At 44.9% G+C, this 72,089-nt stretch overlaps 2 protein-coding genes and 1 long non-coding RNA gene across 5 annotated transcripts in view; 1 reads left to right on the forward strand and 2 right to left on the reverse strand.

Moving 5' to 3' along the window:
* Nucleotides 1-20: 20 nt before the first annotated feature.
* Nucleotides 21-10,992, forward strand: LOC135537529 (uncharacterized). The gene is made up of 3 exons (XR_010455244.1): nucleotides 21-111; nucleotides 7,160-7,201; nucleotides 9,037-10,992. It is a non-coding gene; the product is annotated as an uncharacterized LOC135537529 (long non-coding RNA).
* A 5,291-nt stretch (nucleotides 10,993-16,283) lies between these two features.
* Nucleotides 16,284-58,299, reverse strand: LOC135537530 (probable ATP-dependent RNA helicase DDX52). Its single transcript, XM_064963666.1, has 15 exons — nucleotides 58,181-58,299; nucleotides 57,591-57,792; nucleotides 56,163-56,290; nucleotides 55,902-56,087; nucleotides 48,895-49,038; nucleotides 44,018-44,129; nucleotides 43,681-43,747; nucleotides 40,706-40,909; nucleotides 38,914-39,004; nucleotides 27,741-27,863; nucleotides 25,817-25,967; nucleotides 22,665-22,740; nucleotides 21,880-21,951; nucleotides 20,521-20,736; nucleotides 16,284-16,431 (listed from the first exon to the last, which is right to left on the reverse strand). The coding sequence occupies exons 1-15, from the start codon at nucleotides 58,265-58,267 to the stop codon at nucleotides 16,404-16,406; spliced, it is 1,887 nt and encodes a 628-aa protein (XP_064819738.1). The 5' UTR covers nucleotides 58,268-58,299; the 3' UTR covers nucleotides 16,284-16,403.
* Nucleotides 58,300-66,947: 8,648 nt separating this feature from the next.
* LOC135537527 (serine/arginine-rich splicing factor 1B-like) overlaps nucleotides 66,948-72,089 on the reverse strand; it is a 7,692-nt gene continuing 2,550 nt past the window's right edge. The window contains exons 2-5 of one of the 3 annotated variants that reach the window (XR_010455240.1): nucleotides 70,720-70,922; nucleotides 70,244-70,416; nucleotides 69,420-70,121; nucleotides 66,948-67,496 (exon numbers count right to left, since the gene is read on the reverse strand). Coding sequence is in view for 1 of the 3 variants with exons in the window: in XM_064963664.1 (XP_064819736.1) it covers nucleotides 69,924-70,121; nucleotides 70,244-70,416; nucleotides 70,720-70,922 (574 nt within the window). In the remaining 2 variants the exon portion in view is untranslated. Of the gene's footprint in view, nucleotides 70,122-70,243; nucleotides 70,417-70,719; nucleotides 70,923-72,089 lie in introns of all 3 variants that reach the window. The other 2 variants (XR_010455239.1, XM_064963664.1) reach the window with 2 other exon arrangements.

Consider the following 72,089-nt stretch of genomic DNA (forward strand, 5'->3'; position numbering starts at 1 on the left):
GTGTATGATTGACAGGAAGTTTGGCCGGGACCTGGAGAGTGTGTCCAGCGGTCTCAGGAAGCTGAAACGTCTGTCCCACGCCTTTGATGATGTCATAGGGAGAGACGACCGGTGAGGAGACATTTATTCATACAGATACCGTCTGTTACAGTGTTTTACTCACTATATTTACACTAGTATTTATATAGGGCAATGAGAGGGGACTATGTAGTGAGAGGTTAGTTTTGTTAGGCTGGGGAGCAGGACAGAGGACTATGTAGTGAGAGGTTAGTTTTGTTAGGACGGGGAGCAGGACAGAGGACTATGTAGTGAGAGGTTAGTTTTGTTAGGACGGGGAGCAGGACAGAGGACTATGTAGTGAGAGGTTAGTTTTGTTAGGACGGGGAGCAGGACAGAGGACTATGTAGTGAGAGGTTAGTTTTGTTAGGACGGGGAGCAGGACAGAGGACTATGTAGTGAGAGGTTAGTTTTGTTAGGACGGGGAGCAGGACAGAGGACTATGTAGTGAGAGGTCAGTTTTGTTAGGACGGGGAGCAGGACAGAGGACTATGTAGTGAGAGGTTTGGCTGGGGAGCAGGACAGAGGACTATGTAGTGAGAGGTTAGTTTTGTTATGGGGAGCAGGACAGAGGACTATGTAGTGAGAGGTTAGTTTTGTTAGGACGGGGAGCAGGACAGAGGACTATGTAGTGAGAGGTTAGTTTTGTTAGGCTGGGGAGCAGGACAGAGGACTATGTAGTGAGAGGTTAGTTTTGTTAGGACGGGGAGCAGGACAGAGGACTATGTAGTGAGAGGTTTGGCTGGGGAGCAGGACAGAGGACTATGTAGTGAGAGGTTAGTTTTGTTAGGACGGGGAGCAGGACAGAGGACTATGTAGTGAGAGGTTAGTTTTGTTAGGACGGGGAGCAGGACAGAGGACTATGTAGTGAGAGGTTAGTTTTGTTAGGCTGGGGAGCAGGACAGAGGACTATGTAGTGAGAGGTTTGGCTGGGGAGCAGGACAGAGGACTATGTAGTGAGAGGTTTGGCTGGGGAGCAGGACAGAGGAGTATGTAGTGAGAGGTTAGTTTTGTTAGGACGGGGAGCAGGACAGAGGACTATGTAGTGAGATTAGGACGGGGAGATGGGAGCAAATCTGGCTCAGATATGCTTTTCCTGTTCTGGGGCCCTGAGGAGGGGCTCCTGTCTAACGGTCGCCTCCCCTAAAACCCTCCAGCTGCTCTTCCCGCCCGCTCAGATTCAAATTGGGCTTGTGATATGTGGATGAGGAGGGAGGACTGGAAGGGGGGTGATGTGGGGGCGGTTGGAGAGGACAGGGGGGAGTCAGAGCTCTATAGTTGGACTTGTTTTAGGGGAGGAGGGTGTGTGTGTGTGTGAGACTACGCAGGCCAGTCAAATTTCCGCCCTGCTAGAGCTGCCCCGGTCAACTGTAAGTGCTGTTATTGTGAAGTGGAAACGCCTAGGAGCTCACAGAATGCCAGAGCTGAAGAATTCGCTATGACAGCCAATTAATATCTAGTATAACTTTTGATTTCACCCCCATCTCAAAAAGATATTTTTTTTTTTACAGTTTCCAATGTTTCTTCTCTTTTTCGGCCATGAAGTGCGCACCGCAAAAGGGATTTCTGTCCTCGTTATGAAATGAACTTTACCCTCTATTTCTAAACAATAAACAACATAAAACGCTGATTGTTTAAAGCAAAACTACCAAAACTATTGCTGATGGTGAACCTGAACAATCCAAATAGAATCGGTTGTAGTTTTCAACAGGTATAGCCAGATGAATGGTCGACAGTAGCTGACTTTGACTCCAGTAAAACACCATTTTCAACATCTCCATAGGGAACAATAACATAACAAATCACATAGGTTGACACTCAACTAATTAAAGCTAATAATCACGGTCGACCATTTTATCATTTGAAGACCATCATTCCACTATTACTGCAGATACATGGTGGATATTTTCTGAAATTACAATGCAACATGCTACGTTGCTACATGCTACGCATAGCACCTATAATTTAGAATGAAAATTAATATGTTAGTGTATCGATTCGTTCTCCCACCAAACCGTTTCAAAATAAAACGTATCGTTCCTGTATCGAGAGCCAATGTATCTAATTGTCTAGAAAAGAGACATGTACATCCCTAATGAACACTGAAGTTGACAACATTTTTGTCATTTCAGTAGGATTTTTGTTATGAACTGGGATATTGGATTTATAAACATGAAGAACTTTATCGGTCATTTTTTTTGATGAATTGTATCAGATTTTAAGACTTGTTCAAACAATGAAATTAGGTCCAACAACTAAGTCAGACTTTATCAGTAAAAACCGAGGAGTCTCTGTCTGTCTGCTTCCAGGGCCCAGTTATCTATTTGATTCGCCTATCGGATAGGATTAAATGCATAGAAATAGAATGGACAGAACATGTATCATTGACTTGAATGGGGACTCCTGTTCTGCATGTTATATTTCTTTGTATTTTAATCCTATCCGATAGCTGAAGTCCAGATAACTGGACAGCTGGGACTGTAAATGTATAACAGCTGGGACTGTAAAGGTATAACAGCTGGGACTGTAAAGGTATATCAGCTGGGACTGTAAAGGTATATCAGCTGGGACTGTAAAGGTATATCAGCTGGGACTGTAAAGGTATAGCAGCTGGGACTGTAAATGTATATCAGCTGGGACTGTAAAGGTATAGCAGCTGGGACTGTAAAGGTATATCAGCTGGGACTGTAAAGGTATATCAGCTGGGACTGTAAAGGTATATCAGCTGGGACTGTAAAGGTATAGCAGCTGGGACTGTAAAGGTATATCAGCTGGGACTGTAAAGGTATATCAGCTGGGACTGTAAATGTATAACAGCTGGGACTGTAAAGGTATAACAGCTGGGACTGTAAAGGTATATCAGCTGGGACTGTAAGGTATATCAGCTGGGACTAAAGGTATATCAGCTGGGACTGTAAAGGTACATCAGCTGGGACTAAAGGTATATCAGCTGGGACTGTAAATGTATATCAGCTGGGACTGTAAATGTATATCAGCTGGGACTGTAAAGGTATATCAGCTGGGACTAAAGGTATATCAGCTGGGACTGTAAAGGTACATCAGCTGGGACTAAAGGTATATCAGCTGGGACTGTAAATGTATATCAGCTGGGACTGTAAATGTATATCAGCTGGGACTGTAAATGTATATCAGCTGGGACTAAAGGTATATCAGCTGGGACTGTAAAGGTATATCAGCTGGGACTGTAAAGGTATATCAGCTGGGACTGTAAAGGTACATCAGCTGGGACTAAAGGTATATCAGCTGGGACTGTAAATGTATATCAGCTGGGACTGTAAATGTATATCAGCTGGGACTGTAAAGGTATATCAGCTGGGACTGTAAATGTATATCAGCTGGGACTGTAAAGGTACATCAGCTGGGACTAAAGGTATATCAGCTGGGACTGTAAATGTATATCAGCTGGGACTGTAAATGTATATCAGCTGGGACTGTAAAGGTACATCAGCTGGGACTAAAGGTATATCAGCTGGGACTGTAAAGGTACATCAGCTGGGACTGTAAAGGTACATCAGCTGGGACTAAAGGTATATCAGCTGGGACTGTAAAGGTACATCAGCTGGGACTAAAGGTATATAAGCTGGGACTGTAAAGGTATATCAGCTGGGACTGTAAAGGTATATCAGCTGGGACTAAAGGTATATCAGCTGGGACTGTAAAGCTATATCAGCTGGGACTGTAAAGGTATATCAGCTGGGACTGTAAAGGTATATAAGCTGGGACTGTAAAGGTATATAAGCTGGGACTGTAAAGGTATAGCAGCTGGGACTGTAAAGGTATATCAGCTGGGACTGTAAAGGTACATCAGCTGGGACTAAAGGTATATAAGCTGGGACTGTAAAGGTATATAAGCTGGGACTGTAAAGGTATAGCAGCTGGGACTGTAAAGGTATATCAGCTAGGACTGTAAAGGTATATCAGCTGGGACTGTAAAGGTACATCAGCTGGGACTAAAGGTATATCAGCTGGGACTAAAGGTATATCAGCTGGGACTGTAAAGGTATATCAGCTGGGACTGTAAAGGTATATCAGCTGGGACTGTAAAGGTATATCAGCTGGGACTGTAAAGGTATATCAGCTGGGACTGTAAAGGTACATCAGCTGGGACTGTAAAGGTATATCAGCTGGGACTGTAAAGGTATATCAGCTGGGACTGTAAAGGTATATCAGCTGGGACTGTAAAGGTATATCAGCTGGGACTGTAAAGGTATATCAGCTGGGACTGTAAAGGTACATCAGCTGGGACTGTAAAGGTATATCAGCTGGGACTGTAAAGGTATAGCAGCTGGGACTGTAAAGGTATATCAGCTGGGACTGTAAAGGTATATCAGCTGGGACTGTAAAGGTATATCAGCTGGGACTGTAAAGGTACATCAGCTGGGACTGTAAAGGTATATCAGCTGGGACTGTAAAGGTATATCAGCTGGGACTAAAGGTATATCAGCTGGGACTGTAAAGGTACATCAGCTGGGACTAAAGGTATATCAGCTGGGACTGTAAATGTATATCAGCTGGGACTGTAAATGTATATCAGCTGGGACTGTAAATGTATATCAGCTGGGACTAAAGGTATATCAGCTGGGACTGTAAAGGTATATCAGCTGGGACTGTAAAGGTATATCAGCTGGGACTGTAAAGGTACATCAGCTGGGACTAAAGGTATATCAGCTGGGACTGTAAATGTATATCAGCTGGGACTGTAAATGTATATCAGCTGGGACTGTAAAGGTATATCAGCTGGGACTGTAAATGTATATCAGCTGGGACTGTAAAGGTACATCAGCTGGGACTAAAGGTATATCAGCTGGGACTGTAAATGTATATCAGCTGGGACTGTAAATGTATATCAGCTGGGACTGTAAAGGTACATCAGCTGGGACTAAAGGTATATCAGCTGGGACTGTAAAGGTACATCAGCTGGGACTGTAAAGGTACATCAGCTGGGACTAAAGGTATATCAGCTGGGACTGTAAAGGTACATCAGCTGGGACTAAAGGTATATAAGCTGGGACTGTAAAGGTATATCAGCTGGGACTGTAAAGGTATATCAGCTGGGACTAAAGGTATATCAGCTGGGACTGTAAAGCTATATCAGCTGGGACTGTAAAGGTATATCAGCTGGGACTGTAAAGGTATATAAGCTGGGACTGTAAAGGTATATAAGCTGGGACTGTAAAGGTATAGCAGCTGGGACTGTAAAGGTATATCAGCTGGGACTGTAAAGGTACATCAGCTGGGACTAAAGGTATATAAGCTGGGACTGTAAAGGTATATAAGCTGGGACTGTAAAGGTATAGCAGCTGGGACTGTAAAGGTATATCAGCTAGGACTGTAAAGGTATATCAGCTGGGACTGTAAAGGTACATCAGCTGGGACTAAAGGTATATCAGCTGGGACTAAAGGTATATCAGCTGGGACTGTAAAGGTATATCAGCTGGGACTGTAAAGGTATATCAGCTGGGACTGTAAAGGTATATCAGCTGGGACTGTAAAGGTATATCAGCTGGGACTGTAAAGGTACATCAGCTGGGACTGTAAAGGTATATCAGCTGGGACTGTAAAGGTATATCAGCTGGGACTGTAAAGGTATATCAGCTGGGACTGTAAAGGTATATCAGCTGGGACTGTAAAGGTATATCAGCTGGGACTGTAAAGGTACATCAGCTGGGACTGTAAAGGTATATCAGCTGGGACTGTAAAGGTATAGCAGCTGGGACTGTAAAGGTATATCAGCTGGGACTGTAAAGGTATATCAGCTGGGACTGTAAAGGTATATCAGCTGGGACTGTAAAGGTACATCAGCTGGGACTGTAAAGGTATATCAGCTGGGACTGTAAAGGTATATCAGCTGGGACTGTAAAGGTATATCAGCTGGGACTGTAAAGGTATATCAGCTGGGACTGTAAAGGTATATCAGCTGGGACTAAAGGTATATCAGCTGGGACTGTAAAGGTATATCAGCTGGGACTGTAAAGGTACATCAGCTGGGACTGTAAAGGTATAGCAGCTGGGACTGTAAAGGTATATCAGCTGGGACTGTAAAGGTATAGCAGCTGGGACTGTAAAGGTACATCAGCTGGGACTAAAGGTATATCAGCTGGGACTGTAAAGGTATATAAGCTGGGACTGTAAAGGTATATCAGCTGGGACTAACGGTATATCAGCTGGGACTGTAAAGGTATATCAGCTGGGACTGTAAAGGTATATAAGCTGGGACTGTAAAGGTATATCAGCTGGGACTGTAAAGGTATATGAGCTGGGACTGTAAAGGTACATCAGCTGGGACTGTAAAGGTATATAAGCTGGGACTGTAAAGGTACATCAGCTGGTACTGTAAAGGTATATAAGCTGGGACTGTAAAGGTATATCAGCTGGGACTGTAAAGGTATATAAGCTGGGACTAAAGGTACATCAGCTGGTACTGTAAAGGTATATAAGCTGGGACTGTAAAGGTATATAAGCTGGGACTGTAAAGGTACATCAGCTGGGACTGTAAAGGTATATCAGCTGGGACTGTAAAGGTATATCAGCTGGGACTGTAAAGGTATATCAGCTGGGACTGTAAAGGTATATCAGCTGGGACTGTAAAGGTATATAAGCTGGGACTAAAGGTATATCAGCTGGGACTGTAAAGGTACATCAGCTGGGACTAAAGGTATATAAGCTGGGACTGTAAAGGTATATCAGCTGGGACTAAAGGTATATCAGCTGGGACTGTAAAGGTACATCAGCTGGGACTAAAGGTATATCAGCTGGGACTGTAAAGGTACATCAGCTGGGACTAAAGGTATATCAGCTGGGACTGTAAAGGTACATCAGCTGGGACTAAAGGTATATCAGCTGGGACTGTAAAGGTATATAAGCTGGGACTGTAAAGGTATATCAGCTGGGACTGTAAAGGTATATCAGCTGGGACTGTAAAGGTATATCAGCTGGGACTGTAAAGGTATATCAGCTGGGACTAAAGGTATATCAGCTGGGACTGTAAAGGTACATCAGCTGGGACTGTAAAGGTATATCAGCTGGGACTGTAAAGGTATATCCCTATCTGTTGTTAACCCTGTTGTTTTTCATCCTGCAGAAGAACCTTCAACTACTCTCTAATTGCAGAGTGAATATGCAGGTAACCACGTTTACACTCGCTAACTGTCTCACCTAACACTCTATTACTGAACTTCTGCTGGTACTGGGCCATCTGCCCCTGACTGAATGGGAGAGTTGACCTCGTGGCTGATTGGTTGGCTGACTGACTGACTTGACTGCATGGGAGAGTTGACCTCGTGGCTGATTGGCTGACTGACTTGACTGCATGGGAGAGTTGACCTCGTGGCTGATTGGCTGACTGACTGACTGACTTGACTGCATGAGAGAGTTGACCTCGTGGCTGATTGGTTGGCTGACTGACTGACTTGACTGCATGGGAGAGTTGACCTCGTGGCTGATTGGTTGGCTGACTGACTGACTTGACTGCATGGGAGAGTTGACCTCGTGGCTGATTGGTTGGCTGACTGACTGACTTGACTGCATGGGAGAGTTGACCTCGTGGCTGATTGGTTGGCTGACTGACTTGACTGCATGAGAGAGTTGACCTCGTGGCTGATTGGTTGGCTGACTGACTGACTGACTGACTTGACTGCATGGGAGAGTTGACCTCGTGGCTGATTGGCTGACTGACTTGACTGCATGGGAGAGTTGACCTCGTGGCTGATTGGTTGGCTGACTGACTGACTGACTTGACTGCATGGGAGAGTTGACCTCGTGGCTGATTGGCTGACTGACTTGACTGCATGGGAGAGGTGAACCTGGTGGCTGCATGACATTGCATGGTGCTGTCCATCTAAAAGCCTAAAAGATACTCAGACCGGTGGGCTTCCATTCAGACACAACAACAACAGACTGATACTCAGACACACAATAGCTACCCAGATGGTCTTGACAAAGCTTGAGTTCTGATTCCCTCTCCTTCTCCAGAAGTGCATGATTGTTCACACCCACTCTAAAAGCATTGGATTGGTGCAAGAAGGAGGCGGGGTCCTATAAAATAGAACAAGGACAGAATCACGGAATCCAGACATTTAAAACGGAATTCAAAATAAATTAAATGAATAAGTTAATTATATTCCTGCAACTTCCTGAAGAGGCGCAGGAATGTCCACTTAGCTGTTAGCGATGATGATAAGTCTTCTGGTAGATGGAAAGCCTTTCCCCAAATAAAACTAAATGAAGTGTCAACTCCAAAGTAGCCTATGACTATCTGGCAGAATGCTGATAGAATTATTTTCATTCATCCAGTGGCCATTTTGTTTTGAAAACTGATGTGGGGAAAAATCCCTCACAAAACTCTGCAATCAGATGAGCACCACAGAAATATTGCTAACCAAACAATGTGCTGGTGCATGCACACTAACTACACCCACAAATACAGAGGTTTCCAAGACCTCACAGTGATCTCCTGATGTGGTTTAATCATTGTTGTGGACTTACAACATCCAGTTTTGTTGTTTTCCTATTTAAAAAAAAAAATAGTGTTTTTGAGAGTGAAAACCTGAAAAGAACTGTGGAAACCTGGAAAAACTAAATGTAGAAAATACTAAAACGGAATCAGGAAAAGATGTAAACGATTTTTAAGAAGGTCCTACTGGAGGGAGGTTCCTCCATATGCCTGAGGAAAGAACACGTATACAACTCTAGAAGGGAATTAGAACCTGTCCCTGGAGAAGTCAGGAGTCTGTCTGGAACGCAGCCACAAGAGGTCAGAGGTCAGAGGGCAGTGTCATGACGTCAGATAACTAAGAGCCTCTCATTGTGACCAGTGGACAGGCATGTGACGCTGATGTGAATTTACCCCCCCAAAAAAACACAGTGAATGAATGGATGGCTCACATTGTTTAACTGACACAAAGACTGCTGCTATCAACCAAACACTCCTCCTTGTCTTTTCCCTCTCACCCCCTCCAGGTCCTGTGCAGCAGAGCGTTATGGAGGGGTGAGGAGGTTGGACCCCAGCGGGAGGCTGGGCTGCTCCTCCTTCACAGAGCCAAACGCCTCCTACCAGCTCAGTCTCACGTCAGAGTTAGACGTTGATCCATGTTTCTCAAACGTCAAATTGCAAAGTTTTTAAAAATATTGAGTTTAGGCATTTAACTCAAATTTGTAAGATTTAGGGTTAAGTTCAGGCTGGTTTCCCCCCTCAGCTCCCAACGTCCTCAGACATAGATGGGTTAAGTTCAGGCTGGTTTCCACCCTCAGCTCCCGACGTCCTCAGACATAGATGGGTTAAGTTCAGGCTGGTTTCCCCCCTCAGCTCCCAACGTCCTCAGACATAGATGGGTTAAGTTCAGGCTGGTTTCCCCCCTCAGACATAGATGGGTTAAGTTCAGGCTGGTTTCCACCCTCAGCTCCCAACGTCCTCAGACATAGATGGGTTAAGTTCAGGCTGGTTTCCACCCTCAGCTCCCAACGTCCTCCGACATAGATGGGTTAAGTTCAGGCTGGTTTCCCCCCTCAGCTCCCAACGTCCTCAGACATAGATGGGTTAAGTTCAGACTGGTTTCCCCCCTCAGACATAGATGGGTTAAGTTCAGACTGGTTTCCCCCCTCAGACATAGATGGGTTAAGTTCAGGCTGGTTTCCACCCTCAGCTCCCGACGTCCTCAGACATAGATGGGTTAAGTTCAGGCTGGTTTCCCCCCTCAGCTCCCAACGTCCTCAGACATAGATGGGTTAAGTTCAGGCTGGTTTCCCCCCTCAGACATAGATGGGTTAAGTTCAGGCTGGTTTCCACCCTCAGCTCCCAACGTCCTCAGACATAGATGGGTTAAGTTCAGGCTGGTTTCCACCCTCAGCTCCCAACGTCCTCCGACATAGATGGGTTAAGTTCAGGCTGGTTTCCCCCCTCAGCTCCCAACGTCCTCAGACATAGATGGGTTAAGTTCAGACTGGTTTCCCCCCTCAGACATAGATGGGTTAAGTTCAGACTGGTTTCCCCCCTCAGACATAGATGGGTTAAGTTCAGGCTGGTTTCCACCCTCAGCTCCCAACGTCCTCAGACATAGATGGGTTAAGTTCAGGCTGGTTTCCACCCTCAGCTCCCGACGTCCTCAGACATAGATGGGTTAAGTTCAGGCTGGTTTCCCCCCTCAGACATAGATGGGTTAAGTTCAGGCTGGTTTCCACCCTCAGACATAGATGGGTTAAGTTCAGGCTGGTTTCCCCCCTCAGCTCCCAACGTCCTCAGACATAGATGGGTTAAGTTCAGGCTGGTTTCCCCCCTCAGACATAGATGGACGTTGGATACTGACTGGTATCACGGGGGGCCTGGTTCACCTTGCAGTCCTCAAGCCACACTGAACCCCACATACCTTCCTGTTACAGTGTGTTGGTGTGAGGAATATGTATCTTTCCATATTCTAGATGTACAGTTGCAGCCAAATAGATTGGCATCCTTGCAACTTCTCTTAAATAATTCCCTTCTTCTTCTCTTAAGTTAACGTTTGAAATTGGTCTCCACACCTTTTTGTTATTGGATTGTCAACATTGCAGAACATATGTTATTTTGTTGCTAGTACTTGTTTTTGCACAGCTTTTTGTTCCAGATAACTGCAGACAAATGTTTCTTCTTCCATCAATGAGCTTGCTGCACTATTCTACTGGCGATTTGACCTTCAGAAAATAACGGATCTAGTTATTCAATGCCCTCCACCAACTGCTGTTTGGATCTCTCCCCAGGGAAGTGGATGTGATTCTGGACTCTTCACTTCTCCAGAACAGTCCAGCGTTTTCTTCTTGAACCATTCCAGGGTGCTTCTGTGTGTTTTAGGGTTGTTGTCCTACTCGAAGACCCACAACCTTCAACAGAGAGACATTGCACTCCAAAATGCCCTGATAATCTGCTCATTGATTATTTTGTCTTGTTGGCGGGAGGGGGGGGGGGGGGGGTCCAAATCAGGCTTTCTGGTGTCTCCTTCAGCAGCGGGGTCTTCCTGGTGTTTACCAACAACCAAAACAAAACATTCAGATAAAATAACACCCTCCCTACAATCAAAGATGGTGGAGGTTTGATAATGCTGTTGGGTTGCTTTGCTGCTTCTGGTACTAGTGGTCTTGGAACACGTGCAAGACATGAAATCAGCAGATTCTGGGTTTCTGGAGTCCAATGTTCAACCCAGTATCCAAAAACTGGGTCTCCATTAAAGGTTGTGGGTCTTCCAGCAGGACAATCACCCCTAAACAGAGGTTCTGGCGTGCCCAGCCAAGAGTCCCCAAATTGACAGTTGAAAAGGTGTGTCAAGCATATATATTTTTTGCTTCGAGAAGTGTTTGTCTGCGGTTATCTTGGTCAATAGGCTGTGCAACCAAGTACTAGCTCTGCCAATCATTTTGTCGATGATGTAATTTTAGAAAATAAAGTTTACCAAAAAATAAAATTGGTTCTGCAATGTTGAAGATCTAATAAGGTGTGGTGAATAAACGTTTCTTAAATTTGAACTTATTTGAGAAACGGGGGACTAAGAAAAGTACATGCTCATATTGTTACATACCGGTTACTGTCTGCCAGCCTGGGACAGCTTCTACACAGTAATGTTCATGTATTCTATTCACCTTATGATCCCCGCCCACTTGACCCAGTTCCTGATCCAGCAGGATTGTTTTCCTTTTTCCAGCCCGTTCACAAACAAACACATTGTTAAATATAAATGACATTCGTCACAAACATTCCATTTTTTATACAAGACCCGAAGGAGGAAAAACTCACAAATTGGATTGTCCTTGTTGACACAGGCATCATAAGGTGAATACTTAAACAGAATGGGATTCGTTTCTATGTTCATACATTCTACAATTGTAACAGGTTTGTTTTATGTTAAGGTAAAGCCGGGTGTGAAAGTAGATGGCATTTGTTATCGGTAGAGGTCAGCCAAGAGCACGCACGCATTTTTGTATTTTTACTGCGAAAATGACAAGAGTCGCCTACTCTGCTGACACTGACGAACAGATCAACAAAACCCGAACTCTGATCCATATAATTGGCCTACGAAAACGGGAGGCACAAATACAATGGAGGGGGACATTATTGTCCAAAAACAAACAAAAGTGTCACTGATCCAATGATAAAGACTGAATATGCACACAGCGGGGGGACATGGCCGATGTTCTCTGCTGGTGCCAGGAAGAAAGGCTACTGTTCGTTCGATTAAGTTAAGAATTTTGAAAGCTAAAATACAGATTGGAGTCTTCACTGTAATGTATTACAGCAATATCCATTTGCTTTCTAAACAGTTTTTCCGGTTTGTAATCTTTAAATATTGCGATGTGCATGGCTGGGTCTCTGCTTTTCACTGACAGTCGCAACCCAACAGTCATCTATTGGTATTGCAGCAGCGGCGGCCCAAATTGCGGGTCCTTCCGAATAGTTGATGCGATTTAAAACAATCCACACGTTAATACAATAAGCTAAGGATCCTCTGTTGCTAAATCATGCTTTCTGGTGTAGTAGCCTATTTTGAATGATTTTATTCATTTATGTATAGACAGGAGTAAGCTAATTAGGCTGTATAATTTTGCCAATTTAATTCAATTTAGGGAAAGCTTAGTTTATGCTTTTTTTTGTAAACGTGGCATAAACACAACCAGTTATGGTGTTTTCATCCGGTTGTCAAACAATCACTTAAAGGCGCTCCTGGGCTACCCGTGCACATTCATCCACTTACAAATTCATTTCAGCATCCAAACCCCAACAGTGACTCCGCAATTTGATGAATGGAAAGATACATGTGTTACAAAACACCTCCGTATAGATTGAAATATCCTGTAATTGTCATTAGGAAGCAGTACACTTGTAGTCTGAATTGATGTATCCACTGTTGTCCTCGGTCTCGACCACTCATCTCCGCCATGACAAAACGTCAGTTTTCTCCCCAAACTACAACGCAGTTTGGAGAACATTCCACCCGGTTTCCAGTCAATTCCGCTAATTGTTCATGCGGCTGACATGCAGTACTGTTCCATAATGGTGTAATAGCCTGTAGTTTTTTTTTTGGGGGGGGGGCATGTTGAATCAATTGTAATAGGTTCGCCCTACCGGAACATACATTACTTTCACCCCGGGGTAAAGCTGACATTCAATCAGAGTCTAGGGCCACTGTTATTGTATTGGGAAAGGGGGATACCTGGACAGTTGTACAACTGAAATGTGTCCTCCGAAATTTAACCCCAACCCCTCTGAATCAGAGGTGCGGGGCGTTGTCTTAATCGACGTCTTCGGCGTCAGGGGACTAATGATAACATGTTATGAATCAATGTTGCATATTCTTAATAACTACATATCAGGAGTGATCAGAGCGTCTCCTGTCGGCATAGGGACTAAACTGACGAGACAGAGTCACTGATGCCAGTAACCAGACTTGTAACAGCACATTGCAAAACATCCGGGTTACAGTGGTGTTGCAGTTATTCACATTTACCGACAGACGGCATCAAAGTGCCATTTTACACCCATAACACACACCTTCCCAAAATGCTTCACCAGGCACGTAGATTAAGAACAAATTCTTATTTACAATGACGTACAACTACCAAATGTTACACTAATATTCTATGAACACTAATATGTAAAGAGCAAATGGCGACCCGTTTTGCATGTTATTTTGGCAATAATACGTCACATATCAGTTTGCAAAAAATGTAGACAAATATATATCATTGAGTTAATAAAAGCTGGAAACAAACATGGTCTCTTTTTTTTATTTCTTGAGTAAGGCAGCTATAAAATGCAGGTGTTTCAGGTGTTGCAGGTGAGCCAGCAGCAAATACAGAGCGTTGCCTCGTTATTGTCTCAGTGTTCTGTCACTCGTGGGGACACTACGTCACCAACAAGTCTAAGGGTAGAGCTAGACAATTTTGTCCCCTTGGGTCCTGCCATAGAGTTACAATAAAAGTGCCCATCCGAAAAGTCTCAAGGTCATTGGCCACAGATAAAATCACGTCAAATCACGTTATATCTACAGTAGCTTTGATTGGACTGATCATGTCAACATCTTACTTTCAAAATCTTAGCTAGCAGTCATCATGCATCAAGTTGACAATATACTGGCGAATCCTTTTTAATCCTTGTCAAAGGAAGAGATCAAATGTATCGGTGCAAACATTACACAACAAGTTGGAAATCGCAAATTCAACAATGAGTGGTTTGGAAGGAATCAGTGTCAGTGGCTAACTGCAAGCATTGCAAAGCGATCACAAGCCTGCTATTCAGTGGAGTGGCTGTGTGGTCCCAAATCTGGGATTAAGGGGCTCTTTTCCATGTTTAAAATGATAACCATTCAACACTGGCCATGCTGTCAATGAAGCATGATTTGTGCCACGCTCAAAACAACTCGGAACTGAGAAGTCTTGACTTCAGTGAGTTCAAGACAACTGGGATGTCGGGAATAATATACGTGTATATACAGTGGGGAGAACAAGTATTTGATACACTGCCGATTTTGCAGGTTTTCCTACTTACAAAGCATGTAGAGGTCTGTAATTTTTATCATAGGTACATTTCAACTGTTGAGAGACGGAATCTGTGAGAGACGGAATCCAGAAAATCACATTGTATGATTTTTAAGTAATTAATTTGCATGACATAAGTATTTGATACATCAGAAAAACATAACTTAATATTTGGTACAGAAACCTGTTTGCAATTACAGAGATTATACGTTTCCTGTAGTTCTTGACCAGGTTTGCACACACTGCAGCAGGGATTTTGGCCCACTCCTCCATACAGACCTTCAGATCCTTCAGGTTTCGGGGCTGTCGCTGGGCAATATGGACTTTCAGCTCCCTCCAAAGATTATCTATTGGGTTCAGGTCTGGAGACTGGCTAGGCCACTCCAGGACCTTGAGATGCTTCTTACGGGGCCACTCCTTAGTTGCCCTGGCTGTGTTTCGGGTCGTTGTCATGCTGGAAGACCCAGCCACGACCCATCTTCAATGCTCTTACTGAGGGAAGGAGGTTGTTGGCCAAGATCTCACGATACATGGCCCCATCCATCCTCCCCTCAATATGGTGCAGTCATCCTGTCCCCTTTGCAGAAAAGCATCCCCAAAGAATGATGGTTCCACCTCCATGCTTCACGGGTGGGATGGTGTTCTTGGGGTTGTACTCATCCTTCTTCCTCCAAACACGGCGAGTGGAGTTTAGACCAAAAAGCTCTATTTTTGTCTCATCAGACCACATGACCTTCTCCCATTCCTCCTCTGGATCATCCATATGGTCATTGGCAAACTTCAGACGGACCTGGACATGCGCTGGCTTGAGCAGGGGGACCTTGCGTGCGCTGCAGGATTTTAATCCATGACGGCGTAGTGTGTTACTAATGGTTTTCTTTGAGACTGTGGTCCCAGCTCTCTTCAGGTCATTGAGCAGGTCCTGCCGTGTAGTTCTGGGCTGATCCCTCACCTTCCTCATGATCATTGATGCCCCACGAGGTGAGATCTTGCATGGAGCCCCAGACTGAGGGTGATTGACCGTCATCTTGAACTTTCCATTTTCTAATAATTGCGCCAACAGTTGTTCCCTTCTCACCAAGTTGCGTGCCTATTGTCCTGTAGACGCATCCCAGCCTTGTGCAGGACTACAATTTTATCCCTGATGTCCTTAAACAGCTCTCTGGTGTTGGCCATTGTGGAGAGGTTGGAGTCTGTTTGATTGAGTGTGTGGACAGGTGTCTTTTATACAGGTAACGAGTTCAAACAGGTGCAGTTAATACAGGTAATGAGTGGAGAACAGGAGGGCTTCTTAAAGAAAAACTAACAGGTCTGTGAGAGCCGGAATTCTTACTGGTTGGTAGGTGATCAAATACTTATGTCATGCAATAAAATGCATATAAATAAAAGCATTCCAGGTGAAGCTGGTTGAGAGCATGCCAAGCTGTCATCAGCTTGGCTACTTTGAAGAATCTAAAATCTCAAATATATTTAGATTTGTTAACACTTTTTTTGGTTACTACAATATTCCATATGTGTTATTTCATGGTTGTGATGTCTTCACTATTATTCTAGATGTAGAAAATAGTAAAAAATTAAGACCCTTCAATGAGTAGGTGTCCAAACTTTTGACTGGTACTGTATGTATCCATCTTGTACACCTTTATGTTTATCTGTGTCTTACATATATTTTGTGATGTCTGGTTTTAAGAATTTGCTCTTAATTGACTTCATTAAATCAACTGTTTTTATTAGAATGTCCAAGAAATACAAATCACACGTATCTGAAAGCAACAGGACAGTATTATCGGTCTTCTCCTTCCTCTCATCTGCCTGTCTTCCCATCTGTCTTCTCAGTTCTTCTTTCCTTTCTTCTTTTTCCTGAGAACAGAGAGATTATTGTTGTGAATGATTGTCCCATTGACAATTTTGATTAATTTACAAAAAAAATATTTAAAAAATCTCCAAAGTATGTTTTGTCAATATGTACATTGTTATTACGCCAATAAAGCAAATTGAATTGAGAGAAAAGAGTACGAGAATCCAGCCGTCCCCTGCCAGCTGTTGTTAAAAACACTAAACACTATTATCCACTACTAAACACTATTATCCAAACACACAAGGAAATCAACAAAATTGTTATAGAAATTAAAACCTCGTATTTGGCAAGTTGGGAAAATGAAACACAGAATGAACTAAATTGCTATTTGGCTTGAAAAGAGACAGGCAAAATATCTACTGTCAGAGATACAAAACAGAGACAGATCCTGACCAAACACAGCCTCACCAATTGGCTATTAAAGGGAGACGCAAAGAAACATGGCCGCCCAAAGAGGTGTGTATCTGGTCACTGCACGACAGGGGAGGTAGAGAAAGATGCACTGCCTCCTCTACTGTGAGAAATACTCCCAAATAAGAACATCTCAATCAATTCCAAACTTCTGTGCATTTACTAATCACATAAAGCGAGCATTAAAAAAATGTATCCAAGAATTATTCTGGCTGAGGGAGAAACCAGATATATGATTTCCATAGCTGAGGAACGTCCCATTAACTTCTTATGGCTGGGGGCAGTATTGAGTAGCTTGGATGAATAAGGTGCCCAGTGTAAACTGTCTGCTACTCAGTCTCAGTTGCTAATATATGCATATTATTAGTATATTTGGTATATAAACACTGAAGTTTCTAAAACTGTTTGAATGATGTCTGTGAGTATAACAGAACTCATATGGCAGGCAAAAACCTGAGAAAAAAATCCAACCAGGAAGTGGGAAATCTGAGGTTGGTCGTTTTTCAACTCAGCCCCTATTGAAGATACAGGTCATGTTGCGTCTCCTAAGGCTTCCACGAGATGTCAACAGTCTTTAGAACGTTGTTTCAGGCTTCTACTGTGAAGGGGGGGCTGAACACTCGTGACGCGCGGTCATGAGAGAGTTAGCTTGCGTTCCATAGCTTTTCTACAGACAAAGGAATTCATTATTGAAGATATACGATAAAAACATCCTAAAGATTGATTCTATACATCGTTTGACATGTTTTCTACGGACTGTAACGGAACTTTTTGACATTTGGTCTGCAACTAGTGAACTCGCTTTGTGAGGTTTGATTTGTTTACCAAACGCGCTAACAAAAGAAGCTATTTTGACATAAATGATGGACATTATCAAACAAAACAAACATTTATTGTGGAACTTGGATTCCTGGGAGTGCATTCTGATGAAGATCATCAAAGGTAAGTGAATATTATGTTATTTCTGACTTGTGTTGACTGCACAATATGCCGGATATCTTTTTGGCTTGTTGGTTCTTTGAGTGCCGTACTCAGATTATAGCATGGTTTGATTTTTCCGTAAAGCTTTTTTGAAATCTGACACAGTGGTTGCATTAAGGAGGTGTATCTAAAGTTCCATGCATAACACTTGTATTTTCATCAACATTTATTATGAGCATTTCTGTAAATTGATGTGGTTCTCTGCAAAATCACCAAAGGTTTTTGGAACTACTGAACATAACGTGCCAATGTAAACTCCAATTTTTTTTATATAAATATGAACTTTATCAAACAAAACATACATGTATTGTGTAACATGAAGTCCTATGAGTGTCATCTGATGAAGATCATCAAAGGTTAGTGATTCATTTTCTCTCTATTTGTGCATTTTGTGACTCCTCTCTTTGGCTGGAAAAATGGCTGTTTTTCTGTGACTTGGCACTGACCTAACATAATCGTTTGTGGTGCTTTCGCTGTAAAGCCTAGTTGAAATCGGACACTGTGGTGGAATTAACAAGAAGTGTATCTTTAAAATGGTGTGAAATACTTGTATGTCTGAGGAATTTTAATTATGAGATTTCTGTTTTAAATTTGGCGCCCTGCACTTTCACTGACTGTTGTCATATCAATCCCATTAACGGGATCTCAGCCAAAAGATTAATTCCCTGTAGTATTTACATTCTCTTTCGTCTTAATTAAATGTATTGACCGAAGATTCCACAATACAACAGCCGAGCCAGCGGGAGCGCGCACGGAGCCAGCGAGCGCCTTATTTTGCGCATCACTACTTCACAGGAGAACCCCACCACACCATTTGAACATAAATTATTTATCAAAATGCGTTTTTTGGCAGAAATGCTGAATTATGTGAACTTTCATGTGCCTTAATAACAAACATGTAGAAACCCAATAAAACTGTTAAAACTACGAGCCTAGTTGACTTTGCCACAGAAAAAGTCAGCAATCTTCACGCAAGACATGATTGGCTGAGATAATGAGTGGGCTGGGCATGCCGGGAGATGAGTTTGGATTGGTCTGCCATGTAGCACGCTTCTGTCTAACATGAGCTGGTCAGTATGATAGCTAAGGAGATGGGAAAATTCTGGCAATTGATTGCAAATATGCGGACTGAGCCGAAAAGAGAACACAGAAGGTTGTTGTATAAAACACCGGTCTCCGGATTACATCTTCAAACTAAGGCTAACCATGGCATCCGTGACATAGGGAGAAGCGTCCATCCATGTATACACGGGTAAGATAGTCTAGCTGGCTGGCTGGCTCGCTAGCTAACTTTACATGTATGATCTGTGTTGTAATATAATTTGTATCGCAGAGCCATTTGCACTGCTGGCTATAGCCTAATGCTAGCTGGCTATAGCCTAATGTTAACTAGCTAGCATTGCACCTGGTTGGTTAGCTACCTGCAGATTCATGCAGGGTAGTAACTTCATGAGTTGGGATTATGGTTCATTGTTTAGCTAGCTAGCTACATGTGTAATAACGTCATGAGTTGGGTAGTAATGTCATTATGGTTCACTGTTTAGCTAGCTCGCTACATGTCTTAACAAAAGACTCCACTATGCAAATAACCATTTCAATACGTTCATGATGTCACTGCGACAGCTGAGGATAGAGGTAGCTGGTAAATTCCCTCTGGCTCTACTCCGATTTCACCGAGGTTCAACACCCCTGTTGGATATGGCCAGTAAATGCTCCGGATAACATGGCAACAGCATAACCAGCTCTGCCGGGGCGAGTAAAGTGGTCAGTGTGGTCTTCTCTCATTTGTTTCTGGACGTAGCTGGCAAGTTAGCCATCGTTAGCTTGGGTGCTTGACTGCTGTGAGGTCAGAACCCTCGGATCAACCCGACTCCAAGGACAGAGTGTGCACTCAGAGCGAAACACTTAACGAACTGACAACGCTCTGAGTTTACGAACGCCCTGAGCACACTCTGGCACGCCATATTAATTAAATAAACCACCTTTATACCTTTGGTTGTTTAGTACATTGCCTCACTTGTGAATAGTTAAGAGATGGGCGGGGCTAAAGGCTTAAGAGGGCGTGAACGATGCTGAATGGGTGGAGACAAAAGAAGATCTCGCCAGTAGGTACCAAAACATTCAAGGGTCATTTTCTCAAAAGTGAGGTTATAAATGTATCAACTTTCTAAGCAGAATTACTTTCCCATTGTTCCTCAACTGTAGTGTAAGATGTATTGATTTATAGCTCTGAGTCTCTACTTTTAACCAATGTAAAGAACAACCGTTTCAAATGTTGTCACCTCAGACCGAATCGAGCCGGTCGGTCACATCGTTATAACACTGTACAAAGCCATAATATGCCATGATTCTACTCCTCTGAAACTACGGTGAGTGTAATATGTACGGTTCATTCTTTTTTATTATCTCCTTCACTTGCTTTGGCAATGTAAACATATGTTTCCCATGACAATAATGCCCTTTGAATTGAAAGAGGCGATAGAGAGAGTCTAGGGGGTCGGTAGTCAGTGTCAACCTCACAGTACACTAAACACAAATATGTCTGATGACATCATCAAAAGAAGACAGTTAGTGCACATTAACCCAGATGGATGTTTCTCAATTCATCTTTTCCTCCTCAAAACAGACTGGAAAAGAAAGTCAGAGGCGAAGGACCTCGACTCTCGACTTTGTTTCCTCTCCATGATCAGAGCTCCTACCTCATCCCCTGGACCTTAGACGGGACTCCAGCAGGCGACTTCTGTCCTTTATCTCCCTTCGTCTGTCCGTCAGCTCCTTTCTTTGGGCCTCCCAGTCCTCCTTCCGCTCCTCCTCCCGTCTTCTCTCCTCCTCTTCCCTTCTTCAGTACAAATTGAGGCGTGGTACGGATAGTGCTCCTCTTCGGCGGTTTCTTCTGGAGCTGCCGTTTTACCTTACTGCAGATACAGTTATGCTTTTGTTAGGTTTTTATTTTCAGGTTACCGTAGCCCCTCCCCCCTGAGCCATAGGTTACCGTAGCCCCTCCCCCTGAGCCATAGGTTACCGTAGCCCCTCCCCCTGAGCCATAGGTTACCGTAGCCCCTCCCCCCTGAGCCATAGGTTACCGTAGCCCCTCCCACCTGAGCCATAGGTTACCGTAGCCCCTCACCCCTGAGCCATAGGTTACCGTAGCCCCTCACCCCTGACCCATAGGTTACCGTAGCCCCTCACCCCTGACCCATAGGTTACCGTAGCCCCTCCCCCTGAGCCATAGGTTACCGTAGCCCCTCCCCCTGAGCCATAGGTTACCGTAGCCCCTCCCCCCTGAGCCATAGTTTACCGTAGCCCCTCCCCCCTGAGCCATAGGTTACCGTAGCCCCTCCCCCCTGAGCCATAGGTTACCGTAGCCCCTCACCCCTGAGCCATAGGTTACCGTAGCCCCTCCCCCCTGAGCCATAGGTTACCGTAGCCCCTCCCCTCTGAGCCATAGGTTACCGTAGCCCCTCCCCTCTGAGCCATAGGTTACCGTAGCCCCTCCCCTCTGACCCATAGGTTACCGTAGCCCCTCCCCTCTGACCCATAGGTTACCGTAGCCCCTCCCCTCTGACCCATAGGTTACTGGAGCTACTGACAACGTTACAAGCATCATTACGAACTGAGGGAGATGTTTAATTTAAAAAAATGTATTGACTTTTTCAATGCTAGTTAAGGATACTGTAGTGATCACGTTTCACATTGGATTTATTAACTACAGAAAGTGTGTTTTTAATTCTGGTGCCGCTCGGCACACAAGGTTGTTATCTAGCTAACGTTCAAAGGCATTCAGAGTTCCTCCGTTGGTGTAATTCAGTGGTCCTAATTCAGAGAACATGTCATAACAAGACGGAAAGCTTCCTCCATTCTCTCTCTCCTCGCCCTCTAAATGTCTGTTTTATCTTGCGTCCTACACTGGCAGCACAGTGTGTGAGTCGTCATGATTAAACCTTGCTAAGGGATAACAGTTATGATTTATAACACATCTACTACTGCATAATAACAGACAGGGAACATCAGATAAACCACATACATGATTAAACCTTTCTAGGCAGCTGTAAACTCACCTGTGTATCTTTTTAAAGCCTACCATGTAGCCAGGGACAGGACAACCGGCCTGTTTGATCACATTGGCAATACTGGAGAGAGAGAGAGGGGGGGGAGAGGGGAGAGAGGTGGGGGAGAGAGAGAGAGAGGTGGGGGGGAGAGAGAGAGGTGGGGGGGAGAGAGAGAGAGGGGGGTGGGGGGAGAGAGAGAGAGAGGTGGGGGGAGAGAGAGAGAGAGGTGGGGGGAGAGAGAGAGAGAGAGGTGGGGGGAGAGAGAGAGAGAGGGTGGGGGGGAGAGAGAGAGAGGTGGGGGGAGAGAGAGAGGAGGTGGGGGGGAGAGAGAGAGAGAGGTGGGGGGAGAGGGAGAGAGGGTGGGGGGAGAGGGAGAGAGAGAGGGGGGGGGAGAGAGAGAGGTGGGGGGAGAGAGAGAGAGGGGGGGGGAGAGAGAGAGAGAGGTGGGGGGAGAGAGAGAGAGAGGTGGGGGGGAGAGAGAGAGAGAGGTGGGGGGAGAGAGAGAGAGAGGTGGGGGGAGAGGGAGAGAGAGAGGTGGGGGGAGAGAGAGAGAGAGGTGGGGGAGAGAGAGAGAGGTGGGGGGAGAGAGAGAGAGAGGTGGGGGGAGAGAGAGAGAGAGGTGGGGGAGAGGGAGAGAGGTGGGGGGGAGAGGGAGAGAGAGGTGGGGGGGAGAGGGAGAGAGAGAGGTGGGGGGGAGAGAGAGAGAGGTGAGTTAATACCACAGCTCCCATCAGACCGTGCTGCTTTACAAGCCCCTCCCCCTGTGGATCCCTAGGCTCCTCCCCCTGATGTACCTGCGTAGAAGAGGCTTGTCATCCTCGGTGAAGAAGGTGACAGCTCTCCCTGTGCGTCCCGCCCTGCCAGTACGACCTAGGATTAGATATACAAAGATGGACAACCCTTCATTACATACATACTGTAACTGGTGCACTATATAGGGAATAGGGCTCTGGTCTAAAGTAGTGCACTATATAGGGATTAGGGCACTGGTCTATAGTAGTGCACTATATAGGGAATAGGGCCCTGGTCTATAGTAGTGCACTATATAGGGAATAGGGCCCTGGTCTATAGTAGTACCACTATATAGGGAATAGGGCTCTGGTCTATAGTAGTGCACTATATAGGGAATAGGGCCCTGGTCTATAGTAGTGCACTATATAGGGAATAGGGCCCTGGTCTATAGTAGTGCACTATATAGGGAATAGGGCTCTGGTCTATAGTAGTGCACTATATAGGGAATAGGGCCCTGGTCTAAAGTAGTGCACTATATAGGGAATAGGGCCCTGGTCTAAAGTAGTGCACTATATAGGGAATAGGGCTCTGGTCTATAGTAGTGCACTATATAGGGAATAGGGCCCTGGTCTAAAGTAGTGCACTATATAGGGAATAGGGCTCTGGTCTATAGTAGTGCACTATATAGGGAATAGGGCCCTGGTCTAAAGTAGTGCACTATATAGGGAATAGGGCCCTGGTCTAAAGTAGTGCACTATATAGGGAATAGGGCTCTGGTCTATAGTAGTGCACTATATAGGGAATAGGGCCCTGGTCTATAGTAGTGCACTATATAGGGAATAGGGCCCTGGTCTATAGTAGTGCACTATATAGGGAATAGGGCCCTGGTCTATAGTAGTACCACTATATAGGGAATAGGGCCCTGGTCTATAGTAGTGCACTATAAAGGGAATAGGGCTCTGGTCTATAGTAGTGCACTATATAGGGAATAGGGCTCTGGTCTAAAGTAGTGCACTATATAGGGAATAGGTCTCTGGTCTAAAGTGGTGCACTATATAGGGAATAGGGCTCTGGTCTAAAGTGGTGCACTATATAGGGAATAGGGCTCTGGTCTATAGTAGTACCACTATATAGGGAATAGGGCCCTGGTCTATAATAGTGCACTATATAGGGAATAGGGCCCTGGTCTATAGTAGTGCACTATGTAGGGAATAGGGCTCTGGTCTATAGTAGTGTACTATATAGGGAATAGGGCTCTGGTCTATAGTAGTACCACTATATAGGGAATAGGGCCCTGGTCTATAGTAGTACCACTATATAGGGAATAGGGCTCTGGTCTATAGTAGTGCACTATATAGGGAATATGGCTCTGGTCTATAGTAGTGCACTATATAGGGAATAAGGCCCTGGTCTATAGTAGTACCACTATATAGGGAATAGGGGGTCTCCCAAAAAAATGGTCAAAGACTCCAGAGCACCAAGTCAGACGGTTTTCTCTGCTTCCTCACGGCTAGCGGTACCGGAGCACCAAGTCAGACGGTTTTCTCTGCTACCTCACGGCTAGCGGTACCAGAGCACCAAGTCAGACGGTTTTCTCTGCTACCTCACGGCTAGCGGTACCGGAGCACCAAGTCAGACGGTTTTCCCGGCTACCTCACGGCTAGCGGTACCAGAGCACCAAGTCAGACGGTTTTCTCTGCTACCTCACGGCTAGCGGTACCAGAGCACCAAGTCAGACGGTTTTCTCTGCTTCCTCACGGCTAGCGGTACCAGAGCACCAAGTCAGACGGTTTTCTCTGCTTCCTCACGGCTAGCGGTACCGGAGCACCAAGTCAGACGGTTTTCTCTGCTACCTCACGGCTAGCGGTACCTGAGCACCAAGTCAGACGGTTTTCTCTGCTACCTCACGGCTAGCGGTACCGGAGCACCAAGTCAGACGGTTTTCTCTGCTACCTCACGGCTAGCGGTACCGGAGCACCAAGTCAGACGGTTCTCTCTGCTTCCTCACGGCTAGCGGTACCAGAGCACCAAGTCAGACGGTTTTCTCTGCTACCTCACGGCTAGCGGTACCGGAGCACCAAGTCAGACGGTTCTCTCTGCTACCTCACGGCTAGCGGTACCGGAGCACCAAGTCAGAAGGTTTTCTCTGCTACCTCACGGCTAGCGGTACCGGAGCACCAAGTCAGACGGTTTTCTCTGCTACCTCACGGCTAGCGGTACCAGAGCACCAAGTCAGACGGTTTTCTCTGCTACCTCACGGCTAGCGGTACCAGAACACCAAGTCAGACGGTTTTCTCTGCTACCTCACGGCTAGCGGTACCAGAGCACCAAGTCAGACGGTTTTCTCTGCTACCTCGCGGCTAGCGGTACCAGAGCACCAAGTCAGACGGTTTTCTCTGCTACCTCACGGCTAGCGGTACCAGAGTACCAAGTCAGACGGTTCTCTCTGCTACCTCACGGCTAGCGGTACCAGAGTACCAAGTCAGACGGTTCTCTCTGCTACCTCACGGCTAGCGGTACCAGAGTACCAAGTCAGACGGTTCTCTCTGCTACCTCACGGCTAGCGGTACCAGAGCACCAAGTCAGACGGTTTTCTCTGCTACCTCACGGCTAGCGGTACCAGAGCACCAAGTCAGACGGTTTTCTCTGCTACCTCACGGCTAGCGGTACCAGAGCACCAAGTCAGACGGTTTTCTCTGCTACCTCACGGCTAGCGGTACCAGAGCACCAAGTCAGACGGTTTTCTCTGCTACCTCACGGCTAGCGGTACCAGAGCACCAAGTCAGACGGTACCAGAGCACCAAGCCAGACGGCTAGCGGTACCAGAGCACCAAGCCAGACGGTTTTCTCTGCTACCTCACGGCTAGCGGTACCAGAGCACCAAGTCAGACGGTTTTCTCTGCTACCTCACGGCTAGCGGTACCGGAGCACCAACTCTAGGATCAGAAGGCTCCTTAACAGCTTTGACCTCCAAGCCATAAAACTGCTGTACATCTAATCAAAATGGCCACCAAACTATTTACATCGACCCCCCCCCTTTGTTTTTACACTGCTGCTCTGTGTATTGTCTTTGCAGTCAGTCTACCCCCACCTACACGTCGAGGTCATGTGTAGGAGCGGGGGCACCGGTTACCCAGTACCGTATTCGGCACACGTAACGAGATTTTTAGAGCTTGGTGCAGATAGTGTCGTGTAGTGATACGCAGGGACTAACCGATACGGTGGATGTATTCCACAGCGCTGGTAGGGAAGTCGTAGTTCAGCACCAGGTTGACACCCTTAAAGTCAATACCTCGGGCCAGCAGGGCCGTACAGATCAACACCCAGATATCACCCGACCGGAAACTACTGATCACGTTGTCTCTCTGGAGAAAAAAACAACTGTTAGGGAATTACTTATAGGAGTGTGTGTTGTACTATACTTGGGAGTACAGTAGTGTGTGTGTGTGTACGTGTTGTACTATACTTGGGAGTACAGTAGTGTGTGTGTGTGTGTGTGTGTGTGTGTGTGTGTGTTGTACTATACTTGGGAGTACAGTAGTGTGTGTGTGTGTGTGTGTGTGTGTGTGTGTGTGTGTTGTACTATACTTGGGAGTACAGTAGTGTGTGTGTGTTGTACTATACTTGGGAGTACAGTAGTGTGTGTGTGTGTGTACACGTGTTGTACTATACTTGGGAGTACAGTAGTGTGTGTGTGTATGCGTGTTGTACTATACTTGGGAGTACAGTAGTGTGTGTGTGTACGCGTGTTGTACTATACTTGGGAGTACAGTAGTGTGTGTGTGTACGCGTGTTGTACTATACTTGGGAGTACAGTAGTGTGTGTGTGTACGCGTGTTGTACTATACTTGGGAGTACAGTAGTGTGTGTGTGTGTGTTGTACTATACTTGGGAGTACAGTAGTGTGTGTGTGTGTGTGTTGTACTATACTTGGGAGTACAGTAGTGTGTGTGTGTGTGTACACGTGTTGTACTATACTTTGGAGTACCAGAAGTCCACACTAGAATAGTAAACTAACTAAAATATAGAGACCTAAGGACATTTTGCTGGTTAGATTTAGGGTTAAAACGATGGTTAGAGGTTAAGGTTAGATTTAGGGTTAGAGGTTAAGGTTAGATTTAGGGTTAGAGGTTATAGGTTAGATTTAGGGTTAGAGGTTAAGGTTAGATTTAGGGTTAGAGGTTAAGGTTAGATTTAGGGTTAGAGGTTAAGGTTAGATTTAGGGTTAGAGGTTATAGGTTAGATTTAGGGTTAGAGGTTATAGGTTAGATTTAGGGTTAGAGGTTAAGGTTAGATTTAGGGTTAGAGGTTATAGGTTAGATTTAGGGTTAGAGGTTAAGGTTAGATTTAGGGTTAGAGGTTAGATTTAGGGTTAGAGGTTAGATTTAGGGTTAGAGGTTAGATTTAGGGTTAGAGGTTAAGGTTAGATTTAGGGTTAGAGGTTAGATTTAGGGTTAGAGGTTAGATTTAGGGTTAGAGGTTAAGGTTAGATTTAGGGTTAGAGGTTAAGGTTAGATTTAGGGTTAGAGGTTATAGGTTAGATTTAGGGTTAGAGGTTAGATTTAGGGTTAGAGGTTAAGGTTAGATTTAGGGTTAGAGGTTAGATTTAGGGTTAGAGGTTAGATTTAGGGTTAGAGGTTAGATTTAGGGTTAGATTTAGGGTTAGAGGTTAAGGTTAGATTTAGGGTTAGAGGTTAAGGTTAGATTTAGGGTTAGAGGTTAGATTTAGGGTTAGAGGTTATAGGTTAGATTTAGGGTTAGAGGTTAAGGTTAGATTTAGGGTTAGAGGTTAAGGTTAGATTTAGGGTTAAAACTAGGGTTAGAGGTTAAGGTTAGATTTAGGGTTAAAACTAGGGTTAGAGGTTAAGGTTAGATTTAGGGTTAGAGGTTATAGGTTAGATTTAGGGTTAGATTTAGGGTTAGAGGTTATAGGTTAGATTTAGGGTTAGAGGTTAAGGTTAGATTTAGGGTTAGAGGTTATAGGTTAGATTTAGGGTTAGAGGTTAAGGTTAGATTTCGGGTTAGAAGTCCAGGAAAACAGGATTTAGATGGAAATCAATTGCTGGTTCCCAAAAGTCTTGACAAGTATATTGTGTGTGTGCGTGTGCATGTGTGTGTGTGTGTGTGTGTGCGCGTGCCTGTTGCTGTGTGCGGTCAGCGTGTATGATGTCTACGTTGATGCCTTCGTACACCAGCTCATGGAAGAGCTCTCTGGCTCGATCAATAGACTGGACAAACACCAGCATAGGGGGCAAGAAACCCTAGGAGAGAGGAATTAGTATTTAACATTCAGGGAGCAAATGTTTTCTGAAACATGCTTGGTAAACAACAGGTGTAGACTAACAACAACAGGTGTAGACTAACAACAACAGGTGTAGACTAACAACAACAGGTGTAGACTAACAGTGAAATGCTTGGTAAACAACAGGTGTAGACTAACAATGAAATGCTTGGTAAACAACAGGTGTAGACTCACAGTGAAATGCTTGGTAAACAACAGGTGGAGACTAACAACAACAGGTGTAGACTAACAACAACAGGTGTATACTAACAGTGAAATGTAACCTACAGGCCCTTCCCAACAACGCAGAGAGAAATATAAAAATAACATTGCTGTATACACATGGTACCAGGCTATACACACATGGTACCAGGCTATACACACATGGTACCAGGCTATATACACATGGTACCAGGCTATATACACATGGTACCAGGCTATATACACATGGTACCAGGCTATATACACATGGTACCAGGCTATATACACATGGTACCAGGCTATATACACATGGTACCAGGCTATATACACATGGTACCAGGCTATATACACATGGTACCAGGCTATATACACATGGTACCAGGCTATATACACATGGTACCAGGCTATATACACATGGTACCAGGCTATATACACATGGTACCAGGCTATATACACATGGTACCAGGCTATATACACATGGTACCAGGCTATATACACATGGTACCAGGCTATATACACATGGTACCAGGCTATATACACATGGTACCAGGCTATATACACATGGTACCAGGCTATACACACATGGTACCAGGCTATACACACATGGTACCAGGCTATACACACATGGTACCAGGCTATATACACATGGTACCAGGCTATATACACATGGTACCAGGCTATATACACATGGTACCAGGCTATATACACATGGTACCAGGCTATATACACATGGTACCAGGCTATATACATATGGTACCAGGCTATATACATATGGTACCAGGCTATATACATATGGTACCAGGCTATATACATATGGTACCAGGCTATATACATATGGTACCAGGCTATATACACATGGTACCAGGCTATATACACATGGTACCAGGCTATATACATATGGTACCAGGCTATATACACATGGTACCAGGCTATATACATATGGTACCAGGCTATATACACATGGTATCAGTACTGAGTCAATGTGCAGGGGGTGCTGGGTTATAACATGGCTATACACAGGGTACCAGGCTATATACACAGGGTACCAGGCTATATACACATGGTACCAGTACTGAGTCAATGTGCAGGGGGTGCTGGGTAATAACATGGCTATATGCACATGGTACCAGTACTGAGTCAATATGCAAGGGGTGCTGGGTAATAACCAGAGTTAGAAAGAGGACTATGTTTTAACAGACAGGGCCAGAGGGCTTAAAACACTTTGAAGTACAGGAAGTCAGCAGGGTGGGACTTCCTAAACCATTTTGAAGTACAGGAAGTCAACAGGGTGGGACTTCCTAAACCATTTTGAAGTACAGGAAGTCAGCAGGGTGGGACTTCCTAAACCATTTTGAAGTACAGGAAGTCAGCAGGGTGGGACTTCCTAAACCATTTTTGAAGTACAGGAAGTCAGCAGGGTGGGACTTCCTAAACCATTTTGAAGTACAGGAAGTCAACAGGGTGGGACTTCCTAAACCATTTTGAAGTACAGGAAGTCAGCAGGGTGGGACTTCCTAAACCATTTTGAAGTACAGGAAGTCAACAGGGTGGGACTTCCTAAACCATTTTGAAGTACAGGAAGTCAGCAGGGTGGGACTTCCTAAACCATTTTTGAAGTACAGGAAGTCAGCAGGGTGGGACTTCCTAAACCATTTTGAAGTACAGGAAGTCAACAGGGTGGGACTTCCTAAACCATTTGAAGTACAGGAAGTCAGCAGGGTGGGACTTCCTAAACCATTTTGAAGTACAGGAAGTCAACAGGGTGGGACTTCCTAAACCATTTTGAAGTACAGGAAGTCAGCAGGGTGGGACTTCCTCAACCATTTTGAAGTACAGGAAGTCAGCAGGGTGGGACTTCCTAAACCATTTTGAAGTACAGGAAGTCAACAGGGTGGGACTTCCTAAACCATTTTGAAGTACAGGAAGTCAGCAGGGTGGGACTTCCTAAACCATTTTGAAGTACAGGAAGTCAACAGGGTGGGACTTCCTAAACCATTTTGAAGTACAGGAAGTCAACAGGTTGGGACTTCCACTGGGTTAAGAAGGAATGATCACATGATTCCATCCAGGTCATGAGGAGGGATCAGCCAATGAATTAGATGGTTTATCTTACCTGAATAACCCAGAGGGTCTGGATCCAGAACTCTAACCATCTGTACCTGAATACCCCGGAGGGTCTGGATCCAGAACTCTAACCATCTGTACCTGAATACCCCAGAGGGTCTGGATCCAGAACTCTAACCATCTGTACCTGAATACCCCAGAGGGTCTGGATCCAGAACTCTAACCATCTGTACCTGAATACCCCAGAGGGTCTGGATCCAGAACTCTAACCATCTGTACCTGAATACCCCGGAGGGTCTGGATCCAGAACTCTAACCATCTGTACCTGAATACCCCAGAGGGTCTGGATCCAGAACTCTAACCATCTGTACCTGAATACCCCAGAGGGTCTGGATCCAGAACTCTAACCATCTGTACCTGAATACCCCAGAGGGTCTGGATCCAGAACTCTAACCATCTGTACCTGAATACCCCAGAGGGTCTGGATCCAGAACTCTAACCATCTGTACCTGAATACCCCAGAGGGTCTGGATCCAGAACTCTAACCATCTGTACCTGAATACCCCAGAGGGTCTGGATCCAGAACTCTAACCATCTGTACCTGAATACCCCGGAGGGTCTGGATCCAGAACTCTAACCATCTGTACCTGAATACCCCGGAGGGTCTGGATCCAGAACTCTAACCATCTGTACCTGAATACCCCGGAGGGTCTGGATCCAGAACTCTAACCATCTGTACCTGAATACCCCAGAGGGTCTGGATCCAGAACTCTAACCATCTGTACCTGAATACCCCAGAGGGTCTGGATCCAGAACTCTAACCATCTGTACCTGAATACCCCAGAGGGTCTGGATCCAGAACTCTAACCATCTGTACCTGAATACCCCAGAGGGTCTGGATCCAGAACTCTAACCATCTGTACCTGAATACCCCATTGCCATTGAGTTGTGTGACAAAACTTTACATTTTAGTGGCCTTTTATTGTCCCCAGCACAAGGTCCACCTGTGTAATGACCATGCTGTTTAATCCCTTTCTTGATATGCCACACTTGGCAGGTGGATGGATTATCTTGGAAAAGGAGAAATGCTCACTAACAGGGATGTAAACACATTTGTGCACAACGGTTGAGAGAAAGCTTTTTGTGGATATGTGAAATGTCTGGGATCTGTTCAGTGTATTTTCACAGACCCCCGGTTGAAAACTCCTGGTCTAAACCAACCAAGCCTGTTTTGCCAAGTCGTTGTCCACGTGTCAGTGTTCTTGCTAAACAACCAACCCCTCTATACTCCTGATCCAAATGTAATACTTGTAGATGGCAGTAAATCACCAACCGTGGCTGTTTAAACAATCCAATACAATTTTGGAAATTGGAAACTGTACCTACCTTTTAAATGTGGTTAAAGCATTTACGAAATGTAATGCATATGGAAAGTTTTAGCTCCTATATTCTACAAAATATGGCAGCCGATGCTGAATACACAGTCGAACAGAGACTAAACCCCTTCTGGTGTTGAACTACGACTTCCCAACCAATACATCCCCTCATCTGTTAGTCCTCCATATCACTACCCCTTCTGGTGCTGAACGACCAATACATCCCCTCATCGGTTAGTCCTCCATATCACTACCCCTTCTGGTGCTGAACGACCAACACATCCCCTCATCGGTTAGTCCTCCATATCACTACCCTTTCTGGTGCTGAACGACCAATACATCCCCTCATCGGTTAGTCCTCCATATCACTACCCCTTCTGGTGCTGAACGACCAACACATCCCCTCATCGGTTAGTCCTCCATATCACTACCCCTTCTGGTGCTGAACGACCAATACATCCCCTCATCGGTTAGTCCTCCATATCACTACCCCTTCTGGTGCTGAACGACCAATACATCCCCTCATCGGTTAGTCCTCCATATCACTACCCCTTCTGGTGCTGAACGACCAATACATCCCCTGCATCGGTTAGTCCTCCATATCACTACCCCTTCTGGTGCTGAACGACCAATATATCCCCTCAACGGTTAGTCCTCCATATCACTACCCCTTCTGGTGCTGAACGACCAATACATCCCCTCATCGGTTAGTCCTCCATATCACTACCCCTTCTGGTGCTGAACGACCAACACATCCCCTCATCGGTTAGTCCTCCATATCACTACCCCTTCTGGTGCTGAACGACCAATACATCCCCTCATCGGTTAGTCCTCCATATCACTACCCCTTCTGGTGCTGAACGACCAATACATCCCCTCATCGGTTAGTCCTCCATATCACTACCCCTTCTGGTGCTGAACGACCAACACATCCCCTCATCGGTTAGTCCTCCATATCACTACTCCTTCTGGTGCTGAACGACCAATACATCCCCTGCATCGGTTAGTCCTCCATATCACTACCCCTTCTGGTGCTGAACGACCAATACATCCCCTCATCGGTTAGTCCTCCATATCACTACCCCTTCTGGTGCTGAACGACCAATACATCCCCTCATCGGTTAGTCCTCCATATCACTACCCCTTCTGGTGCTGAACGACCAATACATCCCCTCATCGGTTAGTCCTCCATATCACTACCCCTTCTGGTGCTGAACGACCAACACATCCCCTCATCGGTTAGTCCTCCATATCACTACCCCTTCTGGTGCTGAAACTGTACCAATACATCCCCTGCATCGGTTAGTCCTCCATATCACTACCCCTTCTGGTGCTGAACAACCAATACATCCCCTCATCGGTTAGTCCTCCATATCACTACCCCTTCTGGTGCTGAACGACCAACACATCCCCTCATCGGTTAGTCCTCCATATCACTACCCCTTCTGGTGCTGAACGACCAACACATCCCCTCATCGATTAGTCCTCCATATCACTACCCCTTCTGGTGCTGAACGACCAACACATCCCCTCATCGGTTAGTCCTCCATATCACTACCCCTTCTGGTGCTGAACGACCAACACATCCCCTCATCGATTAGTCCTCCATATCACTACCCCTTCTGGTGCTGAACGACCAATACATCCCCTCATCGGTTAGTCCTCCATATCACTACCCCTTCTGGTGCTGAACGACCAACACATCCCCTCATCGATTAGTCCTCCATATCACTACCCCTTCTGGTGCTGAACGACCAACACATCCCCTCATCGGTTAGTCCTCCATATCACTACCCCTTCTGGTGCTGAACGACCAATACATCCCCTCATCGGTTAGTCCTCCATATCACTACCCCTTCTGGTGCTGAACGACCAATACATCCCCTCATCGGTTAGTCCTCCATATCACTACCCCTTCTGGTGCTAAACGACCAATACATCCCCTCATCGGTTAGTCCTCCATATCACTACCCCTTCTGGTGCTGAACGACCAACACAAGAAAACTCACCCAGAGGCGGTGCTCCTAGTGGCCGGGGACTTTAATGCAGGGAAACTTAAATCCGTTTTACCAAATTTCTATCAGCATGTTAAATGTGCAATCAGAGGGGAGAAAAAAAAACTCTGAACCACCTTTACTCCACACACAGAGAAATGTACAAAAGCTCTCCCTCACCCTCCATTTGGCAAATCTGACCATAATTCTATCCTCCTGATTCCTGCTTACATGCAAAAATGAAAGCAGGAAGCAGCAGTGAGTAGATAAATAAAAGAAGTGTTCAGATGCAGCAGATGCTAAGCTACAGGACGGTGTTGCTGTCACAGACTGGAATATGTTCCAGAATGACTCCGATGGCATTGAGGAGTACACCACGTCAGTCACTGGCTTCATCAATAAGGATATCGATGACGTCATCCCCACAGTGACCGTACGTACATACCCCAACCAGAAGTCATGGATTACAGGCAACATCCTCACTGAGCTAAAGGCAAGAGCTGCCACTTTCAAGGAGCGGGACTCTAACCTGAAAGTGTAGAAGAAATCCCGCTATGCCCTCTGACGAACCATCACAGGCAAAGGGTTAATACAGGACTAAAATCGAATCGTACTACACCGGCTCTGATGCTAGTCAGATGTGGCAGGGCTTGCAAACCATTACAGACTAGAAAGGGAAGCACAGCCGAGAGCTGCCCAGTGACACGAGCCTACCAGACGAGCTAAATTACTTATATGCTTGCTTCGAGGCAAATAATACTAAAACCTGCATGAGAGCAGCAGCTGTTCCGAAAGGCAGCGTGATCACGCTCTCCGCAGCCGATGTGAGTAAGACCTTAACCTCTCAGGGGTAGGCGGGACGCTTGCGTCCCACATGGCCAATAGCCAGGGATAATGCAGAGCGCCAAATTCAAATACATTTCTATAAAAATCAAACCTTCATTAAATTTAACATGCAAGATAAATTAAAGCGACACTCGTTGTGAATCCAGCCAACATGTCAGATTTCAAAAAGGCTTTTCGGCGAAAGCATAAGATGCTATTATCTGATGATGGCACAACAGTAAACAATGAGAGAGTAGCATATTTCAACTCTGCAGGCGCGACACAAAACGCAGAAATAAAATATAAATCATGCCTTACCTTTGACGAGCTTCTTTTGTTGGCACTCCAATATGTCCCATAAACATCACAAATGGTCCTTTTGTTCAATTAATTCAGTTGAAAAATACCCAAAATATCAATTTATTTGGCGTGTTTGATCCAGAAAAACACAGCTTCCAACTTACACAACGTCGCTACAAAATATCTCAAAAGTTACCTGTAAACTTTGCTAAAACATTTCAAACTACTTTTGTAATACAACTTCAGGTATTTCTAAACGTATATAATCGATCAAATTGAAGACGGGATGATCTGTGTTCAATACATGAGCAAAACAAACTGACGCTACTTTTCTGGTTAAGCGCCTCTATCAAAAGGTACACATGAAGTGACTATCGTTCTGAGCTATGGTACTTCTTCATTACACAAAGGAAAAACCTCAACCAATTTCTACAAACTGGTGACATCCAGTGGAAGCGGTAAGAACTGCAGGAAAGTCGTTAAGAATTCTGGATTCCCGATGAAAACGCATTGAAAAGAGAGTGACCTCAAAAAAAAAAATATCTGAATGGTTTGTCCTCGGGGTTTCGCCTGCTAAATAAGTTCTGTTATACTCACAGACAGGATTCAAACAGTTTTAGAAACTTCAGAGTGTTTTCTATCCAATACTAATAATATGCATATATTAGGATCTGGGACAGAGTAGGAGGCAGTTCAGTTTGGGCACGCTATTTATCCAAAGGTGAAAATGCTGCCCCCCCTACCCCAAACAGGTTAAAATAGGTCAACATTCACAATGCCGCATGGCTCGACGGATAACCAGGAAGTGTACTGTGAGCATGCTTTGACCAACTGACAAGTGTTTTCACTGACATTTTCAATGTCTCCCTGTCTGAGTCTGTAGTACTAAGTTGTTTTAAGCAGACCGCCATAGTCCCTGCGCCCAAGAAAACAAAGTTAACCTGCCTAAATGATTACTGACCCGTAGCACACAAATCACTCAAATATCCATGAAATGCTTTGAAAGGCTGGTCATGGCTCACATCAACACCATTATCCCAGAAACCCTAGAACCACTCCAATTTGCATACCATCCCAACAGATCCACAGATGATGCAATCTCTATTGCACTCCACACTGGCCTTTCAGACCTGGACAGAAGGAACACCTATGTGAGAATGCTGTTCATTGACTACAGCTCAGAGTTCAACACCATAGTACCCTCAACGCTCATCAATAAGCTAAGGACCCTAGTACTAAACACCCCCCTCTGCAACTGGATCCTGGACTTCTTTACGGGCCACCCCCAGGTATTAAGGGTAGGTAACAACGCATCCGTCACGCTGATCCTCAACACAGGGGCCCCTCAGGGGTGCGTGCTCATTCCCCTCCTGTACTCCCTGTTCACTCATGACTGCATGGCCAGGCACGACTCCAACACGATCATTAAGTTTTCCGATGACACAACAGTGGTAGGACTGATCACCGACAACGACGAGACTTCCTATAGGAAGGAGGTCAGAGACCGTACCGTGTGGTGCACGACAACAACCTCTATCCTCAACGTGAGCAAGACAAAGGAGATGATTGTGGACTACAGGAAAAAGAGGACAGAGCATGCGCCCATTCTCATAGACGAGGCTGCAGTAGAGCAGGTTGAGAGCTTCAAGTTCCTTGGCGTTCTCATCAACAACAAACTGGAATGGTCCAAACACACCAAGACAGTTGTGAAGAGGGCACAACAACACCTCAGGAATCTGAAAAGATGTGGCATGGGTCCTCAGATCCTCAAAAGGTTCAACAGCTGCACCATCGAGAACATCCTAACTGGTTGCATCACTGCATGGTATAGCAACTGCTTGGCCTCCGACCGCAAGGCACTACAGTAGGTCTGTGTGGAAAGCAGCAAGCGGTACCGGAGCACCAAGTCTAGGTCCAAGAGGCTTCTAAACAGCTTGTACCCCCAAACCATAAGACTCCCGAACATCTAATCAAATGGCTACCCAGACTATTGGCATTGCCCCCCCCCCCCCCTTTACACCGCTGCTACTCTGTTGTTATGTTGTATGAAGTCACTTTAATAACTCTCCCTACATTTACATATTACCTCAACTAACCGGTGCCCCCGCACATTTACTCTGTACCAGTAGGCCCCTGTATATAGTCTCGCTATTGTTATTTTACTGCTGCTCTTTAATTACTTGTTAATTTTATTTGTTTTAGTTTTTTTTTTTAACTGCATTGTTGGTTAAGAGCTTGTAAGTAAACATTTCACTGTGAAGTCTCCTACACCTGTTGTATTCAGCATTTCACTGTGAGGTCTACTACACCTGTTGTATTCATCATTTCACTGTAAGGTCTACTACACCTGTTGTATTCAGCATTTCACTGTGAGGTCTACTACACCTGTTGTATTCAGCATTTCACTGTGAGGTCTCCTACACCTGTTGTATTCAGCATTTCACTGTAAGGTCTACTACACCTGTTGTATTCATCATTTCACTGTAAGGTCTACTACACCTGTTGTATTCAGCATTTCACTGTGAGGTCTACTACACCTGTTGTATTCAGCATTTCACTGTGAGGTCTACTACACCTGTTGTATTCATCATTTCACTGTAAGGTCTACTACACCTGTTGTATTCAGCATTTCACTGTGAGGTCTACTACACCTGTTGTATTCAGCATTTCACTGTGAGGTCTACTACACCTATTGTATTCATCATTTCACTGTAAGGTCTACTACACCTGTTGTATTCAGCATTTCACTGTGAGGTCTACTACACCTGTTGTATTCAGCATTTCACTGTGAGGTCTACTACACCTGTTGTATTCAGCATTTCACTGTGAGGTCTACTACACCTGTTGTAGTCAGCATTTCACTGTAAGGTCTACTACACCTGTTGTAGTCAGCATTTCACTGTAAGGTCTACTACACCTGTTGTATTCAGCATTTCACTGTGAGGTCTACTACACCTGTTGTATTCAGCATTTCACTGTGAGGTCTACTACACCTGTTGTATTCAGCATTTCACTGTGAGGTCTACTACACCTATTGTATTCATCATTTCACTGTGAGGTCTACTACACCTGTTGTATTCAGCATTTCACTGTGAGGTCTACTACACCTGTTGTATTCAGCATTTCACTGCGAGGTCTACTACACCTGTTGTATTCAGCATTTCACTGCGAGGTCTACTACACCTGTTGTATTCAGCATTTCACTGTGATGTCTACTACACCTGTTGTATTCAGCATTTCACTGTGAGGTCTACTACACCTGTTGTATTCAGCATTTCACTGTAAGGTCTACTACACCTGTTGTATTCAGCATTTAACTGTGAGGTCTACTACACCTGTTGTATTCAGCATTTCACTGTAAGGTCTACGACACCTGTTGTATTCAGCATTTCACTGTAAGGTCTACTACACCTGTTGTATTCAGCATTTCACTGTGAGGTCTACTACACCTGTTGTATTCAGCATTTCACTGCGAGGTCTACTACACCTGTTGTATTCAGCATTTCACTGTGAGGTCTACTACACCTGTTGTATTCAGCATTTCACTGTGAGGTCTACTATGCCTGTTGTATTCAGCATTTCACTGGGAGGTCTACTACACCTGTTGTATTCAGCATTTCACTGTAAGGTCTACTACACCTGTTGTATTCAGCATTTCACTGTGAGGTCTACTACACCTGTTGTATTCAGCATTTCACTGTAAGGTCTACTACACCTGTTGTATTCTGCATTTCACTGTAAGGTCTACTACACCTGTTGTATTCAGCATTTCACTGTAAGGTCTACTACACCTGTTCTATTCAGCATTTCACTGTGAGGTCGTCTACACCTGTTGTATTCAGCATTTCACTGTAAGGTCTACACCTGTTGTATTCAGCATTTCACTGTAAGGTCTACTACACCTGTTGTATTCAGCATTTCACTGTGAGGTCTACTACACCTGTTGTATTCAGCATTTCACTGTGAGGTCTACTACACCTGTTGTATTCAGCATTTCACTGTGAGGTCGTCTACACCTGTTCTATTCAGCATTTCACTGTAAGGTCTACTACACCTGTTGTATTCAGCATTTCACTGTAAGGTCTACTACACCTGTTGTCTTCAGCATTTCACTGTGAGGTCGTCTACACCTGTTCTATTCAGCATTTCACTGTGAGGTCTACTACACCTGTTGTATTCAGCATTTCACTGTGAGGTCTACTACACCTGTTGTATTTGACTAAAAACATTTGATTAGATTTATTTGGAGTGTAAGGTGATGTGTGTGTACCTTCTTGATGATGTCCCTCACGGCCAGTAACTTCCCGTTCTCCGTTCCAACAAACAGCAGCTCCTGTTCTACTGTCTCTACTGCAGAGTTCCTGAGAACACACACAATCGTTTTGAAACTCTTTTAGATGGTTCTGAAGGAGATTACAGACCGGAGATACAGTTAGAAGGGGATTACAGACCGGAGATACAGTTAGAAGGGGATTACAGACCGGAGATACAGTTAGAAGGAGATTACAGACCGGAGATACAGTTAGAAGGTGGATTACAGACCGGAGATACAGTTAGAAGGAGATTACAGACCGGAGATACAGTTAGAAGGAGATTACAGACCGGAGATACAGTTAGAAGGGGATTACAGACCGGAGATACAGTTAGAAGGGGATTACAGACCGGAGATACAGTTAGAAGGAGATTACAGACCGGAGATACAGTTAGAAGGAGATTACAGACAGGAGATACAGTTAGAAGGGGATTACAGACCGGAGATACAGTTAGAAGGAGATTACAGACAGGAGATACAGTTAGAAGGAGATTACAAACCGGAGATACAGTTAGAAGGAGATTACAAACCGGAGATACAGTTAGAAGGAGATTACAGACCGGAGATACAGTTAGAAGGGGATTACAGACCGGAGATACAGTTAGAAGGGGATTACAGACCGGAGATACAGTTAGAAGGGGATTACAGACCGGAGATACAGTTAGAAGGGGATTACAGACCGGAGATACAGTTAGAAGGAGATTACAGACCGGAGATACAGTTAGAAGGGGATTACAGACCGGAGATACAGTTAGAAGGAGATTACAGACAGGAGATACAGTTAGAAGGAGATTACAGACCGGAGATACAGTTAGAAGGAGATTACAAACCGGAGATACAGTTAGAAGGAGATTACAGACAGGAGATACAGTTAGAAGGAGATTACAGACAGGAGATACAGTTAGAAGGAGATTACAGACCGGAGATACAGTTAGAAGGGTTGAACCCCGGTATAAGGTGGGGAGCTTTGTTCATGTGCTCAGTGTTACCACTCAACCACGGCTCTGCAAAGAGAGGGCAGTTATGGGTAGCGGGGTACAGTGGAACAGGGGGCCGTGGGTGGCGGGGTACAGTGGAACAGGGGGCCAGTGGGTGGCGGGGTACAGTGGAACAGGGGGCCGTGGTACAGTGGAACAGGGGGCCGTGGGTGGCGGGGTACAGTGGAACAGGGGACAGTGGGTGGCGGGGTACAGTGGAACAGGGGACTGTGGGTAGTGTAGTATAGTAGAACAGGGGACTGGCTTCCAGTTGAAGCTCGCATCCGCTACAAGACCATGGTGCTTGCCTACGGAGCTGTGAGGGGAACGGCACCGCAGTACCTCCAGGCTCTGATCAGGCCCTACACCCAAGCAAGGGCACTGCGTTCATCCACCTCTGGCCTGCTCGCCTCCCTACCATTGAGGAAGTACAGTTCCAGCTCAGCCCAGTCAAAACTGTTCGCTGCTCTGGCCCCCCAATGGTGGAACAAACTCCCTCACGACGCCAGGACAGCGGAGTCAATCACCACCTTCCGGAGACACCTGAAACCCCACCTCTTCAAGGAATACCTAGGATAGGATAAGTAATCCTTCTCACCACCCCCCCTTAATGATTTAGATGCACTATTGTAAAGTGGCTGTTCCACTGGATGTCAGAAGGTGAATTCACCAATTTGTAAGTCGCTCTGGATAAGAGCGTCTGCTAAATGACTTAAATGTAATGTAAATGTAGTGTAGTACAGTAGAACAGGGGACTGTGGGTGGTGGAGTACCTGTGTCCAATGTTGACAGAGACCAGGTTGTCGAGGTTGAGGCGAGACCACTGTTCCACGTCTGGAGCACAGGTAGCACTGAAGAGCGCTCGTCTGACCCGTGGAGAGGAACACGCCTGGAACACTGCTGCTAGCTGCTCTCTGAAGCCACTACGACCATCCTCAAACAGCTTATCGCTCTCATCCACCACCAACCATTCCACACTGAGCGCACACACACACACACACACACACACACACACAGTATTAACAAACAAACCCTGCTACGACAGCCCTCAACCAACATATCAGACCCAAAAACACAGAAATAACACAGTCTTGTAAAACTAACCTTAGGGCTGGGCGCTACACCATATTTTACTATACACAGATATTGATGCAGGGACCTGGTTGGGTGTTTACCTTCTATACCAGCTTTCAGAGCCAGCAGGTTGTGAAGGCTGATTGGCTGTAGCTAGACCTGGGCGGTATACCGTATTTTACTATACACAGATATTGATGCAGGGACCTGGTTGGGTGTTTACATTCTAGAACGATATTTGAACGTTTGGTTTGTTAAATGTGATACGCTGTGTGTGACGTCCGTTTTTATAGTTGACTTGGCTACTTGGGTCATCTCTCTAAGCCACTTTCTAGCCCCGCCCCCCTGTCACTCAAGGAGCGCATTTTGACTTTACTTGCCAGGGACACTTGTGTTCAGTCTGCATGGTCAATCGAGTACCACAGTATGAGTCATAATCCCCATAAAGCCTAGTGGTCAAACAGGGAAATGGTTCCATTGTTTTTTCACAATAATTGTTTTATTTTAGAAACACTTAAAATAAGGGATGTGTTTCTCGTAGGTTTACAATGAGACTTATCAATATAGTCGGCTGCATTTACTCGCCAAAAATGAAATGGCATTTAGCTGCTAATGTGTCTGATATAAAGAACTACAAATGCCACCATGATCTAGCCGAATCGCCGAATCGAAGCAAAGGTAAGAATGTCTGGATTAACTATCTAATGTTAGCTATATGTAGTAATGAATCAAATTGGCTACATTTCTTAAAAAATTGACAATTCTGTGAAAACTTGTGCAAGTTTTAAATTGACAATATGTTAGCAAAGGTGCCAGATAGAGATGATGTGCAGGAGCTTGCAGGGATTTGTAGTCTTGCATAATGTCGACTTTGATGCAAATTAGCATTTTAGAATCTGAGTAAGTAGAGCCCGAATATATTGATAAAAGTGACCTTGTCCGAGAGGGATGTACATGGTAATCAAAACGTCACGCCAGGGTAAAGACGACACGAAACACAGCCCTTAATTTAAGTGTTTCTAAAATAAATACAAAATTAATGGTGAAAAAACAATGGACCCATTTCCCTGTTTGACCACTAGGTTTTATGGGTATTATGACACCACCACTGTGAGGTTCTACGCAGCACATGCGACAACGTTGTTTCCATTTTGCTTCTTAATATAAATCCACTAGCATTCCATAATTACACTATTAGCTTGTTTCTTACATCTGCAAAGTTCTTAGCAAGTTTGCGAAAAAAAAGTATCTTCTAAATCAAAGAGGAATAGTTATAGCATGAATATGGCGGCTACATGAAGAAACATTTAATGTAGCCAAAGATTATAGGGTCCCCAAGGAAACACTTATCAACACTTTGGTTCCTACCCTGTCACAATAACTCCTCCCTGGCATTTTCATCTCAAACAACACAGTATTCAAAGTGCCCACTATTATAAGTGTTTTGCTCTTAATCGCAAGTCCAATTGCAACATTTGGTTATAAATAAGCCCTAGTATTTGTGGCCAGTCTTACGGCAGTGTGGAAATGATCCCCAGTGCAGGAAACACAGAAATGTATGAAAATGGTTTTGGTTGAATTGAACAGTATAAAACAGAAAGGAGAAAGACTCATTGAAATCACATAGAATGTATGTTGCCACACTGGGGTCATTACTCAAAGCACATTAACTATAGGACCATTTTTTTCTTAAACACCGTGATATATTTTGGTCATATCGCCCAGCCCAAACTAACCTTATGGGGACATACATCTCTGTCCCATTCAAAATCCTATTTCCCCGAACCACAAAACATAACCCTAATTCTAACCTTAGCTCCCAAGCCTAATTCTAACCTTAGCTCCAAACCCTAATTCTAACCTTAGCTCCCAACCCTAATTCTAACCTTAGCTCCCAAACCCTAATTCTAACCTTAGCTCCTAACCCTAATTCTAACTTAGCTCCAAACCCTAATTCTAACCTTAGCTCCAAACCCTAATTCTAACCTTAGCTCCAAACCCTAATTCTAACCTTAGCTCCAAACCCTAATTCTAACCTTAGCTCCCAACCCTAATTCTAACCTTAGCTCCCAACCCTAATTCTAACCTTAGCTCCCAACCCTAATTCTAACCTTAGCTCCAAACCCTAATTCTAACCTTAGCTCCAAACCCTAATTCTAACCTTAGCTCCAAACCCTAATTCTAACCTTAGCTCCAAACCCTAATTCTAACCTTAGCTCCAAACCCTAATTCTAACCTTAGCTCCAAACCCTAATTCTAACCTTAGCTCCCAACCCTAATTCTAACCTTAGCTCCTAACCCTAATTCTAACCTTAGCTCCTAACCCTAATTCTAACCTTAGCTCCTAACCCTAATTCTAACCTTAGCTCCTAACCCTAATTCTAACCTTAGCTCCTAACCCTAATTCTAACCTTAGCTCCTAACCCTAATTCTAACCTTAGCTCCTAACCCTAATTCTAACCTTAGCTCCTAACCCTAATTCTAACCTTAACCCTAAACAACTTAGAAATAGCGTTTGACCTTGTGAGCCCAGTTGGTCAAATGTTTTGACTTCTGGTCACCACGGGTAATAATAATATGTGTGGATGTGTTTAACACACACAGTATTGACAAACAAAACCTGTTACAATAGCCCTCAACCAACATAGAGCCAACACACACAGAGGGAACTGACCTGCTGAGGTCTATAGCATCCTGCTTCAGGAGGAACACCAGTCTATTGGGGGTACTGATCAGAATATCTAGACAGAGAGAGAGGGGGGACAGAGAGAGGGGGGGGAGAGAGGGGGACAGAGAGAGAGAGGGGGGGGACAGAGAGAGAGGGGGGAGACAGAGAGAGAGGGAGAGAGAGGGGGAGGGCAGAGAGAGAGGGGGAGAGAGAGGGGGGGGCAGAGAGAGAGGGGGAGAGACAAAAAAATAGAAAATGAGTGAGGGCTGTTGTGCTGGTCTCGGTCTCATTAGTAAACAGGTCCCAGCGCATTTTACAGATCATTTGAATATTGTCTTTGTACCAGATTTCTTGTGAGAGCTGGGAACGTATTTCCTGGCTGCCATGGAGGCCTTGTCTAGTATGTGAACTCTGAACCCGACGCCCTCCGACAGACGCACCAACTCCCTGTGGGTCTACACAACAACACAACATTGTAACAACATAACACAACATTCTAACACAGCAACACAACATTCTAACAACGCAACAACATTCTAACAACCCAACATTCAATCAACACAACATTCTAACACAGCATAAAAATACACATGCAACAATGTCAAATCAAATTGTACTTGTTTGGTAAACAACAGATGTAAACTAACAGTGAAATGTTTCCCGACGTGCCCTTCCCAACAATGCAGAGAGAAACATAGAACAATTATAACCCCAGGAATAAAAATACACAACGACTAACGATAAGTTGGCTAAAAACACGGAGTACAGACAGTAACAGCAGTATACTGTAGGTAGGGGTAAAGGATAGATAGACAGTAACAGCAGTATACTGTAGGTAGGGGTAAAGGATAGATAATAGACAGTAACAGCAGTATACTGTAGGTAGGGGTAAAGGATAGATAATAGACAGTAACAGCAGTATACTGTAGGTAGGGGTAAAGGATAGATAATAGACAGTAACAGCAGTATACTGTAGGTAGGGGTAAAGGATAGATAATAGACAGTAACAGCAGTATACTGTAGGTAGGTGTTAAAGGATAGATAATAGACAGTAACAGCAGTATGCTGTAGGTAGGGGTAAAGGGTAGATAATAGACAGTAACAGCAGTATACTGTAGGTAGGGGTAAAGGATAGATACTAGACAGTAACAGCAGTATACTGTAGGTAGGGGTAAAGGATAGATAATAGACAGTAACAGCAGTATACTGTAGGTAGGGGTAAAGGATAGATAATAGACAGTAACAGCAGTATACTGTAGGTAGGGGTAAAGGATAGATACTAGACAGTAACAGCAGTATACTGTAGGTAGGGGTAAAGGATAGATAATAGACAGTAACAGCAGTATACTGTAGGTAGGGGTAAAGGATAGATAAGACAGTAACAGCAGTATACTGTAGGTAGGGGCAAAGGATAGATAATAGACAGTAACAGCAGTATACTGTAGGTAGGGGTAAAGGATAGATAATAGACAGTAACAGCAGTATACTGTAGGTAGGGGTAAAGGATAGATAATAGACAGTAACAGCAGTATACTGTAGGTAGGGGTAAAGGATAGATAGACAGTAACAGCAGTATAATGTAGGTAGGGGTAAAGGATAGAAAGACAGTAACAGCAGTATACTGTAGGTAGGGGTAAAGGATAGATAGACAGTAACAGCAGTATACTGTAGGTAGGGGTAAAGGATAGATAGACAGTAACAGCAGTATACTGTAGGTAGGGGTAAAGGATAGATAGACAGTAACAGCAGTATACTGTATATCAAGAAGCTGATTAAACAGCATGATCATTACACAGGTGAACCTTCTGCTGGGGTCAATAAAAGGCCACTCTAAAATGTGCAGTTGTCACACAACACAATGCCACAGATGTGTCAAGTTGAGGGAGCATGCAATTGGCATGCTGACTGTAGGAATGTCCACCAAAGCTGTTGTCAGATAATTGAAGGGTAATTTCTCTACCATAAGCCACCTCATTCATTTTTGAGAATTTGTCATTGCCTCACAACCGCAGACCACGTGTAACCATGCCAGCCAAGGACCTTCACATCCGGCTTCTACACCTGGAGTATTGTCTGAGACCAGCCAACCGGAAAGCTGAGGAGTATTTGTGTCTGTAATAAAGCCCTTGTAGGAAAATGTATTCTGATTGGCTGGTCCAGCTCCCCAGTGGGGGGGGCCAATGCCCTCATGGCTGCGGTAAGTATTCAGACTCCGTGACCTTTTCCACCTTTTGTTACAGCCTCATTCTAAAAATTATTGAAGGTTAAAAAAAACAATTTAATCTACACCATACACATAACGACATCATAATACCCCATAATGACATCACAATACCCCATAATGACATCACAATACCCCATAATGACATCACAATACCCCATAATGACATCACAATACCCCATAATTACAAAATAAATGTCCCAAGTATTCAGACCCTTTACTCAGTACTTTGTTGAAGCACCTTTGGCAGCGATAACAGCCTCGAGTCTTCTTGGGTATGATGCTACAAGCTTGGCACATTTATATTTGAGGAGTTTCTCCCATTCTTCTCTGCAGATCCTCTCCAGCTCTCTGTCACATTGGATGGGGAGCATTGCTGCACAGCTATTTACAGGTTTCTCCAGATATGTTCGATCGGGTTCAAGTCCGGTCTCTGGCTGGGCCACTCAAGGACATTCAGAGACTTGTCCCGAAGCCACTCCTGCGTTGCCTTTGCTGTGTGCTTAGGATCGTTGTCCTGTTGGAAGGTGAACCTTGACCCCAGTCTGAGGTCCGTTGTCCCCGATAGAGAGGGAGGGGCCAGAGCCCGTTGTCCCCGATAGAGAGGGAGGGCCAGAGCCCGTTGTCCCCGATAGAGAGGGAGGGGCCAGAGCCCGTTGTCCCCGATAGAGAGGGAGGGCCAGAGCCCGTTGTTCCCGATAGAGAGGGAGGGCCAGAGCCCGTTGTTCCCGATAGAGAGGGAGTGGCCAGAGCCCGTTGTTCCCGATAGAGGGGAGGCCAGAGCCCGTTGTTCCCGATAGAGGGGGAGGCCAGAGCCCGTTGTTCCCGATAGAGAGGGAGTGGCCAGAGCCCGTTGTTCCCGATAGAGGGGGAGGCCAGAGCCCGTTGTTCCCGATAGAGGGGGAGGCCAGAGCCCGTTGTTCCCGATAGAGGGGGAGGCCAGAGCCCGTTGTTCCCGATAGAGGGGAGGCCAGAGCCCGTTGTTCCCGATAGAGGGGGAGGCCAGAGCCCGTTGTTCCCGATAGAGGGGGAGGCCAGAGCCCGTTGTTCCCGATAGAGGGGGAGGCCAGAGCCCGTTGTTCCCGATAGAGGGGGAGGCCAGAGCCCGTTGTTCCCGATAGAGGGGGAGGCCAGAGCCCGTTGTTCCCGATAGAGGGGGAGGCCAGAGCCCGTTGTTCCCGATAGAGGGGGAGGCCAGAGCCCGTTGTTCCCGATAGAGGGGGAGGCCAGAGCCCGTTGTTCCCGATAGAGGGGGAGGCCAGAGCCCGTTGTTCCCGATAGAGGGGGAGGCCAGAGCCCGTTGTTCCCGATAGAGGGGAGGCCAGAGCCCGTTGTTCCCGATAGAGGGGAGGCCAGAGCCCGTTGTTCCCGATAGAGGGGAGGCCAGAGCCCGTTGTTCCCGATAGAGGGGGAGGCCAGAGCCCGTTGTTCCCGATAGAGGGGGAGGCCAGAGCCCGTTGTTCCCGATAGAGGGGCCAGAGCCCGTTGTTCCCGATAGAGGGGCCAGAGCCCGTTGTGCCGATAGAGGGGCCAGAACCCGTTGTGCCGATAGAGGGGCCAGAACCCGTTGTGCCGATAGAGGGGCCAGAACCCGTTGTGCCGATAGAGGGGCCAGAACCCGTTGTGCCGATAGAGGGGCCAGAACCCGTTGTGCCGATAGAGGGGCCAGAACCCGTTGTGCCGATAGAGGGGCCAGCACCCGTTGTGCCGATAGAGGGGCCAGCACCCGTTGTGCCGATAGAGGGGCCAGCACCCGTTGTGCCGATAGAGGGGCCAGAACCCGTTGTGCCGATAGAGGGGCCAGAACCCGTTGTGCCGATAGAGGGGCCAGAACCCGTTGTGCCGATAGAGGGGCCAGAACCCGTTGTGCCGATAGAGGGGCCAGAACCCGTTGTGCCGATAGAGGGGCCAGAACCCGTTGCCGATAGAGGGGCCAGAACCCGTTGCCGATAGAGGGGCCAGAACCCGTTGTGCCGATAGAGGGGCCAGAACCCGTTGTGCCGATAGAGGGGCCAGAACCCGTTGTGCCGATAGAGGGGCCAGAACCCGTTGTGCCGATAGAGGGGCCAGAACCCGTTGTGCCGATAGAGGGGCCAGAACCCGTTGTGCCGATAGAGGGGCCAGAACCCGTTGTGCCGATAGAGGGGCCAGAACCCGTTGTGCCGATAGAGGGGCCAGAACCAGTATTTCTCATGTTCTATAATTGTCCAGCAGCCAAAGACACAATACTACACATATTAACAACCCACAGCAACAACCCACAGCAACAACCCATAGCAACAACCCGTGCTTGTTGTTGCATCTTCAGATCTTCCGTCTTTCTGCATTGGTGAAGGATATTTTCATCTCTTGTCAAATGAACCCCTGGAATTTGCAGTGCACTTTTGAGAACAGTGTTTTCCGGTAATTGAATTTTATAACATTTGCGTTTATAGCCTATTGCCGTGTGCACATCGCTGTGCTTAAGCTAAATGTCATGCTGCAAGAATCTCATTGCTTTTAAAAGTTATTTGATATATAGTGGTTGCATTAGTTTGGGGTCTATCGTTACCACAACTCCCTGACTATGTTTGAAATATGTATTTCTCACACAGAAGGACAAGCTGACCAATAGACGAGGTCAACTGTTGTACTCTGATGAATAGTAAATCGACAGTGTTCATTACTCATCTTGTCGGCTGACGAAAAGTAAAATGTGGACAGTTCCATCTTCCTCAATAGGCGCCTCTGAATTCAATGAGGACGTGTGTGGTCTCCCCGGTGAGTCAGTCTTCACGTGAAACCTACTCCCAAGCTGCAATGCCTGTGACAAGGACCTGATCAAGTGCCGGCATTGGCTAATAAGAATTGCGATATCTGAGCGAGCCTGGTGAGTGAGAGGAGCACGGGCGATTGAGAGCAGGAAATTATTATTATACTCACCCCAAGGACACAACGGCCACAAGACATGGATTTGTTTATGAGGCATGACGACCAAACGGTTCTATGTGTGTGTGTACCTGGCTGGCCAGTTCCCTGGTGGGAGAGATGACCAGAGCTCTGATGCCGAGGTTAGCAGGCTGTTTCAGGTGTGTCAGGAGAGGGAGACAGAACGCTAGAGTCTTCCCCGATCCTGTCGGAGCACACGCCAACAACTCACGACCCTGGGAGAGGGGTGAGAGAGATGCATACAATGATATTATTTAGGGTTCCATTCTATATATCCACACTCATCAGTCCCTGTGTTCCATTCTATATATCCACACTCATCAGTCCCTGTGTTCCATTCTATATATCCACACACTCATCAGTCCGTGTTCCATTCTATATATCCACACTCATCAGTCTGTGTTCCATTCTATATATCCACACACTCATCAGTCCGTGTTCCATTCTATATATCCACACTCATCAGTCCCTGTGTTCCATTCTATATATCCACACACTCATCAGTCTGTGTTCCATTCTATATATCCACACTCATCAGTCTGTGTTCCATTCTATATATCCACACACTCATCAGTCTGTGTTCCATTCTATATATCCACACACTCATCAGTCCCTGTGTTCCATTCTACATATCCACACTCATCAGTCCCTGTGTTCCATTCTATATATCCACACTCATCAGTCCCTGTGTTCCATTCTATATATCCACACTCATCAGTCCCTGTGTTCCATTCTATATATCCACACTCATCAGTCTGTGTTCCATTCTATATATCCATACACTCATCAGTCCGTGTTCCATTCTATATATCCACACTCATCAGTCTGTGTTCCATTCTATATATCCACACACTCATCAGTCTGTGTTCCATTCTATATATCCACACACTCATCAGTCTGTGTTCCATTCTATATATCCACACACTCATCAGTCCCTGTGTTCCATTCTACATATCCACACTCATCAGTCCCTGTGTTCCATTCTATATATCCACACTCATCAGTCCCTGTGTTCCATTCTATATATCCACACTCATCAGTCCCTGTGTTCCATTCTATATATCCACACTCATCAGTCTGTGTTCCATTCTATATATCCACACACTCATCAGTCCCTGTGTTCCATTCTATATATCCATACACTCATCAGTCCCTGTGTTCCATTCTATATATCCACACTCATCAGTCTGTGTTCCATTCTATATATCCACACACTCATCAGTCTGTGTTCCATTCTATATATCCACACACTCATCAGTCTGTGTTCCATTCTATATATCCACACTCATCAGTCTGTGTTCCATTCTATATATCCACACACTCATCAGTCTGTGTTCCATTCTATATATCCACACTCATCAGTCTGTGTTCCATTCTATATATCCACACTCATCAGTCCCTGTGTTCCATTCTATATATCCACACACTCATCAGTCTGTGTTCCATTCTATATATCCACACTCATCAGTCTGTGTTCCATTCTATATATCCACACTCATCAGTCTGTGTTCCATTCTATATATCCACACACTCATCAGTCTGTGTTCCATTCTATATATCCACACTCATCAGTCCCTGTGTTCCATTCTATATATCCACACTCATCAGTCCCTGTGTTCCATTCTATATATCCACACTCATCAGTCTGTGTTCCATTCTATATATCCACACTCATCAGTCTGTGTTCCATTCTATATATCCACACACTCATCAGTCTGTGTTCCATTCTATATATCCACACACTCATCAGTCCCTGTTCCATTCTATATATCCACACTCATCAGTCCCTGTGTTCCATTCTATATATCCACACTCATCAGTCTGTGTTCCATTCTATATATCCACACTCATCAGTCTGTGTTCCATTCTATATATCCACACACTCATCAGTCTGTGTTCCATTCTATATATCCATACACTCATCAGTCTGTGTTCCATTCTATATATCCACACACTCATCAGTCCCTGTTCCATTCTATATATCCACACTCATCAGTCCCTGTGTTCCATTCTATATATCCACACACTCATCAGTCTGTGTTCCATTCTATATATCCACACACTCATCAGTCTGTGTTCCATTCTATATATCCACACACTCATCAGTCTGTGTTCCATTCTATATATCCACACTCATCAGTCCCTGTTCCATTCTATATATCCACACTCATCAGTCTGTGTTCCATTCTATATATCCATACACTCATCAGTCTGTGTTCCATTCTATATATCCACACTCATCAGTCTGTGTTCCATTCTATATATCCACACACTCATCAGTCCCTGTTCCATTCTATATATCCACACTCATCAGTCCGTGTTCCATTCTATATATCCACACACTCATCAGTCCGTGTTCCATTCTATATATCCACACACTCATCAGTCCCTGTTCCATTCTATATATCCATACACTCAGTCTGTGTTCCATTCTATATATCCACACTCATCAGTCCCTGTGTTCCATTCTATATATCCACACTCATCAGTCCCTGTGTTCCATTCTATATATCCACACTCATCAGTCTGTGTTCCATTCTATATATCCACACACTCATCAGTCTGTGTTCCATTCTATATATCCACACACTCATCAGTCTGTGTTCCATTCTATATATCCACACACTCATCAGTCTGTGTTCCATTCTATATATCCACACTCATCAGTCTGTGTTCCATTCTATATATCCACACTCATCAGTCTGTGTTCCATTCTATATATCCACACTCATCAGTCTGTGTTCCATTCTATATATCCACACTCATCAGTCCCTGTGTTCCATTCTATATATCCATACACTCATCAGTCCCTGTGTTCCATTCTATATATCCATACACTCATCAGTCTGTGTTCCATTCTATATATCCACACACTCATCAGTCTGTGTTCCATTCTATATATCCACACTCATCAGTCTGTGTTCCATTCTATATATCCACACTCATCAGTCTGTGTTCCATTCTATATATCCACACTCATCAGTCTGTGTTCCATTCTATATATCCACACTCATCAGTCCCTGTTCCATTCTATATATCCACACTCATCAGTCTGTGTTCCATTCTATATATCCACACTCATCAGTCTGTGTTCCATTCTATATATCCACACTCATCAGTCCCTGTTCCATTCTATATATCCACACACTCATCAGTCCCTGTTCCATTCTATATATCCACACACTCATCAGTCCCTGTGTTCCATTCCCACATCATCAGTCTGTGTTCCATTCTATATCCACACTCATCAGTCTGTGTTCCATTCTATATATCCACACTCATCAGTCTGTGTTCCATTCTATATATCCACACTCATCAGTCCCTGTTCCATTCTATATATCCACACTCATCAGTCTGTGTTCCATTCTATATATCCACACTCATCAGTCCCTGTTCCATTCTATATATCCACACACTCATCAGTCCGTGTTCCATTCTATATATCCATACACTCATCAGTCTGTGTTCCATTCTATATATCCACACACTCATCAGTCTGTGTTCCATTCTATATATCCACACTCATCAGTCTGTGTTCCATTCTATATATCCACACTCATCAGTCTGTGTTCCATTCTATATATCCACACACTCATCAGTCTGTGTTCCATTCTATATATCCACACACTCATCAGTCTGTGTTCCATTCTATATATCCATACACTCATCAGTCCCTGTGTTCCATTCTATATATCCATACACTCATCAGTCTGTGTTCCATTCTATATATCCACACACTCATCAGTCTGTGTTCCATTCTATATATCCATACACTCATCAGTCTGTGTTCCATTCTATATATCCACACTCATCAGTCTGTGTTCCATTCTATATATCCACACTCATCAGTCTGTGTTCCATTCTATATATCCACACTCATCAGTCTGTGTTCCATTCTATATATCCACACTCATCAGTCTGTGTTCCATTCTATATATCCACACTCATCAGTCTGTGTTCCATTCTATATATCCACACTCATCAGTCTGTGTTCCATTCTATATATCCACACTCATCAGTCTGTGTTCCATTCTATATATCCACACACTCATCAGTCTGTGTTCCATTCTATATATCCACACACTCAGTCTGTGTTCCATTCTATATATCCACGCACTCATCAGTCTGTGTTCCATTCTATATATCCACACTCATCAGTCCCTGTGTTCCATTCTATATATCCATACACTCATCAGTCCGTGTTCCATTCTATATATCCACACTCATCAGTCCGTGTTCCATTCTATATATCCACACACTCATCAGTCCGTGTTCCATTCTATATATCCACACACTCATCAGTCCCTGTGTTCCATTCTATATATCCACACTCATCAGTCTGTGTTCCATTCTATATATCCACACACTCATCAGTCCGTGTTCCATTCTATATATCCACACACTCATCAGTCCCTGTGTTCCATTCTATATATCCACACTCATCAGTCTGTGTTCCATTCTATATATCCACACTCATCAGTCTGTGTTCCATTCTATATATCCACACACTCATCAGTCCGTGTTCCATTCTATATATCCACACACTCATCAGTCCCTGTGTTCCATTCTATATATCCACACTCATCAGTCTGTGTTCCATTCTATATATCCACACACTCATCAGTCTGTGTTCCATTCTATATATCCACACACTCATCAGTCTGTGTTCCATTCTATATATCCACACACTCATCAGTCCCTTGTTCCATTCTATATATCCACACACTCATCAGTCCCTGTGTTCCATTCTATATATCCACACACTCCTGTGTTCCATTCTACTCATCAGTCCCTGTGTTCCATTCTATATATCCACACACTCAGTCTGTGTTCCAGTCTGTGTTCCATTCTATATATCCATACACTCATCAGTCTGTGTTCCATTCTATATATCCACACTCTCAGTCTGTGTTCCATTCTATATATCCACACTCATCAGTCTGTGTTCCATTCTATATATCCACACTCATCAGTCCGTGTTCCATTCTATATATCCATACACTCATCAGTCCCTGTGTTCCATTCTATATATCCATACACTCATCAGTCTGTGTTCCATTCTATATATCCACACTCATCAGTCTGTGTTCCATTCTATATATCCACACTCATCAGTCTGTGTTCCATTCTATATATCCACACACTCATCAGTCCGTGTTCCATTCTATATATCCACACACTCATCAGTCCCTGTTCCATTCTATATATCCACACTCATCAGTCCCTGTGTTCCATTCTATATATCCACACTCATCAGTCCCTGTGTTCCATTCTATATATCCACGCACTCATCAGTCTGTGTTCCATTCTATATATCCACACTCATCAGTCCCTGTGTTCCATTCTATATATCCACACTCATCAGTCTGTGTTCCATTCTATATATCCACACTCATCAGTCTGTGTTCCATTCTATATATCCACACTCATCAGTCTGTGTTCCATTCTATATATCCACACTCATCAGTCTGTGTTCCATTCTATATATCCACACTCATCAGTCCCTGTTCCATTCTATATATCCACACTCATCAGTCTGTGTTCCATTCTATATATCCACACTCATCAGTCCCTGTTCCATTCTATATATCCACACACTCATCAGTCCGTGTTCCATTCTATATATCCATACACTCATCAGTCTGTGTTCCATTCTATATATCCACACTCATCAGTCTGTGTTCCATTCTATATATCCACACTCATCAGTCTGTGTTCCATTCTATATATCCACACTCATCAGTCTGTGTTCCATTCTATATATCCACACACTCATCAGTCTGTGTTCCATTCTATATATCCACACACTCATCAGTCTGTGTTCCATTCTATATATCCATACACTCATCAGTCCCTGTGTTCCATTCTATATATCCATACACTCATCAGTCTGTGTTCCATTCTATATATCCACACACTCATCAGTCTGTGTTCCATTCTATATATCCATACACTCATCAGTCTGTGTTCCATTCTATATATCCACACACTCATCAGTCTGTGTTCCATTCTATATATCCACACACTCATCAGTCTGTGTTCCATTCTATATATCCACACTCATCAGTCCCTGTGTTCCATTCTATATATCCATACACTCATCAGTCCCTGTGTTCCATTCTATATATCCACACTCATCAGTCTGTGTTCCATTCTATATATCCACACTCATCAGTCTGTGTTCCATTCTATATATCCACACTCATCAGTCCCTGTGTTCCATTCTATATATCCACACTCATCAGTCTGTGTTCCATTCTATATATCCACACTCATCAGTCTGTGTTCCATTCTATATATCCACACTCATCAGTCTGTGTTCCATTCTATATATCCACACTCATCAGTCCCTGTGTTCCATTCTATATATCCACACTCATCAGTCCCTGTGTTCCATTCTATATATCCACACTCATCAGTCTGTGTTCCATTCTATATATCCACACTCAGTCCCTGTGTTCCATTCTATATATCCACACTCATCAGTCTGTGTTCCATTCTATATATCCACACTCAGTCCCTGTGTTCCATTCTATATATCCGTACACTCATCAGTCCCTGTGTTCCATTCTATATATCCACACTCATCAGTCTGTGTTCCATTCTATATATCCACACTCAGTCCCTGTGTTCCATTCTATATATCCACACTCATCAGTCTGTGTTCCATTCTATATATCCACACTCAGTCCCTGTGTTCCATTCTATATATCCGTACACTCATCAGTCCCTGTGTTCCATTCTATATATCCACACACTCATCAGTCCCTGTGTTCCATTCTATATATCCACACACTCATCAGTCCCTGTGTTCCATTCTATATATCCACACACTCATCAGTCTGTGTTCCATTCTATATATCCACACACTCATCAGTCCCTGTGTTCCATTCTATATATCCACACACTCATCAGTCTGTGTTCCATTCTATATATCCATACACTCATCAGTCCCTGTGTTCCATTCTATATATCCGTACACTCATCAGTCCCTGTGTTCCATTCTATATATCCATACACTCATCAGTCCCTGTGTTCCATTCTACATATCCACACTCATCCATCTCTGCGTACTCACATGCATCATCAGGGGTATAGCCTGCATCTGGATGGGTGTGGGTATGGTGAGTCCAGCTGCGGACAGGTTCTGGAGGACGCGTGGGTTCAGGTCGTACTCGGACTGCAGCTCGGAGAAGGTGCACACTGGGTCAGGCACGTCACAGCCATGCACGTTGATACGATGTTGCATACGGACACGGTTCACCTGACAACACACAGAGATGAGATTCAACAGGTAGACAGAGCGAAGAGCTGTGTGTGTGTGTGTGTGTGTGTGTACCTTCTCTTGGTGGAGGTGTTGGAGTCTCTTCATAGATGTCTTGTCTCTGTCCCTCCCCTCCCTCAAGCCTTTAGACTTCCTGTCTGCAGAGGAGGTCCACAAGATGCCCTCGGTCTCCTCACACGCCACTACAACAAAACGACAGGGACCATCAGAACGCTGAATTCATTCATGGGTCATTTTAAACAACAATAAGCTGCTCCAGTTGAAACACACAGAACACAGATACACACCGCTGTGGAAAGATGCCCAAAAAGCAACACATGAAGTTTGGAAATGGCCAAGTCAAAGTCCAGACCTAATCCCAATGGAGATGTTGTGGCAGGACTTGAAACGAACATTTCAAGCTTGAAAACCCCAAAATGTCACTGAGTTAAAGCATTTCTGCATGGAAGAGTGCGCCAAAATTCCTCCACATCGATGTGAGAGACTGATCAACTACAGGAAGTGGTTGGTTGGAGTCATTGCAGCTAAAGGTGGACTGATCACCTACAGGAAGTGGTTGGTTGGAGTCACTGCAGTTAAAGGTGGACTGATCAACTACAGGAAGTGGTTGGTTGGAGTCACTGCAGTTAAAGGTGGACTGATCAACTACAGGAAGTGGTTGGTTGGAGTCACTGCAGTTAAAGGTGGACTGATCAACTACAGGAAGTGGTTGGTTGGAGTCATGGCAGCTAAAGGTGGACTGATCAACTACAGGAAGTGGTTGGTTGGAGTCACTGCAGTTAAAAGGTGGACTGATCAACTACAGGAAGTGGTTGGTTGGAGTCACTGCAGCTAAAGGTGGACTGATCAACTACAGGAAGTGGTTGGTTGGAGTCACTGCAGCTAAAGGTGGACTGATCAACTACAGGAAGTGGTTGGTTGGAGTCACTGCAGTTAAAGGTGGACTGATCAACTACAGGAAGTGGTTGGTTGGAGTCATGGCAGCTAAAGGTGGACTGATCAACTACAGGAAGTGGTTGGTTGGAGTCACTGCAGCTAAAGGTGGACTGATCAACTACAGGAAGTGGTTGGTTGGAGTCACTGCAGCTAAAGGTGGACTGATCAACTACAGGAAGTGGTTGGTTGGAGTCACTGCAGCTAAAGGTGGACTGATCAACTACAGGAAGTGGTTGGTTGGAGTCATGGCAGCTAAAGGTGGACTGATCAACTACAGGAAGTGGTTGGTTGGAGTCACTGCAGCTAAAGGTGGCACAACCAGTTAGAGTGTAAGTGGACAATTACTCTTACACACAGGGCCATTTGGGTGTTACATAACTTTGTTAATTGAATAAGTACACTTTTTTGCTATTTGTAAACACAGGTTATCTTTATCTAATATTAGGTTTTGGTTGAAGATTTGATAATTCAGTACCGAAAATAGAGAATCAGAAAGGGGCAAATACTTTTTCACCGCACTGTAGAACACAAGCCTCCAAATACCACCTTCAGCCTGAGAATCTTTCTTCTTCTTCTTTGCAGTCTTCTCCTCATCCTGTCGTTTCCTTTTCCCTGCAGCAGCATCGACCTCTCCCTCCTCGTCTTGCTTCTCCTCCGCTCTCTGCTCCTGGTTGCCGTGGGTTGTTCCGGTCCCGAAGAAGTCGATCCCATAGTGGTCAGATACATCTTTCTCTTGAGATCTCACCACCTGGAACGCACACACGTACCATAAATAAATATAACTATTGTTAATGACAAGAGTATACTACGAAGACAACTACTAGCAATACCCCAGACCGCTAAATCCTAATGTGATATGTCCTGATACATCTCACTACAAACGTTCAGAATAATGTTTGTTTTGGTTAACTATCGAAAGTTACATAGATAATATCATCCGGGACTTCAATTTATGAGAATAAACGAAACATTGAGTTTGAGATGTATTCATTTTAAACCTGAAACTAGCTAACTTAGCTAGACTGTGTCTCTACAGATCGAAGGCAGACACGCTAACGAACCGGTCAAATCTTTGCAGCGTTCAAATACTACTCGCTGAACACGAATAGATAAATATTGGACATCATCCTCTTTACCTTAAATCGTTCGGCATCTTTACCAAACCTCTTGAAATCAAATTTCGCTCCGGCTCCGAGTTTACGAAACAAGTCGAAGGCGTCCATTGAAACAGCGTGGAGACGAGAAAAAAGGCATGACGACTCGATCCCAGTCTAGTTAAACCAACCGGTGATTCGTCGATTGATTATAAAGCCTGGATATGTTTGTGTGGTTGTACCTCATGTGTCCACATGGTGTCGCCATTGTCTCATCAATGGAATATGGAAACCAAAGGAAGACGTATTTCGTTTGCATGGTTACGTTTGGTGTTTTCCATTTCTCAAACGGCAGTATTTGTAGTGAGGACGTTACTATTATTGAACAACACTGTGATGTGTTTACGTCCTCTTCAGATCCTCTCTAATTAACGAGACAGGAGTTGTGAGTTGAGAGAAAAGGAGTTGACAGGAGTTGAGAGAAAACATTCAGGTAGTGTCATGGAGACAGAATACCTAATAATGATTTAGTTTAAATGTTTTACAATTTACTCAAGAAATGAAATGTATTTCTAAAGACCCTTTTTACATCAGCCGATGTCACATCCGCAGAGTACGACCCTGCCTCACACAGGAAGCGGCGCAGGTCCTAATCCAGGCACTTGTCATCTCCCGTCTGGATTACTGCAACTCGCTGTTGGCTGGGCTCCCTGCCTGTGCCATTAAACCCCTACAACTCATCCAGAACGCCGCAGCCCGTCTGGTGTTCAACCTTCCCAAGTTCTCTCACGTCACCCCGCTCCTCCGCTCTCTCCACTGGCTTCCAGTTGAAGCTCGCATCCGCTACAAGACCATGGTGCTTGCCTACGGAGCTGTGAGGGGAACGGCACCGCAGTACCTCCAGGCTCTGATCAGGCCCTACACCCAAACAAGGGCACTGCGTTCATCCACCTCTGGCCTGCTCGCCTCCCTACCACTGAGGAAGTACAGTTCCCGCTCAGCCCAGTCAAAACTGTTCGCTGCTCTGGCCCCCCAATGGTGGAACAAACTCCCTCACGACGCCAGGACAGCGGAGTCAATCACCACCTTCCGGAGACACCTGAAACCCCACCTCTTCAAGGAATACCTAGGATAGGATAAAGTAATCCTTCTCACCCCCCCCCCTTAAATGATTTAGATGCACTATTGTAAAGTGGCTGTTCCACTGATGTCAGAAGGTGAATTCACCAATTTGTAAGTCGCTCTGGATAAGAGCGTCTGCTAAATGACTTAAATGTGAAATGTAAATGTAAATAAAGCCTGAGGAAATGTCGTCTAAAACAACATCTTTAAGTGTTACAGGGATCTTGTAAAATTATCCTTATAAGGAAGATGTAAAATGTAAATGTACAAAGTGCTTTACAGAAACCCAGCCTAAAACCCCAAACAGCAATCAATGCAGGTGTAGAAGCACGGTGGCTAGGAAAAACTCCCTAGAAAGGCCAAAACCTAGGAAGAAAACTAGAGAGGAACCAGGCTATGTGGGGTGGCCAGTCCTCTTCTGGCTGTGCCAGGTGGAGATTATAACAGAACATGGCCAAGATGTTCAAACGTTCATAAATGACCAGCAGGGTCAAATAATAATAATCACAGTGGTTGTAGAGGGTGCAACAGGTCAGCACCTCAAGAGTAAATGTCAGTTGGCTTTACATAGCTGAGCATTCAGAGTTAGAGACAGCAGGTGCAGTAGATCATCAAAAACAGCAGGTCTGGGACTGGTAGCACGTCCGGTGAACAGGTCAGGATTCCATAGCCGCAGGCAGAACAGTTAACTGGAGCAGCACGACCAGGTGGACTGGGGACAGGCCAAGTAGTCCTGAGGCATGGCTCAGGGCTCAGCGCCTCCAGAAGGGGAGGGAGAGGAAGAATACTTAATTCATATAGGACACCGGAGACAAGGCTGAGTATAGCCCACGAAGATATCCCCCACAGCACGGATATGTGTTCAAATATTTAAAATTAAAATGTAGGTACTGTGATGCTACTGTAGTTAAAAATGGTACCGTGATGCTACTGTAGTTAAAATGGTACCGTGATGCTACTGTGGTTAAAAATGGTACCGTGATGCTACTGTAGTTAATGGTACTGTGATGCTACTGTGGTTAAACATGGTACTGTGATGCTACTGTGGTTAAACATGGTACTGTGATGCTACTGTGGTTAAACATGGTACTGTGATGCTACTGTGGTTAAACATGGTACCGTGATGCTACTGTAGTTAATGGTACTGTGATGCTACTGTAGTTACAATGGTACCGTGATGCTACTGTAGTTAATGGTACTGTGATGCTACTGTGGTTAAAATGGTACCGTGATGCTACTGTAGTTACAATGGTACCGTGATGCTACTGTAGTTAAAATGGTACCGTGATGCCACTGTAGTTAAAATGGTACCGTGATGCTACTGTAGTTAAAATGGTACTGTGATGCTACTGTAGTTAATGGTACCGTGATGCTACTGTGGTTAAACATGGTACCGTGATGCTACTGTAGTTAAAATGGTACCGTGATGCTACTGTAGTTAAAATGGTACCGTGATGCTACTGTAGTTAAAAATGGTACCGTGATGCTACTGTAGTTAAAATGGTACCGTGATGCTACTGTGGTTAAAAATGGTACCGTGATGCTACTGTAGTTAATGGTACTGTGATGCTACTGTAGTTAATGGTACCGTGATGCTACTGTGGTTAAAATGGTACCGTGATGCTACTGTAGTTAAAAATGGTACCGTGATGCTACTGTAGTTAAAATGGTACCGTGATGCTACTGTGGTTAAAAATGGTACCGTGATGCTACTGTAGTTAATGGTACTGTGATGCTACTGTCGTTAATGGTACCGTGATGCTACTGTGGTTAAAATGGTACCGTGATGCTACTGTAGTTAATGGTACCGTGATGCTACTGTAGTTAAAATGGTACCGTGATGCTACTGTAGTTAAAATGGTACCGTGATGCTACTGTAGTTAAAATGGTACCGTGATGCTACTGTAGTTAATGGTACCGTGATGCTACTGTAGTTAATGGTACTGTGATGCTACTGTAGTTAATGGTACTGTGATGCTACTGTAGTTAATGGTACTGTGATGCTACTGTAGTTAATGGTACCGTGATGCTACTGTAGTTAATGGTACCGTGATGCTACTGTAGTTAATGGTACCGTGATGCTACTGTAATTAAAATGGTACCGTGATGCTACTGTAGTTAATGGTACCGTGATGCTACTGTGGTTAATGGTACCGTGATGCTACTGTAGTTAATGGTACTGTGATGCTACTGTAGTTAAAATGGTACCGTGATGCTACTGTAGTTAAAATGGTACCGAGATGCTACTGTAGTTAATGGTACCATGATGCTACTGTAGTTAATGGTACCGTGATGCTACTGTAGTTAAAATGGTACTGTGATGCTACTGTAGTTAATGGTACTGTGATGCTACTGTAGTTAATGGTACCGTGATGCTACTGTGGTTAAAATGGTACCGTGATGCTACTGTAGTTAAAATGGTACTGTGATGCTACTGTGATTAAAAATGGTACCGTGATGCTACTGTAGTTAATGGTACCATGATGCTACTGTAGTTAATGGTACCGTGATGCTACTGTGGTTAAAATGGTACCGTGATGCTACTGTAGTTAAAAATGGTACCGTGATGCTACTGTAGTTAATGGTACCGTGATGCTACTGTAGTTAATGGTACTGTGATGCTACTGTAGCTAATGGTACCGTGATGCTATTGTGGTTAAAATGGTACCGTGATGCTACTGTAGTTAATGGTACTGTGATGCTACTGTAGTTAATGGTACTGTGATGCTACTGTAGTTAATGGTACTGTGATGCTACTGTAGTTAATGGTACTGTGATGCTACTGTAGTTAATGGTACCGTGATGCTACTGTAGTTAATGGTACTGTGATGCTACTGTAGTTAATGGTACTGTGATGCTACTGTAGTTAAAATGGTACCGTGATGCTACTGTAGTTAAAATGGTACCGTGATGCTACTGTGGTTAAAATGGTACTGTGATGCTACTGTAGTTAATGGTACTGTGATGCTACTGTAGTTAATGGTACTGTGATGCTACTGTAGTTAAAATGGTACCGTGATGCTACTGTAGTTAAAATGGTACCGTGATGCTACTGTAGTTAATGGTACTGTGATGCTACTGTAGTTAATGGTACTGTGATGCTACTGTAGTTAATGGTACCGTGATGCTACTGTAGTTAAAATGGTACTGTGATGCTACTGTGGTTAAACATGGTACCGTGATGCTACTGTAGTTAAAATGGTACCGTGATGCTACTGTATTTACAATGGTACCGTGATGCTACTGTGGTTAAAATGGTACTGTGATGCTACTGTGGTTACAATGGTACCGTGATGCTACTGTGGTTAAAATGGTACCGTGATGCTACTGTGGTTAAACATGGTACCGTGATGCTACTGTAGTTACAATGGTACTGTGATGCTACTGTAGTTACAATGGTACCGTGATGCTACTGTAGTTAAAATGGTACTGTGATGCTACTGTAGTTAATGGTACCGTGATGCTACTGTGGTTAAACATGGTACCGTGATGCTACTGTAGTTAAAATGGTACCGTGATGCTACTGTAGTTACAATGGTAATGTGATGCTACTGTAGTTAATGGTACCGTGATGCTACTGTAGTTAAAATGGTACCGTGATGCTACTGTAGTTAATGGTACTGTGATGCTACTGTGGTTAAACATGGTACCGTGATGCTACTGTAGTTAAAATGGTACCGTGATGCTACTGTAGTTAATGGTACCGTGATGCTACTGTGGTTAAACATGGTACCGTGATGCTACTGTAGTTAAAATGGTACCGTGATGCTACTGTAGTTACAATGGTAATGTGATGCTACTGTAGTTACAATGGTAATATGATGCTACTGTAGTTAATGGTACCGTGATGCTACTGTAGTTAAAATGGTACCGTGATGCTACTGTAGTTAAAATGGTACCGTGATGCTACTGTGATTAAAATGGTACTGTGATGCTACTGTAGTTAATGGTACTGATTACTGTAGTTAAAATGGTACCGTGATGCTACTGTAGTTAAAATGGTACTGTGATGCTACTGTAGTTAATGGTACTGTGATGCTACTGTAGTTAATGGTACTGTGATGCTACTGTAGTTAAATGGTTGATGCTACTGTAGTTAAAATGGTACTGATGCTACTGTAGTTAAAATGGTACCGCCATGCTACTGTAGTTAAAATGGTACTGATGCTACTGTAGTTAAAATGGTACTGTGATGCTACTGTAGTTAATGGTACCGTGATGCTACTGTAGTTAATGGTACCGTGATGCTACTGTAGTTAAAATGGTACTGTGATGCTACTGTAGTTAATGGTACTGTGATGCTACTGTAGTTAAAATGGTACCGTGATCCTACTGTAGTTAAAATGGTACCGTGATGCTACTGTAGTTAATGGTACCGTGATGCTACTGTAGTTAATGGTACCGTGATGCTACTGTAGTTAAAATGGTACCGTGATCCTACTGTAGTTAAAATGGTACCGTGATGCTACTGTAGTTAATGGTACCGTGATGCTACTGTAGTTAATGGTACTGTGATGCTACTGTAGTTAATGGTACTGTGATGCTACTGTAGTTAAAATGGTACCGTGATCCTACTGTAGTTAAAATGGTACCGTGATGCTACTGTAGTTAATGGTACCGTAATGCTACTGTAGTTAATGGTACGGTGATGCTACTGTAGTTAAAATGGTACCGTGATGCTACTGTAGTTAAAAATGGTACTTGATGCTACTGTAGTTAATGGTACTGTGATGCTACTGTGGTTAAACATGGTACCGTGATGCTACTGTAGTTAAAATGGTACCGTTGCTACTGTAGTTAAAATGGTACCGTGATGCTACTGTAGTTAATGGTACCGTGATGCTACTGTAGTTAATGGTACCGTGATGCTACTGTAGTTAATGGTACCGTGATGCTACTGTAGTTACAATGGTGGCGTGATGCTACTGTAAATAAAATAGTGAATTTCCTTGTTGTTCTCATCTTCGACACACAGACAGTTTCAGTCACTGCTGGAAGAGATGGAACAAATCCACAAAGACTTGCCTCTTCACTGCAGTGTTCGGTGGGTTAAGTTGAAGGAAGGTTCTGGAACGGTTCGTGGAGTGTTTGGATACGGTTATAGCCTTTCTGGCTGAAAAGTGCCAAAACTACCCAGAGCTTGGGGTTCCCTTATAAAACTGATATTTCTCACTGACATAACAGGACACCTCAACATGCTCAACCTGCATCTTCAGGGTGCAGGGGAAACAGTCCTGGAACTGTTACATGCATGGAAGGCATTCGTTGCCAAGCTAAAAAAAAAAAGTCTACTCGCAGGATATTCACGGTGGAACGTTCCTCTACTTCAAGCAACTCAAAGGGCTGCCAACTCCACACACGGTCAGCGCTGACGTTATCAGAGAGTACATGGGGGAACTGAAGTCCGAGTTCTCTGTCAGATTTCAAGCAACATGGCCCAATGTTTTCTTTTTGAATCAAGCCAGACAACTTTGAGGACAGTGACTCGGATCTGTCTGTGTTTCAGTGGATGGGGATTGAGGACTTTGAAATGCAGCTAATCGAGCTCAAGGCATCCTTCCTTTGGTCATCAAAATCCACAGAGCTGCGGAAGAAAACTAGAAGGGACTGAGAGATCAGGGACCTCCATCATCCACTGTTGGGAGAGCCTTCCAGTGAAATCTGACAGTTTGGATATAAGACAAAAATGTATTCTGGATTGGCTGGAGCCTGTTTTGTTACTCCAAGTGAATGATCTTTCGGTCAGAAACCTCTCTCCATATATCAGTAAGATCAAACTTCTCAATAAAAAGTATTAAACCCAAATTCTGATTGGTTGGACTACCTGGGGGCCAGCTGTCAGTTGAATTATCTATAGTAATGTTCAAGTCCCCTCCTATCAATAATAACAATTTATTCTCAAATGTTGCATACTTGCACAAATCTTATTGAATTTGTCACTACGCTGTCCTGTACAACGTAATAGGTGCGTTGCAGAGCTCAGACATTGCAGATGCCAGACAGATCTTAACGTCTGGATCGGTATTTTACCTATCGGCCAACCACATAACAGCCAATACCGTAGCATGCAACCATTGGTTGATGCAACATCTGAGCAGGGGAACGCCACCAAATACGGACTCCATTCATAACCATTAAACAGAATCTACATGATCAGTCTCTGTGTGTAAAATAAGTGGTTAATGTGACACTAACTCACAGCTAAAAAACAAAAAGCAATCCAATGTTATTTGTTGCCTTGACTTTACTGCAAATGACACTCAAGTCTTCAGAAGAAAAAACTACACTAATATTTCAGTTACCATGAAAGCGTTTATAATAGAACGCTTCCGTGACCACACACACACCCTACATAATTACACTTGGGGGGGGGAAACATCTTAAAGTAGAAATAGAATATGGCCATTATAGACACAAACCAAGTGCACAAGGCTACATGTGAGCAAAAATAAAGTTCACTGAGAAAGACATGTAATAACCCCCCTCACTCTCACGTATTACTGCTGTTCAACACAACAAGAGCAAACTCTGGGGCTACTCTGAACATATTTACACCAATTTCTGCCTGTGGACATCTGTTGTACAATGTGCCAGCAGAGCATGAGACCCGTTGTTGGTATAATTGATCTCTTAGGCAGGTCGTCACCTGGCATAGCCCTTTATACCACTGTATTGAAGTAGAGGGAAAGTGCTGTTTCTTTCACCTCTATAGTTGCATCCAGTTTAAGACAGGCCCAACTCCAGCTACACTTAACGGTTTAACAAACAACGCCTCATTTTCACCTAATTCTCTCATTCTGAAAATAAACCAAACATTAGTTCACATTTCACACAGATTGCCAGGGTCCAGTAAGCACCTAACGCGTTATAACTTGAGGAAAGGCAAGCAGTCGTATAACGTTACAAGTTAATATAGCAAATTTGGTTAGGTTACTAACGTTGGCTCATCTGATGTTGTAACGTTAACCGCCTGACAATCAGACAGCTAATTTTTCACACCATAAACTCAATGATTTGATCAGTTAAATTGGCTAATGTTGCTCAACATTTCTCTGGATAAGTTAACGGAGAAACCGATCCAGCTAACCAGATACTTCACGATGCTAATCATACTTGTTCCACCACTTTCTCCTTCAGCTCAAACTCTCCAAAAGCCGGTTGTTTTTCGGTTACAGCTCATGAAGTTCGCTTCATCACCTTCTCACCCCGGTCTCACCTACCCTATACCTCACCCCGGTCTCACCCACCCTAACCTCACCCAGCGTTACCTCACCCCGGTCTCACCCAGCGTTACCTCACCCCGGTCTCACCTAGCGTTACCTCACCCCGGTCTCACCTAGCGTTAGCTCACCTAGTTACCTCACCCCGGTCTCACCTAGGTCTCACCCCGGTCTCACCCACCCTCACCCAGCGTTACCTCACCCCGGTCTCACCTAGCGTTACTCTCAGTTACCGTTCAGGGAGACTCGCTGCTGTAACTGACAAGTCTCTTCTCTCTTCAGTCGTGCGCTGCGTTCTGTTGTCATGTGAACGACTGGCTGAGCCTTGGAAACAGCCGGGATTGGTCCAAACGCACATCACTCATTCACTGACAGCCAATAGTGATTCAAAGACGCCGCGCCCCCGTTGAAAACGGCACATTTCGCCCGAAAGGTACAGGAACAAGAATCAGAGGCACACAGACTAGTTACTGTAGAAGACACTTTATTGAAGAGGTGCTGAAACATGAAAAGTTACCAACTAGGGAAACAAACGAATCATAAAATCTACTGAGGAAACAATGCAAACCTTAAAAAAAACACACCCTCCCTCCAAACAAACGAAACACATTACCCTCCATCCCTTTAATGAACAAACACATTTAACCCCCCAGATTATAATTCCCTTCTAGTTACCAATCTCCTTATGTGCGCCTCCCTCCATCCTGAGCCAGACTCCTGGTTTTGCGTTGAGCTCCACTTAAATAATAAAAGAACGCTGGTCAGGATCCTAGAAGGACGCTGTGGAGTCCACACGGGGAAAATAAACTAATTTTGGGTGTTTGAGAGCCATTTGAGTGACTTAGGTCTAGTATTTAGGTTCCAGTGGGCTGGGCTGTGGCCTGGGGGCTGGTCCCGATCCTATGCTCCTGTCCCACTCCGCGTTCTCTCTCCATCCTTAATCCTAATCCCTGCTCTGATCCTGAAGGTCTGATTGGCTCCAGGACGGGGAGACAGAGCCCTCCTCCAATCACAGCCTTCCTTGAGACAGATCCCGTACCCAACAGAGAGAAGGAAGGAGCAACAGGTTAGAATCACTCACAGCCTGCTACAGCCAAACTATCACAACCTGCTATAGTTTGGGCTTGGCGATATGGCCAAAATATTATATCACGGTGTACAAACAATATTAAAAAAATGGTATGGCAGTATTTAATGTTTTTTAATAAAAGTCCTTAATTTCCTTTGAGTATTGTTACATATGTGATTTCAATGAGTCTTTCTCCTTTCTGTTTTATACTGTTCAATTCAACCAAAACCATTTTTTATACATTTCTGCATTTCCTGCACTGGGGATCATTTCCACACTGCCGTAAGACTGGCCACAAATACTAGGGCTTATTTATAACCAAATGTTGCAATTGGACTTGCGATTAAGAGCAAAACACTTATAATAGTGGGCACTTTGAATACTGTGTTGTTTGAGATGAAAATGCCAGGAGGAGTTATTGTGACAGGGTAGGAACCAAAGTGATGGTCAGTGTTTCCTATGGGACTCTAATCTTTGGCTACATTGAAGGTTCTCTTAGTTACTTAATGTAACTAACATTCACATGTTCCTCTGATTTCGAAAATACTGTTGTACCAACATGCCGATTTAGTTCTACACCATCACTGGTATTATCAGGCTGCATAGCTAGTTACATTTATTAGCGAGCTAGCAGTTAGCATTAGTGGCTAACAAGATTAAGGCCCAACTTGTTATGAAAATACAAATTTGCAGATGTAAGAAACAAACTAATAGTGGAATTATAGAACGCTAGTGGATTTATATTAAGAAGCAAAGTGAAAACAGCATTGTTGTCATCAACATTGTTGCACGTGTTACATTGACCATGCAAACCGAACATAGCGTCTCCTTGTCAAGCAACAACAATTATGCTCCTTGAGTGACAGGGGGGCGGGGCTAGAAAGTGGCATGGCGAGAGATGACCCAAGTAGCCAAGTCAACTATAAAAACGGACGTCACACACAGCGTATCACATTTAACAAACCAAACGTTCAAATATCGTTCTAGAAGGTAGAGTAAACACCCAACCCGGTCCCTGCATCAATATCTGTGTATAGTAAAATACGGTATACCGCCCAGGTCTAGCTACAGCCAATCAGCCATCACAACCTGCTGGCTCTGAAAGCTGCGTTTAAGAGAAGACATTTACAGAAGAACACTCACCTCACCATTAGAACTAAAGTTCTCTGCAGCAAGACTAACCAACCACTAATAACAATGCCAGACACACACACTAGCCTATTGATACTGCCACCACAGATGCACTACCCCACAGATGCACTGCACTACCCTACCGACGCACAGCACTGCACTACCCTACCGACGCACAGTACTGCACTACCCTACCGACACAGCACTGCACTACCCTACCGACGCACAGCACTGCACTACCCTACCGACGCACAGCACTGCACTACCCTACCGACGCACAGTACTGCACTACCCTACCCTACCGACGCACAGCACTGCCCTACCGACGCACTGCCCTACCCTACCGACCCACTGCCCTACCCTACCGACCCACTGCCCTACCCTACCGACCCACTGCCCTACCCTACCGTACCGACCCACTGCACTACCCTACCCTACCGACCCACTACCCTACCGACCCACCGCACTACCCTACCCTACCGACCCACCGCACTACCCTACCGACCCACACCGCCCCCACAGACACACACCGCCCCCACAGACACACACTGCCATGCATGCTACTCTGACCAGAAACCGTGAATAGAAAACCAGGGGAGGATTGAGGGAAGGAGAGGTGACAAAGCACTCTAATATGTGAGAGTTGAGAGTAGAAAGTTAAAACCAGTTCAATAATATTACTGGTCACTAAAACATCAGGTCTGACAGCTGATTGGATGAGAGACTACTGCCGTCATACCATTGGCTGGTTATTTGACTCCTCCTGCTCCTCCTGTTAATCCTAATATGAACAGTTTCCTGTTTCCCAGCAGCCTATCAGCTTGCTCCTGTGATCTCTACAGAGAGACACGACAGACAGGTCAGAGGTCAGCACAACAACACATCACAGACACCACAACAGGCCAAAGAAAATACCATCCCGCCCCACAAACAAAATTAAATCTCACCCCCCCAGTCAAAACTAACAGAAACAGAACAATTAAAGCCCTTTACACAGATGAGAGAGAGCGGGGGAAGATGAGGGGTCAGCAGATACAAAGAGAACAGAGGTCATAAGCCAAAACCACAGCCGAGGCAAACTAGACCAGGAAACGGGGATGAAAGAACAAGAGGTAGCCGAGGCAAGAGAACATTAGGTGTAATTCATTAGAATGTCCACCGGGCGGCGTCTGTCCGTCTCCTGGTCTGATGTATCCTCTCCCTGGGGGCCGCTGGGCTGGAGGTGTGTGTATGTGGTTTGTGTCTAGCTGCGGGAGCGTGATCGGGAGTGTCGTGGCGAGTAGCGTGGCGAGGGACGGCTGCGTCGCGGCGGTGAGAAGCTGCGCGAGCGGCTGTTGCTACGCCCGTTGCTACGCCCGTTGCTACGGCTACGAGAGCGGGAGCGTCCGTAACTGGGGCTGCGAGGTCCGTCCACCTTCACACGCACATACGCAGTCTCTCCCTAAACACACAGGAGAGAGAGAGAAGGCTGCCTGATGAGAGACACATAGAGTATAGGGTGTGGACTCCAACCAACAGTGTTCCACCCCTGGAGTCCAGACCACCCTCTGACCTCTGACCTACCTCGTGGGAGCGGAACTTAGTGTTGTCCAGCTTGCGGACAGCGTAGGTCATGTCCTCCTTGCGTACGAACTCCACCACGCCGGTACCGTCCCGGAACACGTCAGCGTAACATACATCACCTGCCTCGCGCATGTGGTCCTTTAGGTCCTGCCAGCTACCACTAGAGGGGAGACCTGGAGAGGGAGGAGGAGGTGGTAGAGTGGCAACAGTGTAAAGACAGGAGGAGACCTGGAGAGGGAGGAGGAGGAGCAACAGTGTAAAGACAGGAGGAGACCTGGAGAGGGAGGAGGAGGAGCAACAGTTTAAAGACAGGAGGAGACCTGGAGAGGGAGGAGGAGGAGCAACAGTTTAAAGACAGGAGGAGATCTGGAGGGGAGGAGAGGAGCAACAGTGGAGAGGAGACCTGGAGAGGGAGGAGGAGCAACAGTGTAAAGACAGGAGGAGACCTGGAGAGGGAGGGAGGGGTAAAGACAGACCTGAGACGATGACTCTGTACTCTGAGCGCCGTGAGGGAGGTCCGTATCGTCCTCTTGGGGCTCCTCCTCCATCGCCGCCGCCACCCCTGCCACCGCCACCACCCCCTCTCCCTCCCCCACGCCCACTACGGGGGAACTCCACCCGGAGACGGTAACCATCATAGTCGTAACCATCACGACCATGCACCGCATCATCAGCATCCCTGGGAGACAGACACCGAGAGAGTGAGAGAGAAAGATGTACCACAGAGTTTGAGAGGGCCAATAGTTAATTAGCGAGCTACTTCACTCTGCTGCCTACGCATTGTGAAAAGCACATTCCACAGCCTACCTGTTTTCACTGAGTTGTTTAATGTCTGCACAGTTGCCATGAAACCAACCAGACCAAATACATAAAATGTAACAGTCTGATTGGCTGTTCCGTGAAAAATGTGTGAAAACACCCCCAGTGAACCCGAGCAGCACATGTTATTTAACCTTTATTGAACTAGGCAAATCAGTTATAATGATGGCCTAGGAACAGTGGGTTAACTGCCTCGTTCAGGGGTAGAAGGACAGATTTGTACCTTGTCAGCTCTGGGATTCGATATTACAACCTTTCGGTCACAAGATGGCGGCGCAGTAGGACATGTATATCGGTGTCAATAGCCGGTCTTTTTTCATTACATTTAATCTCACTTCGATCTACGAACTAAATATACTTTACTGCAACTCACCCAATGTGGTACAGATATTTTTTTGCCATTTTATTACTTATAACTGGAACGTCCATCAAGAGCTAGCCCGCTAACTAGCTACTAGTCTTTGTTAGCCATGGCTAGCGGTCCTCTAGCCCGCGAATTAGCTACTAGTCTTTGTTAGCCACAGCTAGCGGTCCTCTAGCCCGCTAATTAGCTACTAGTCTTTGTTAGTCACGGCTAGCGGTCCTCGCCTTTCCCCGCCTGGAATCAGTCAGCCTTAGCTCGGACATTCACCTACCAGTCTTGCACAGCGCGATATCAACCCAGAGCATATCGGACTGCTTCTGGATCATTACACCGGATCATCGCAGCTAGCTAGCTGCAAACGAGCAAGCACCAGCTAGCCTTGACCTAGCCTCGGGCTAGGCCCATATACCAACTAATTATAGGGCTACAAATACCTCCTTCGCCAATTGGCCTGGACCCTTTATTGTCGGCACGGAGCCCCGCAAATCCATGACAACTGGACTGCCTACATGATCGCCCGATGTGGTCTCAACAGGCTATTCTGTTACGACGCCACCACAGAACCGTCGACTAGCCGCGGCCTGCTAGCCTTTTCTGAATGCTGTGTCCCCAGTGAGAGAGAAAGATATAAAAACAGATTGCATAGCGGAGAAGTGAAAACCG

The sequence above is a fragment of the Oncorhynchus masou genome, unplaced genomic scaffold (genome assembly GCF_036934945.1).
Source record: "Oncorhynchus masou masou isolate Uvic2021 unplaced genomic scaffold, UVic_Omas_1.1 unplaced_scaffold_808, whole genome shotgun sequence".
NCBI lineage: Eukaryota > Metazoa > Chordata > Actinopteri > Salmoniformes > Salmonidae > Oncorhynchus > Oncorhynchus masou.

Bases quoted from the DNA above. Each gene is read 5' to 3' on its own strand.
- LOC135537530 (XM_064963666.1), bottom strand. From the start codon at position 58,267: ATGGACGCCTTCGACTTGTTTCGTAAACTCGGAGCCGGAGCGAAATTT. The intron at 49,039-55,901 runs GTGAGTACGCAG...CCCCTCTCCCAG, and splicing joins CTATACCCCTGATGATGCAT to GGTCGTGAGTTGTTGGCGTG. The intron at 20,737-21,879 runs GTGAGTTTACAG...CTGTATCTGCAG, and splicing joins GGCTTTAAAAAGATACACAG to TAAGGTAAAACGGCAGCTCC.